The sequence below is a fragment of the Aegilops tauschii genome, chromosome 5 (genome assembly GCF_002575655.3).
Source record: "Aegilops tauschii subsp. strangulata cultivar AL8/78 chromosome 5, Aet v6.0, whole genome shotgun sequence".
In the NCBI taxonomy this organism is placed as follows: domain Eukaryota; kingdom Viridiplantae; phylum Streptophyta; class Magnoliopsida; order Poales; family Poaceae; genus Aegilops; species Aegilops tauschii.
In genome coordinates, this window is record NC_053039.3 from 293,058,016 (window position 1) to 293,121,659 (window position 63,644).

General features: G+C 45.0%; 1 protein-coding gene across 1 annotated transcript; it reads left to right on the forward strand.

Moving 5' to 3' along the window:
• The first annotated feature begins 26,820 nt into the window (after positions 1–26,820).
• LOC141022779 (uncharacterized) lies at positions 26,821–60,171 on the forward strand. The gene is made up of 4 exons (XM_073499039.1): positions 26,821–26,968; positions 56,903–57,809; positions 58,592–58,682; positions 59,921–60,171. Exons 1-3 carry the CDS (start codon positions 26,821–26,823, stop codon positions 58,614–58,616), a joined length of 1,080 nt encoding a protein of 359 aa, XP_073355140.1. The 3' UTR covers positions 58,617–58,682; positions 59,921–60,171.
• Positions 60,172–63,644: the final 3,473 nt, after the last annotated feature.

Genomic DNA, 63,644 nt, shown 5'->3' on the forward strand with positions numbered 1-63,644 from the left:
GACCCCGCATGTCAGCCTCTGTTATATTCTCCCTCGAACCGTTTTCTGTTGGCGCCTTCGGGCAAATACGCTTTCCCTCTTGAGCTTGCGCATTTCCAATCGAACCGTTTTCTGTTTTCTCAGTTAAAACCCTGGAACTTTTCTGTTTCATTACAGATAAGTCCCTGGACAGAAACCTTTATAACTTTTTAATAAAAAGGGATTTTTGAGTGATTCTTTTTCTGACAATCTTCAAATTTTGTCTAGTTTTTTATGGGATTTATTTGAAAAATATTTGGAGAAGTTTCTGTGCACCCATTGGTTTTCACGCTAGTACCCGTTTTTCGTGATTGCCGTAGGTTCCGGAAGAGGTGACGGAGCCGCGAACTTCGCCGAGCTAGACTCCGACTTCTCCGAACCAGGCAAGCATGTTTGAACATTTGATATGATAAGTGTTTTGCATGTTTGCTTGAAAGTTTGTGCGTGGAATATGGGTGTCGGTAAATACCTCGTTGCTTGTAAGGTAACTACCCGCGTGTTCCAAAGTTGCGATGATCTCTGATGAGAGATGGCCTGATCATGTGGTGACATGAAGGGCAGCAAGGTGGTACTGTTGTAGCATACCAGCCTTGCGTCATCCGACTTTCTCCGACGTTAACGTGGACGGAGTCACGTTATCGTTCTTTTCCCCGCATGTTCCAAAGTTGCGATGATCTCTGATGAGAGATGGCCTGATCATGTGGTGACATGAAGGGCAGCAAGGTGGTACTTTTGTAGCATACCAGCCTTGCGTCATCCGACTTTCTCCGACGTTAACATGGACGGAGTCACGTTATCGTTCTTTTCCCCGCATGTTCCAAAGTTGCGATGATCTCTGATGAGAGATGGCCTAATCATGTGGTGACATGAAGGGCAGCAAGGTGGTACTGTTGTAGCATACCAGCCTTGCGTCATCCGACTTTCTCCGACGTTAACGTGGACGGAGTCACGTTATCGTTCTTTCCCCCTTCCGTGCTACCACATGTTTCATTTGCCAGGATGCGGTTTAGTAAGTTGGTAACCTCTTTCCATGTACACACCAAACAGAGAGGCCGGGATGATGGTACCTTGGCCCAGGATTAAAGCCAGTCATCCGGTCAGGGGGCATGGGTGTTTCCGGTTGGGACCGAGAGGGGGGCACCCCCTTAGAGCGCGCGTATAGAAATTTGATCCCATGCTACGCGAGGTTGTAGCCTCCCCGTCTCAAGGTTTTTCTTGAACGTTGCCGAGGGTGATCCCTGGCTTCGGAAGGTTGAATTGGGTGTGTACTGGTTAGACGTGTTTCTTCCAAAACACCGTAGACGGAACTAGTCCCCGTGACTACTGAAATCTGTTGGCTGTGGTTAAGTACAAACTCTGCAGAGTCAATTCCTTCCAAGTCATCCTATCCATGATCAAGTAGTGTAATCAGTATATCCATATCTATCCGCGTGGAAAACTTGTCCCCGGTGAACAAGCTCAAGTGGTAAATCCAGTTTAATTATTATTCATGTGGATGGACTAAATTTTTATTCGTCTCGTACTTGTGATAATTTATGTTCCTGAACTATTAAATTATTGAACTGCAATATAAGCCCTTTATGTGACGTCGCTCAGACGTCCGACTGTGGCGTGTCTTTTGTTTCTTACTTTAAATATAAGCCCTTTATGTGATGTCGCTCAGACGTCCGACTGTGGCACGCACTGCCTTTATTTTCTGTTATAAGCCCTTTATGTGGTGTCGCCCCGACGCCCGACTGTGGCATTATTATTCTCGCAGTTTCCTCTCGAGGAGTCATTCAGACCCTCGTTTGGCACTAGCATTATTATTCTCGCAGTTTCCTCTCGAGGAGTCATTCAGACCCTCGTTTGGCACCAGCATTATTATTCTCGCAGTTTCCTCTCGAGGAGTCATTCAGACCCTCGTTTGGCACCAGCATTATTATTCTCGCAGTTTCCTCTCGAGGATTCATTCAGACCCTCGTTTGGCACCAGTATTACTGTTCTGCAATTTCCGCTCGAGGCGTCATTCAGACCCTCGCTTGGCACCCAGTATTTATTATCTCTATGTCTGAACGCACTGGATAAATTGTTCGTATGCTTCATGTTTACATTTGTTATATCTTATGTCCGAACTGTCTTGCGAGTACTTTCATAGTACTCACCTGGCTTGTTGATTTGGCCAGATGTTGACGAAGGCGATTTCTTGGATGAAGAGTTTGATAGCGCGTCCGACGCCTAGAGGAGTCCCAGTCAGTCCTGCGCGATCCCGGATATTGGTCACTTGTATTATATACGCTTCCGCCACCCGCAATAAGTCTCCTCGAGCCTCACTCCGACGCTCGAAGAGTTGTAGTCTTCAGGAGTCATATCACTCGCTTCACGGTGATATTTCCACCACCGTTATTATCGTGAGTTAGTAGTATGCCACCCTATCCGCCGTCTTGTTTTATCGGCGTGCATGTAATAAATTGTTAGGCAGTCTCCGCTCAACCTTGTATTATATTTAGTACTCGTGGTATTTTTCTTCTGTGACCAAGATATTGTCTACCAGTGAGAAGGAATTCTTCCTTACTGGTCCGTAAAAGGGATTGGTCTCTCAATAATTATTTTATTGAAAAACCGGTCATGACAGTAGGACTCCCCCCTTGGCGCGCACTCCTCCTAGGCCGGCCGCCTCCCCCCTTGCTCCTTTATATACGGGGGCAGGGGGCACCCCATAGACACACAATTGATCATTGATCTCTTAGCCGTGTGCGGTGCCCCCTCCACCATATTACACCTCGATAATATCGTAGCGGTGCTTAGGCGAAGCCCTGCGTCGGTAGAACATCATCATTGTCACCACGCCGTCGTGCTGACGAAACTCTCCCTCAACACTCGGCTGGATCGGAGTTCGAGGGACGTCATCGAGCTGAACGTGTGCTGAACTCGGAGGTGCAGTGCGTTCGGTACTTGATCGGTCGGATCGTGAAGACGTACGACTACATCAACCGCGTTGTGTTAACGCTTCCGCTTTCGGTCTACGAGGGTACGTGGACAACACTCTCCCCTCTCGTTGCTATGCATCACCATGATCTTGCGTGTGCGTAGAATTTTTTTGAAATTACTACGTTCCCCAACAATCTTGTGAAACTTCTGCGGCCTCGCCGAAATAGAAGAGTTCACTCTTATGAAAATTAATCTTTAGTCCAGAAAGATCCTCAAAGGCACATAACAACAATTTAAGGTTTCTGGCCTTTTCTAAGTCATGGTCCAGGAACAAAATGGTGTCATCCGCATATTGTAAAATTGATAGGCCTCCTTCTACTAAATGAGGAATGACCCCGGTGACTTGACCTGCTAACTTGGCCCTCTCAATAAGAGTAGCTAACATATCAGCCACAATATTAAACAGAATGGGTGATGCGGGGTCCCCTTGACGGAGCCCCTTCCTTGTCTGGAAATAGTTGCCTACATCGTCGTTTACCTTAATAGCTACGCTACCTCCGGACACAAAGCTCTCAACCCATCGACACCAAGTATCGAAAAACCCTTCCATACGTAATGTTTGTAACAAAAAGGGCCACTTTACTTTATCATAAGCTTTCTCGAAGTCGATTTTAAAAATGACTCCATTCAATTTTTTATGATGAAGCTCATGGACTGTTTCATGAAGGACAGCAACACCATCCAAAATGTTTCGCCCTTGCATGAATGCTGTTTGGGTTGGTTTGACTACATGATCAGCCACCCCATTCAGACGGTTAGTCGCCACCTTGGTGAAGATTTTGAAACTTACATTGAGTAAGCAAATCGGTCTATATTGTTGAATCCGACTAGCATCTTTCGTCTTGGGTAGAAGAATAATTTCCCCAAAATTTAGGCGGGAAATGTCAAGTTTATGAGCATGTAGTTCATTGAACAACTGAACCAAGTCTGATTTTAACATGTTCGAGAAATTTTGGTAGAACTCCGCCGGAAAACCATCCGGACCCGGAGATTTGTTATGTTCCATCTGAAAAACCGCCGTTCGAAACGATGTATGTTGGTTTTTCCAGTTTAGTGCCCACAGATGCTCAAATAGATCATTCTGAAGCTGCTGATTAGCTCCATGATGGTGAATATGTTGATGTATTTGGAAGCAATCCTGTAACGTCACCTGATTTTATGGTGAAAGTTGGATAGTATTATCCATGTGCTCAAATTCCAGTCCATGGCGAACCACGTCACCCTCATCCTTCGCAATCATGTTGTGCATGATACCACAAGTTGTCATCACTTCCTACAACTTATATGGATCCCAAATTTCTGCAGGTCCTTGCACAACTACAAAGGGGGTCTAGAGCACTCCAAATGCCCTCTTCACATCCTTTATAGTTCCTTCTTGACTTTGGGCAAAGTGAGATCTTTTTTGACCCCTTAGCTCAGAGATGTTCTTGACAAAGGTCGCCCACAGAGGATAGCTACCATCAGAAAAATAGTAGCCATATTGTAGGCATGGCGATTGATGATATAGTTACATGGAGGAGCTTGCCCCGCAGTCAACCTAACAAACAGTAGAGACCACTAGAGAACGTTGATGTCATTGTGTGACATGGGCATGCCAAAGAAAGAGTGTCAACCCCGGAGGTCTTGTGATGCAACTAATTGAAGATTGGTGGTGGAATCTTACAATGCCCTTGATATAGCCCTTGTTGGGCATATGGGCAGTTTTTCCATTTCCAGTGCATGCAATCCAGGGATCCGAGCATACTTGGCCACACTCTAGCTTCTGATAGTTCTAGGAGCCTTTCAGTGTCTGCGGCGGTTGGTTCCCACTAGTACGCCGGTCCAAACACCTTAACCACCGCAGTAGAAAATTTGACCATAGCTTTTCGAGCATGTGCTTTTAGACATCTGGCGGTACTTGTCCTACAAATTTGCGACCATGTCACAGGCAAGAATCCTCAAGGTAACCATCACCTTCAGGTAACTAGAGAAACCAATGGTTCTGACGGCATCCTTCTTCAAGATGAACTAGTCGTCATAGGCCCGGACACCATTGCAAAGGCGATCGAACACACTTCACCACACCCGAATGCGATGGCGGAAAAAGAACTCGAATAGCACATATTCATTGAAGTAGTCATCCATCAGCGTCAAATGCCCCTGTGCCCGATTTGGTTCAACACTCGATGTCCCTTGATTGATCCCTTGTAATTTAGAACACGCTCCACTATAAGTTGCGCTTCTACAAAAGAATCGCCTTCATCATCACCATTTCATCCTCATATTCATCATCATCATCTGATGTGGACGAATCCATGAAGTTCCCATAGAGGTACTCTTTATCTGAATCCTTCGTGTTTGCTTCAAAGTAGGGACAAAAAACATCAAAAAAATCGGCTATGGCATTTGGCAGCACACTTGTCGAGCATGGTGTTCGCCACGGACAACATCTGCAGGCGCGAGGGGTACCTGGGTGGTGGCCGGATCAGAGGCGTTAGCAGAGTGTGCCTAATGCCCTGGTGTAGCGTCGGAGGTCCGACAAGCTAGGCCTGGGCTGGCGGCCAGGGTGGCACAGCAGCGGCGGTGGACTTGGATGGACCGGAAGCAGAGAAGGGTCAAGAGACGGAATGAGCAAATAGGGGGTCCGTGTGAGGTTTTGGGGTGGGACGTGGGTGTCGAAGGCCTACATGGCGGAGTTCCAGATGCCCGCAAACCTCTCCCAGCTTTGTAACCAGTTTGTGGGATTTTAGACACCCGGACATGTCTGGGGACATTTGAGGTACGGCGTTGTATTAAAAAAACCCTCCAGACACTGTAGTTCAGACGTTTAGCGGCGGTTTGAGGTATGCATTTGAGTTCCTCATATGAGAACCTTTCACATATAAGATCTTTATCGGATTAATCGAGTACTCCGTCTCTTTTACTATATTTGTCCACGACTCGCTATGAGCACAGATTAATTAAGGAAAAAATAAATCTAAAAATACTAATACATGATAATATTCAAATAACAATACTCCTCCCGGCCAAATATAGTGCACATAAATTGTTCAAAAATCAAAATTTGTAAAGTTTGACCAAGTCTATAGAGAAAAAATATATCAACACCCATTATACCAAACAAATACAATAGAAAATATATTTCACATTGTATGTAATCATATTTATTTGTTATGTAGATGTTGATATTTTTTCTCTTTACAAACATGGTCAAACTTCACAAAGCTCATTTGAAAACAAATGCACTATATTTTGGAACTAGGTGAGCACTACAACCAACCAGAAATTCCAAAGAAATTAAATGGGGTATAACGTAACTATTTCAATAATTGTACACTTAATTGTCTTAGTAGACAAATATACTAAAGAGTTTCCAAGACAAGGACAAATATACTGAAGCAGATGAAGTAGATTGCTTCGCAATGCTGGCCAATTTGACTTTTAGGATCATAAGATGTATAGATTTTTGTCTTTCATCTCATTGGAATTTAATGTATTGCATATTTTCTCACTAAGTCCCACATCATGACGTTGTAATTCCTTTTGAGCCACATCATTACATATATATATATATATATCTGTTTTCTATATCACACAAATGGAGAAAAGGTGTGTTTTAGGAATAATTAAATCCTACGACGGGGTCGTACTTTTTTTTTGAAGCCAAAACCGTAGAACAATCGTTCTATGGTATAATTATATTAATAAAATAAAATGAGTACAAATATACATGGCATTCAGCCAACCCCAGTTTTATGGAACCCGGAAGGCAACATATCAACAAATTGAGAAACTGATCAGTCCAATTGACAAGGAGCGGTTTAAACTTGTCCTTGATACGATGTTGCAGAAGCAACAGATCGGCCTTAAGAGCCCTTCTCCATGCCTGAATGGAAGGGGCCTGAGCATTGAAAATTTTCCCATTCCGTTGCATCCAAATGTACCAACAACCCATGATCAATATCTCCATGGCAATGCTTGAAGGAAAGGCTTCAGAGAGTAAGACTATTTCATCAAAAATTGAGATGCCTCTTTTCCTCTGCCCGAGTACAGAGATCCAACAGTCATGAGCGAAATCACAGTCCCAAAACAGATGCAGGGTTGATTCTTCAGTTCTGAGATGACAAGTCTCACAATCATAAGAAGGCAGATGAAAGGATTTCCTCTTTAAGGGACCCCTAGAGTTAACCCTGTCGTGCAAGATGAGCCAGAGGAAAATCTTATAATAGCTGCATTTTTCCAGATCTTTCTGAAGATTACAGGAGGGTTGTGGTCAGACTCAGTCAAGCATTTGTATAATTTGATGGAGGAAAAGGCAGATCCCCAGGAGTAGTTCCAGCTATCATGACTGTCAGAAAGTTGAGTATTTTGAAGAATATATTGTAGCTCTTGGAACTGGTGGAGAGCTGGAAGGGAGAGAGGAGTGTGAAAGTGCTCCATTGGATTATCCATCTGTAAGAACTCATGCACCGTTAAGTCTGCCTTGTGACAAAAGGAGTGGAGCTCTGGGTATTTATGCTGAAGAATATTATGGCCCCAATTATCCTGCCAGAAGCAAATTGTATTGCCTCTCCTAACTGATCCTTTAGTCCAAAGCTTGAAGAGAGGCAGCAACTTGAGAATCCCTTTCCACCAAAAGGAGACGACTGGTCTGGGGGTGAGAGTACCATTGGGATAATACGAGTCCCAGATAAGATTCACCCAGGGCAAGTTTGCATGGTTTAAGAATTTGTGGATATGTTTCATCAGGAGACACTTATTATGAATGGAGATGTCCAACACACCAAGACCTCCCTGAGTTTTGGGAAGACACACTTTCTCCCAGGCAATTAGAGCAGGCCCTCGTCCCTCCGTACCATATTTTCTCCAAAAGCACAGTCTGAGAAATTTATTGATTTGATCAACAATGCCAACAGGCAGAGACAGGGTGCTCATGAAAAAGATTGGTAGGCTTGTGAAGACAGATTTGATGAGCGTGAGCTTATCCCCATATGAAAGCAAAGTGGAACATCTAGCAAGTCTTCTATCAATTCTCTTGATGATGGGGGCAAAATCTTGTAGCTTTGGTTTATGCAGACTGAGAGGAAGACCCGGGTATGTGAGAGGCAGACTGCCAATAGTACACCCCAAAGTGTTGGCCAGAATTTGCATCTTGTGGTCTGGAGTGTTAATTGCAATCATGGTAGATTTGGCAAAGTTTATCCTGAGGCCAGTGTAGGCAGTGAAGTGCAACAGAAGATTGTTGAGCTGCTCTAGCTGAACTTTACAAGCAGGCATAATTAGGACTGTGTCATTAGCATATTGGATGACAGGAAAATTAGGACAGGGGTGTTGTTCAAGAGGTTTTGAAATCAGGCCTTCCACCATGGCTTTATTTAGTATAGACTGAAGCAAATCAGTAGCAAGCACAAATAGCAGGGGTGAGAAAGGGTCTCCTTGTCTGACGCCTCTTTTGCAGAGAAACTGTTTACCAGGCACACCATTCAGAAGCACTGAGGAGTAGCCAGAAGCAAAGATCATATCCATCCACATGAGCCATCTGGGTCCAAAGCCCCTAGCAACCAAGATATCTTTGATGGTTTGGTGTTCAATCATATCAAAGGCCTTTTCAAAGTCTAGCTTAAGAAGAATCAGCTCTTTATTGGAAGACTTGCATTGGTAAAGATACTCATATGACAAGGCCAGGCAGTCCTGAATAGATCTTGATTTCAGGAAACCATATTGATTAGTATGGACCAGCTTGAGGATAACTGTCTGCAATCTATTAGCAAGCAACTTGGTAATGATCTTGATGGAACAATTAAGCAAAGAAATGGGTCTAAAATCATTTGGAGTTGCAGGTGAATCTTTCTTTGGAATGAGTGTAATATAAGAGCTGTTAATACTTTGTAGACTGATTGCTCCTCTGAAGAAATCCTCAATTAAAGCATAGAAATCTGGGGAGATGATGTCCCAACAGAATTTAACAAAATCAGTGTTGAAACCATCTGGTCCAGGGGCTTTATCATGTGGCATGCCATGAACTACCTTATCAATCTCATCTTTGGAGAAGGGCTGCTCCAAAAAAGAAAGATCAATATCATGATGAAGCAAAGTATCCAGCTGAAGGAGATTGAAAGTGGGTGTGGAGGTGCTGAGTCTTTTCTTGAAGGCATTGAGAAGAAGACCAGCCTTCAGGTTATGTTCCCTGACAATATTACCATCTTCATCTTGCAGGCTATCAATGTGATTCACTCTATATTTTAAAGTGGCCTTAGCTAGAAAAAAATTAGAGTTAGCCTCTCCAAATTTGACCCATCTAATGGTGGTCCTCTGCTGCTAATAAATCCTTTGCCACTCCAGAAGCTGTAGCAAATGTTGTTTAATAAAAATTCTGCCATTCCATTCTGGGGTAGATAAATGCCTGAACTCTTCAATAGTATCAAGAAGGAGAATCACCTCATTAGAGTGCTTGATTGAGATGGTCAAACTAGAGATAGTTTTAGCCCAGATCTTAAGACACTTTCTCAATCTCTTGAATTTAGCTAAAATTCTCTTTGCAGAATCTGTGATGTGAATATCCTGTTCCCAACTCTGTTTGACAACCTCTTTGAAGCCTGGCACTTGCATCCAGTAATTCTCAAACCTGAATATCTTAGATTTAGGAATGTGTGTACCAATTTGGATCATGCATGGGGTGTGATCAGAAATTGGCTTGGCAAGAGGCAGGACCAAAGTATTAGGGAATTCTGTGGTCCAGCATTCAGAAGTAAAAACCCAGTCCAGCTTTTCCAAAAGAGGGGCATCTTGCATATTACTCCAGGTGTATTGCCTTCCTTTCAGGGGGATTTCAACCAAAGCTAGGGCATTGATAGCCTCATTGAAATGCAGCATATCTGTGAAATTACCACCTTCTCTGTTTCTGTCACTTGGGAATCTAACATAATTGAAATCTCCCATTATAATCCAATTGGCATCGACAGGCATTTGAATATTCTTGAACCAGTTCAGAAACAGATCTCTTTCTGGTCCCTGACAAGGCCCATAAATATTGGAGAGGATGAAAGAATCTCCCGACAGAGTAGAAGTAAAACGCAAAGATAGTGAGAAGTCATTATGAAAAAGGTGATCTCCAGCAAATAAAGAGCCATTCCAGGCAATAAGCAGCCCCCCTGAGGCACCTACTGATGGGAGATAGTCAAACTGATTGATTCTCCTAGGACAAAATTGTTTGATGTATTTGGCATCAAAGAGCTCCCTTTTAGCTTCTTGTATGCAGATGATGTCAGCATTTGCTTCATCTATTTTGTTCCTCAAGGCCAACCATTTGACAGGGTCATTAATGCCCCTAATATTCCAGTTTAAAATACTCCAGTTTCTGTTTGTGTGAGACATAATGAGAGACGACTGCAAAATTTCTGTCAACGATCACTGTCTGCTGGATGACCAGCAAACCAGCCCAGCATTTGGACATGCCACAGACACAAGCATCTAGAGAACACATGAATATCAACACAGGCTGCATTGAGGGACCAACTATCCAGCAGCAATCAGACAACAATGCATCTAGAAAATCAGGGACCAAAACCCAACGAGCTGTCCATTTCAGAAAGGAGGAATAACTGGAATAACAGAGAATTGCAGCCAACAGGTCTGATGAAGTTCTTACAATACTCTCACAAAAGGAAGACCACACAGCAAGGTTCCAAAATAAAGTACACATCTTAGTGTCGAAAGTGCTAAGAGTCTGGTCCAACATCATTACAAAAGTTGAGAGAGCCGCAAGAGCACACTTAAAGATTTAAGGCCGAAAGATAGCAGGCTTCTTCTGCACTCCCTTGGCCTCTTTCTTCTTCTTAGGCTGCTGGAGCATCTCCTCAGTGCAGTCCTGAGCATTGGCCTTGCAAAATGAGACAGAAAGATTTTTTATAACTCTCGAAGGCAAAGCAGGTGGGTTTGTGCTGCAGGGCAGGCAATTTTTATCCTTGCAAACTTTACCCTTAAAACCTTTATTAGCCTCTAGCAATCTGTAACTTCTGCGTACCTCAGTTTCACTGATGGGAGCCTTGTCTTTCCTATTCTTTCGAGCATGTACAGCAGAAGTGGTAGCTGAACGAGTTCCATGATCCTCCTCAACATTAGTGTGTGTTGGAGTAGCAGGATGAGCTGAGGAGACTTCCTGCTCCAAACTGAGCTGCTGACAAGTAGGAGTGTGACCAGAGATACAGGAATCAGGCAGCGCAAAAGGAATGTACTTTTTATTATTAGATCCCTCAATGATGTAGTTCCAGAGTTGAGATGACAAAAGAGATTTAGCCCAACTAAAGCTATCAGGAGTTAATAGAGAAACAGTGACAAACTTGAACCATTCAGATGGTACCTGAATCACTTTGTCAGCTCCTGCAGCAGGCTTGAAGTGCTTGTCCCACAGATCCAGTCCTTCCTTGGACAGAAAATCATCCCCTGCATCTGGTAAAGAACTGTCTATTGTTATGTCTCTGAGAGAAGAGCCCAACTGTTCTGGGAGTGTCATAGAAGTAGCATGAGCCGAGGACATGAAGATAGGCAAAGGGAAGCCAGGAGGAGGCCCAAAACTGCTACCTTCAGAGTTGTTAGGAGCTGCCTGAGTGTCAGTTGGGGCGACAGCTGCAGTATGTTGGTCCAAAGGAATGCTCTGAATATTCTCTAATGGGCCTTCGGGTGAGGCAATAGTAACCATGTTATCTGGGGGAGGAGAATCAACCTCCTGGACAGCCTGCAGCATATCAACATTGGCAACATCTGGATGTACCTCAAGCAACATCTGAACTGCAGCATCTGGCTGTATCTCATGCAACAAGTGATCATTATGCGGCTGTAAGTCAACTTGTTCCAGGACAAAAGCTGCATCGACTGCAACAGGCTCCAAAATTGGCAAATTAAGATCAAAGTTTGCCTGCATTTCAGGATGATTAGCTGGGATGACCAAAGGAGCTAACAGATCTTCTAGAATTGGAGAGGGAGGAGCACCGATAACAGAGTTGTCAGAGTGAACTTCTCCAGCAGGCACACCAACATTCAGACCAAGCGAAAGCGTCAACTCACTGTCACCCTCAATGTGCACATCTTCCTCAAGAGGTGCAAGCATATCATTCAGCTCCAAAAATTCACCAGCGTGAATTTCCTGGTCAATAGGGTGCTGATCCTGAGGCATTGCCCAATGCCCCCAGCCTTCATCCTCCATATTTTCTTGTTCTGGGGCATTGCCCTCATGCTGAATAAGATGGAAGCCAACTGGGCCAATATGCAAATCCTGATTTGGATGATGGAATGGTTGCTGTGGTCTGGGATGAGGATTGACATTGTCAGGTACCGGATCTTCATCAGGTGGAGGATGACCGATGGGCATATCCTGAAAGATAACCACCGGGCAAGTCCAAGATTGTCCACTGAAGTTTTTAGCTCCTGAAACCAGGATACTGGCTGGAACATCATGAAGAGCATCAATTTTAACACGAACCACTACTGTTGCATCAGTTGACTTGAATCTATCCCAAACCATTAATTGTCCAAATCCAGCAGTGGCGTTAGAGATATCATGAAACAAACGTAGATCAGCAGGAAAACCCACAATCAACAACCAAACATCTCTGGAAAGTTCAAAATTTCTCCAGTTTAAACCCTCATTGTGTCTCTGAAAAACAACATGGATATCTCCAAAAGCATGAGGTCCTCTGTTAACCAGGAAATCCCGATCTGCCGCACTAACCAACCGCACATAAGCTTGTCCAAATGGGCAGCGAGAAATAGAAGAGACCCCCATACGCTTGGACTGGAGAAAGTCATGCAGAACTTCCTGAACATTGGCAAAAGCGGCCTCACCTTCTGGCATGGGGATAATGGTAGCTATGGCCAGGTCTTCATTCGACGGTGCAAGAGTGCCATGAATGACACGGTGACGGGTGGGCCTGCCGTCAACTTCAATGGCCTGGCAGCCGGCGGGGAGGAAGGGGTGGGATCGAAAGGAAACGTAGCCATTGCTGGGAGTGGCGGCGAGGTCGAAGGAGCAACAGTGGAAACCAGAGGCGATGAATGCGGATGTTGAGAGTGCCAGCAGCGCGGTGGGAATCGGAGGCGTCAGGCCGAACCGCTATGCCTCTGTTGCGTGGCCCCAGAGGATTTGAGCCAGGTGAATTTGACCGAACGGGGCTCGAGCGCGAGTCACTGACCGGGTGGGTACCATCAGAGGATGGTCGGTTAGCATGGGAAGCAGAGGCCCTCGGATTTCGCTGTTGGATGACTGGAGACGTGTTGGAAGACGGATCCTTAATTGCGCCACGGAATCTGCAATTAGCCTTAACATGGCCCAACCTGTTGCACCCGTGGCATCGAATTCTATTAGGGCAGTTGGGCCGAGGATGGCCCGACCCAAGACAACGAACACAGAATGAGGATTTATCAGTCTGGGCCGCAGTAGCAGTTGGGCGGATACCTGGCCCAACATTTCGAAAATCCCTTGATCCCGCTCCATCAATAGCGATATTATTGGGTTCAGTCAACCCGGGAATTGAAGGCGGCCTTGATTGAGTCAAGCCCTGAGAAACAGTCAGAGCATGCAAACCTGAAGATTGAACATTCAAATTTCTGGACTGGAAAATTCGCGGCGTTTGAACTGCATCAGCGTATGATCTTCGATCTTTGGAGCGATCAACCAAAGTCCATTCTTGCTCAATCTCTTGCTGATAAAGCCTGAATTCTTTACGAAAATCCGGGCCTCCCTTGCCCCACAGAAAAAAAACCATATTGAACAGATCATTTGAACAATTCCCACCCTTGATGATGGCAAAACCCACATCTCTAGAGGCAACACTAAACTTGAAAGACCAATTCTGTAGACAAGACACCTTGAAACGGGAGGCATGACCACCAAAGCAAGATTGCAAGATGAGACTGACCAAATCAGCATTGATGTGAAGCTTTGAACAAGAGAATTCCGCCGCCATGATGAATTCCTTGAGCTTGCTACCTTCAAAGTGATTGACCGGAGAACCAAATTGCTTCCAGATGAAAGCCTCAAATGCCAACTCGGGCTCAAATCTGAGGTCAGAGAGAGCCATAACGAAACAAGATCACAGAAGCCAAAGGGAAGAAGGAAAAGGCCCGCGAGAGCTTTCGATGGTCGCCGGTGCCGGAGTGACAGCCGACTAGAATGGTAGCCACCAGCGTCGGAGTGACGTATGGTGGGTTTTAGTGGTCGCCGGCGCCGGAGTGGCAATCGGTGAGGGCAGTGGTCGTTCTCTCTCTCGTGTGCTATCCCTCTAACTAATACTATTGTTTGTGTGTCTGTTTTCCTATCTAGACCCATTGGGAGAAGAGAAAGGTCGACGGGGTCGTACTTAGTCCTATGTTGTATGCACTTTGTAAAACACGCAGACCGAACAAAATCAATAGAAGTCCAAATTAATTGCATCGCCAACAAGTAAAAAAGGAGAATAAAAATATAAAGTCAAAGGAATGACTAGAAGCATAGAATCCCAAGTCAAGAGAAGACCCAAAGAGCTAGAAGCCCATCATGATGGAAGGATGGCGGGACTGCTTAGCCATGAACCAAAAATTACCTCCATTGCTCTTCCCACCAACCATCACAAGAGTAACTTTGGTCATTTGTCAAAGAACCCTAGCCTATATGCCCCTCCCCCTCATTAGAATGTACTTAATTCGCTCTCACTTGAGTCAAAGCAAGGTAACAACTAGAGCTCTAAGATTCATGTAGGGGGCACTAGGGTCAAGTGTGAGGAGCCTTGAACTACCTGGGTCGATGTCAAGGAACAGAAGTTTTGAGAGGGTGTCGAGGATTCTCGTACGACTTGATCCTCAAACAAAACCTCGATTAATGCCTTTCTAACACATAACTAGGTCTCATTCGATCGAAGGGACTGAACCTATTAAAAACATCAAAGTGTCAATTTTATGTATGTGATCATTGGTCTAAGGTTGTCATACACCCCCACTAATCATTGTTGCAACCACATTACTAACGACACCCACTAATGTTTGTTGTTGCCACAACAACAACAATATGAATACAAAAATGAGGCAATTTGTATTCATGACATTTTAAATCATACATAGGTCGAAACCCAATGAATAAGTATAAGTTTTTATGTAGAAAAACATTCAAAATTTATGCATAGGTGCATTCCATAGTGGTCACAGATACAAAATATCTCAAGTTGAAAGGTATGTTTTCAGAAATCCTACGATAACGAGGTTACATATTATCCTTTTATGATGAGGTTACGGATTCATGCATCAATCAGTTTGGTCTCATACTTTTGACCCAAAGGCCTCTATGAGAGCCATTCTAATAGAATGGATTCAACATACTCAATCCAAAGGGACCCTTAAAGTGAGAACCGAAGCTTACAACTACTACCAGTTGACAACAAATGATGCAAAGGTCGATCTTATAAAGGAAATATTTGAAAAAAATGTCCTCAAACTTCTGAATTTTTGGTGATGAATAAGCATGGCCAAAAAGACATTTTATGAGGAGGGGATGTTGTGACAGAAATAAGACAACTATGCTTCATTTTATTTTGAGAAACACCGAGTATAGTGTATACACACTCGCGCATGCACTAATACAATGCCCATTGTAGACTAGATTATGGGAGCATCGAGGTTGACAGACTGGACTATGGGAGCATCGAGGTCGACAAAATCACAATTTATTGTAAGTCCTGCCACATTGAGGTGTGTTAGCAGCCCAACATTAATCCATAATTCCAACACGCATGAGCCATTGGTCTTCATTGTATCCAATGGGTGTGAGTGCTACGGAGTGAAGTGAAGGAATAAGAAAACAATAGACACTCTCCACCCCGGTGGTCACTGTCGTTGTGAGTGTGAGAGACCACAGAAATAACACAACTCAACCTGTGAGAGAGGAAGAAGAAGGATAGAGGTTTTGTCCAGGTTTGCTGCATCTGACTAGATATTGTTCGAGCCGGTGATTGGAGACTCAAACGTGCTTGGATTGACACTAAACTTGGTGATCTCATTCCTCTTGAAATAGGCTTTCGCCCCGCTTTATAAATAAACCAACGGTTCACACAACCAGAATCCAAACATCGGACAAGAACGACGGCTGGGGTAACACCACAATCACACCCAAAAAACAAGGAAGTAATAAGGAAAAAAGGCACCTATTGGTAGTCGTCAGGCAGGCCTATGATGATGATAAGCGACGTGCAGTATCTAGAAGCGCATATAGCATGAGGCCAAGGCGACCGCGATCACGCCGCCTAGAGAGCAGGTGCCAGTGCTACAGAAAAGCAAGGAATTTGAAGGAGTCAGACTCCTGCTGTGGAGAAGATCCGCTCAATCACCATTTTATTATGTGCAGTCCATAAGGTCCACGACATCGCCGCAAATATAAGCCAGAATAGATGTTGATGTCATGTAGGTTGGGTAGCTCTGGCCTGGAGGAACCCCGTGAAGTCCGGCGCCTCCCAGTCGGGCCCTAGAGCTTAACGAAAGAACGTCCATTGAACCCGAGCCGCCATACATGAGAATAGGATGTGAGTCACAGTCTTCGGTACGACACATAGAGGGCGCAATCCCTCACCCGGTCCATGTTGCTTAAGCACTTCGGTCCCCTAAGGGATCCGATCTCATAAAAGTTGCCACACAAAAATCTTAATCTTCAGAGGCAGAGGGGCCTTCCACAAGTGTGAAGGCGAGGCAATAGTGGGCGATTGGCATAATGCCTAGTATGCCGAGTTCACGGTGAACTCGCCCGACAATGAGAGACGCCATGATATGCTGTCCGTAGAATCTGGCAACAACGTGGGAAGGGTCGACTGCAATCTAATCCACTCGTCATTCTCCGCGTGCCCAAATGAACGACGGAACCTTATGTCCCGGTGTCTAGATCAGTAAGCCGCGGAGATGAGCATAAGCGGGTCCGCGTGGATAGAGAATAAGCTGGGAAAGTGATGTCTACTACACAACCTTCTTCTTGTAGACGTTGTTGGGCCTCCAAGTGCAGAGGTTTGTAGGACAGTAGCAAATTTTCCTCAAGTGGATGACCTAAGGTTTATCAATTTGTGGGAGATGTAGGATGAAGATGGTCTCTCAAAAGCAACCCTGCAACCAAATAACAAAAAGTCTCTTGTGTCCCCAACACACCCAATATAATGGTAAATTGTATAGGTGCACTAGTTCGGCGAAGAGATGGTGATACAAGTGCAATATGGATGGTAGATATAAGTTTTTGTAATCTGAAAATATAAAAACAACAAGGTAACTAATGATAAAGGTGAGCACAAACTGTATTGCAATGCTAGCAAACAAGGCCTAGGGTTCATACTTTCACTAGTGCAAGTTCTCTCAACAATAATAACATAATTGGATCATATAACAATCCCTCAACATGCAACAAAGAGTCACTCCAAAGTCACTAATAGCGGAGAACAAACGAAGAGATTATTGTAGGGTACGAAACCACCTCAAAGTTATCCTTTCTAATCGATCTATTCAAGAGCCCGTAGTAAAATAACACGAAGCTATTCTTTCCGTTCGATCTATCCTAGAGTTCATACTAGAATAACACCTTATGACACAAATCAACCAAAACCCTAATGTCACCTAGATACTCCAATGTCACCTCAAGTATCCGTGGGTATGGTTATACAATATGCATCACACAATCTCAGATTCATCTATTCAACCAACACAAAGTACATCAAAGAGTGCCCCAAAGTTTCTACCGGAGAGTCAAGACGAAAACGTGTGCCAGCCCCTATGCATAAGTTCACAAGGTCACTGAACCCGCAAGTTGATCACCAAAACATACATCAAGTAGATCACGTGAATATCCCATTGTCACCACAGGTAAGCACATGCAAGACATAAATCAAGTGTTCTCAAATCCTTAAAGACTCAATCCGATAAGATAACTTCAAAGGAAAAACTCAATCCATTACAAGAGAGTAGAGGGGGAGAAACATCATAAGATCCAACTATAATAGCAAAGCTCGCGATACATCAAGATCGTGCCGTATCAAGAACACGAGAGAGAGAGAGATCAAACACATAGCTACTGGTACATACCCTCAGCCCCGAGGGTGAACTACTCCCTCCTCATCATGGAGAGCGCCGGGATGATGAAGATGGCCACCGGTGATGGATCCCCCCTCCGGTAGGGTGGCAAAACAGGGTCCCGATTGGTTTTTGGTGGCTACAGAGGCTTGCGGCGGCGGAACTCCCGATCTAGGTTATGTTCTGGGGGTTTCTGTATTTATAGGAATTTTTGGCATCGGTCTCACGTTAGGGGGGGTCTCAGAGTCGTCCACGAGATAGGGGGCGCGCCCAGGGGGGTAGGGCGCGCCCTCCACCCTCGTGGACGGCTCGGGACTCTTCTGGCCCAACTCTTTTACTCCGGGGGCTTCTTTTGGTCCATAAAAAATCATCAAAAATTGGCACGTCAATTGGACTCCGTTTGGTATTCCTTTTCTGTAAAACTCAAAAACAAGGAAAAACAGATAATATAAATGCATATAAAACATCCAAAACAGATAATATAATAGCAGGAACAATCAAAAATTATAGATACGTTGGAGACGTATCAAGCATCCCCAAGCTTAATTCCTGCTCGTCCTCGAGTAGGTAAATGATAAAAACAGAATTTTTGATGTGGAATGCTACCTAACATATTTATCAATGTAATCTTCTTTATTGTGGCAAGAATATTCAGATCCATAAGATTCAAAACAAAAGTTTAATATTGACATAAAAATAATAATACTTCAAGCATACTAACCAAGCAATTATGTCTTCTCAAAATAACATAGCCAAAGAAAGCTCATCCCTACAAAATCATATAGTTTGTCTATGCTCCATCTTCGTCACACAAAATGCTCCAATCATGCACAACCCCGATGACAAGCCAAGCAATTGTTTCATACTTTAGTATTCTCAAACTTTTTCAACTTTCACGCAATATATGAGCGCGAGCCATGGACATAGCACTATAGGTGGAATAGAATGGTGGTTGTGGAGAAGACAAAAAAGAGGAAGATAGTCTCACATCAACTAGGTGTATCAATGGGCTATGCAGATGCCCATCAATAGATATCAATGTGAGTGAGTAGGGATTGCCATGCAACGGATGCACTAGAGCTATAAGTGTATGAAAGCTCAACAAAAGAAACTAAGTGGGTGTGCATCCAACTTGCTTGCTCATGAAGACCTAGGGTAATTTGAGGAAGCCCATCATTGGAATATACAAGCCAAGTTCTATAATGAAAAATTCCCACTAGTATATGAAAGTGACAACATAAGAGACCCTCTATCATGAAGATCATGGTGCTACTTTGAAGCACAAGTGTGGAAAAAGGATAGTAACATTGTCCCTTCTCTCTTTTTCTCTCATCATTTTTTTGGCCTTCTCTTTTTTTATGACCTCTTTTTTCTTTTTTTTTCTTTTACGTCTGGAGTCTCATCCCGACTTGTGGGGGAATCATAGTCTCCATCATCCTTTCCTCACATGGGACAATGATCTAATAAGGAAGATCATCACACTTTTATTTACTTACAACTCAAGAATTACAACTCGATACTTAGAACAGAATATGACTCTATGTGAATGCCTCCGGCGGTGTACCGGGATATGCAATGAATCAAGAGTGACATGTATGAAAAATTATGAATGGTGGCCTTGCCACAAATACGATGTCAACTACATGATCATGCAAGGCAATATGACAATGATGAAGCGTGTCATAATAAACGGAACGGTGGAAAGTTGCATGGCAATATATCTCGGAATGGCTATGGAAATGCCATAATAGGTAGGTATGGTGGTTGTTTTGAGGAAGGTAAATGATGGGTTTATGGTACTAGCGGAAGTTGTGCGGTACTTGAGAGGCTAGCAATGGTGGAAGGGTGAGAGTGCGTATAATCCATGGAGTCACCATTAGTCATAAAGAACTCACATACTTATTGCAAAAATCTACAAGTCATCAAAACCAAGCACTATACGCATGCTCCTAGGGGGATAGATTGGTAGGAAAAGACCATCGCTCTTCCCCGACTGCCACTCATAAGGAAGGCAATCAAAGAAACACCTCATGCTTCAAATTTGTCTCACAACGGTTACCATACGTGCATGCTACGGGACTTGCAAACCTCAACACAAGTATTTCTCAAATTCACAATTACTCAACTAGCATGACTCTAATATCACCATCTTCATATCTCAAAACAATCATCAAGCATCAAACTTCTCATAGTATTCAATGCACTTATATGAAAGTTTTTATTATACCCATCTTGGATGCCCATCATATTACCAAAGCAAATTACCATGCTGTTCTAAAAGACTCTCAAAATAATATAAGTGAAGCATGAGAGTTCAATCATTTCTATAAAATAAAACCACCGTCGTTCTCTAAAAAGATATAAGTGAAGCACTAGAGCAAATGACAAACTACTCCAAAAGATATAAGTGAAGATCAATGAGTAGTCGAATAATTATGTAACTATGTGAAGACTCTCTAACATTTAAGAATTTCAGATATTGGGATATTATTCAAACAACAAGCAAAACTAAATAAAATAAAATGATGCACCAAGAAAAACACATATCATGTGGTGAATAAAAATATAGCTCCAAGTAAAGTTACCGATGAACGAAGACGAAAGAGGGGATGCCATCTGGGGCATCCCCAAGCTTAGGCTCTTGGTTGTCCTTGAATATTACCTTGGGGTGCCTTGGGCATACCCAAGCTTAGGCTCTTGCCAGTCCTTATTCCATAGTCCATCGAATCTTTACCCAAAACTTGAAAACTTCACAACACAAAACTTAACAGAAAACTTGTAAGCTCCGTTAGTATAAGAAAATAAATCACCACTTAGGTACTATTGTGAACTCATTCTAAATTCATATTGGTGTAATATCTACTGTATTCCAACTTCTCTATGGTTCATACCCTCCAATACAACTCATAGATTCATCAAAATAAGCAAACAACACATAGAAAACAGAATCTGTCAAAAACAGAATAGTCTGTAGCAATCTGTATCATTCGAATCCTTCTGTAACTCCAAAAATTCTGAAAAACTAGGACAACCTGGATAATTTGCATATTAATCTTCTGCAAAAATAATTGGCATTTTATCACGTTCTGGTGATTTTTAACAATTATTTTCGTGAGCGCAAAGTTTCTGTCTTTTTCAGCAAGATCAAACAACTATCACCCAAGAAGATCCTATCGATTCTACTTGGCGCAAACACTAATTGAAACATAAAACCACATCTAACCAGAGGCTAGATGAATTATTTATTACTAAACAGTAGAAAAAGGCAAAGAACAAAAATAAAATTGGGTTGCCTCCCAACATGCGCTAATGTTTAATGCCCCTAGCTAGGCATGATGATTTCAATGATGCTCACATAAAAGAAAAGAATTGAAACATAAAGAGAGAATCATGAAGAATATGACTAGCACATTTAAGTCTAAACCACTTCCTATGCATGGGATTCTGTGAGCAAACAACTTATGGGAACAATAATCAACTAGCATAGGAAGGCAAAACAAGCATAAATTCAAGATTTTCAACACATAGAGAGGAAACTTGATATTATTGCAATTCCTACAAGCATATATTCCTCCCTCATAATAAATTTCAGTAGCATCATGAATGAATTCAACAATATAACTATCACATAAAGCAATCTTTTCATGATCCACAAGCATAGAAAATTTATTACTCTCCACATAAGCAAATTTATTCTTATGAATAGTAGTGGGAGAAAACTCAACAAAATAACTATCATGTCAGGCATAATCCAATTGAAAATTAAAATCATGCTGACAAGTTTCATGGTTATCATTATTCTTTATAGCATACATGTCATCACAATAATCATCATAGATAGCAACTTTGTTCTCATAATCAATTGGAACCTCTTCCGAAATAGTGGATTCATCACTAAATAAAGTCATGACCTCTCCAAATTCACTTTAATAAATATAATCATCATAAATAGGAGGCATGCTATCATCATAATAAATTTTCTCATCAAAACTTGGGGGACAAAAAATATCATCTTCATCAAACATAGCTTCCCCAAGCTTGTGGCTTTGCATATCATTAGCATCATGGATATTCAAGGAATTCATATTAACAATATTGCAATCATGCTCATCATACAAATATTTAGTGCCAAACATTTTAATGCATTCTTCTTCTAACACTTGAGCACAATTTTCCTTTCCATCATTTTCACGAAAGATATTAAAAAGATGAAGCATATGAGGCACCCTCAATTCCATTTTTGTAGTTTTCTTTTATAAACTAAACTAGTGATAAAACAAGAAACTAAAAGATTTGATTGCAAGATCTAAAGATATACCTTCAAGCACTAACCTCCCCGGCAACGGCGCCAGAAAAGAGCTTAGTTGACGGGGTGTTAGTGCCGCTTACCTAGCCTCCCCGGTAACGGCGCCAGAAAAGAGCTTGATGTCTACTACACAACCTTCTTCTTGTAGACGTTGTTGGGCCTCCAAGTGCAGAGGTTTGTAGGACAGTAGCAAATTTCCCTCAAGTGAATGACCTAAGGTTTATCAATGCATGGGAGGCGTAGGATGAAGATGGTCTCTCTCAAGCAACCCTGCAACCAAATAACAAAAAGTCTCTTGTGTCCCAAACACACCCAATACAATGGTAAATTGTATAGGTGCACTAGTTCGGCGAAGAGATGGTGATACAAGTGCAATATGGATGGTAGATATAGGTTTTTGTAATCTGAAAATATAAAAACAGCAAGGCAACTAATGATAAAAGTGGGCACAAACGGTATTGCAATGCTAGGAAACAAGGCCTAGGGTTCATACTTTCACTAGTGCAAGTTCTCTCAACAATAATAACATAATTGGGTCATATAACAATCCCTCAACATGCAACAAAGAGTCACTCCAAAGTCACTAGTAGCGGAGAACAAACGAAGAGATTATTGTAGGGTACGAAACCACCTCAAAGTTATCCTTTCTGATCGATCTATTCAAGAGTCCGTAGTAAAATGACATGAAGCTAGTCTTTCCGTTCGATCTATCTTAGAGTTCATACTAGAATAACACCTTAAGACACAAATCAACCAAAACCCTAATGTCACCTAGATACTTCAATGTCACCTCAAGTATCTGTGGGTATGATTATACGATATGCATCACACAATCTCAGATTCATTTATTCAACCAACACAAATTACTTCAAAGAGTGCCCCAAAGTTTCTACCGGAGAGTCAAGACGAAAACGTGTGCCAACCCCTATGCATAAGTTCACAAGGTCACTGAACCCGCAAGTTGATCACCAAAACATACATCAAGTAGATCACGTGAATATCCCATTGTCACCACAGATAAGCACATGCAAGACATACATTAAGTGTTCTCAAATCCTTAAAGACTCAATCCGATAAGATAACTTCAAAGGGAAAACTCAATCTATTACAAGAGAGTGGAGGGGGAGAAACATCATAATATCCAACTATAATAGCAAAGCTCGCGATACATCAAGATCGTGCCGTATCAAGAACACGAGAGAGAGAGAGAGAGATAGAGAGATCAAACACATAGCTACTGGTACATACCCTCAGCCCCGAGGGTGAACTACTCCATCCTCATCATGGAGAGCGTCGGGATGACGAAGATGGCCACCTGTGATGGATCCCCCCTCCGGCAGGGTGCCGGAACGGGGTCCCGATTGGTTTTTGGTGGCTACAGAGGCTTGCGGCAGCGGAACTCCCGATCTAGGTTATGTTCTGGGGGTTTCTGTATTTATAGGAATTTTTTACGTTGGTCTCACATTAAGGGGGTCTCCGAGTCGTCCACGAGATAGGGGGACGCGCCCAGGGGGGTAGGGCGCGCCCTCCACCCTCGTGGACGGCTCGGGACTCTTCTGGCCCAACTCTTTTACTCCGGGGGCTTCTTTTTGTCCATCAAAAAATATCAAAAATTGGCATGTCAATTGGACTCCGTTTTGTATTCCTTTTCTGTAAAACTCGAAAACAGGGAAAAATCAGAAACTGTCACTGGGCTCTAAGTTAATAGGTTAGTCCCAAAAATCATATAAAATATCATATAAATGCATATAAAACATCCAAAACAGATAATATAATAGCATGGAACAATCAATAATTATAGATACGTTGGAGACGTATCAGAAAGCTCACCCTAAGAGGCTCCATACCCACCAGCCAAAATTGGGTCGTAGCCCTATAGAGAAGGAGATTCCTAGACCAATGTCCTCCTTGGTCATTTGTATGGATGGCCAAAGCTATGAACCGCCAGTGTGGGAGCATGCCAGCGGGGCCTCGCCTCTTAGGTATTTTGCGTGCAGTAGCTGAAGCCATAGTCCACCTTCGCCGCGCATGATCTGCCGGACCCATAGCAGCATGAGTGCAACGTTCATGCTTCAGGAGGCCATAATACCCATTCCTCCCCGGTCCTTGGGCATACAAATATCTACCCACTTGACCATGTCATACTTCTGGCGGCCATTGGCAGCCTACCAGAAGAACCTAGCGACATCCTTATCAAACGCGCTATGGACGCCCTCTGGTAGGAAGGTGAGCTCATTCCTTACTATGAGTAGTTCGATCTCATTAGCTGGTTTAAGGAGTAGGTCAGCTGAGCATCTGGTTTGAGAGTGCATTTTTCAATTTTGATTGTACAGTTTTAGCACAGATAGTTTTTGAAGATGAACATATTGGGCACACAAACATTGGCCGATTATGCTGAAATTTTGAGTGGGTCTCGGGAACTTTTGTCTTTTCTTGTCTACCAAATTTTGTGATATTTGGTTCAGTGATTTAAGATCAGTTTGCAAAATGTATAAGATGACAAAAGTTTTTTTACTCTACTTTATTAAAATCTTGTCTCTGATGGTTGTTCTTGTTGTTGTCGGTTGACAAAATGGAGAGTGTGTTCTAAATCTCTACTGGTCCTAACTTGGTGGGCCTCGCATTATATCAAGTCCGGTTTTGTTCGGCCTGGCTTTGCTTGATACAGCCATCTCCACTTAACCATCTGAGGCTATGCTTAGTTTATTTGTTGATTTATTCGGCATCAATGGTAGACTTTGCTTGTCGCTAATTTCAATATTAAATAATCTATGGTTAGAGCATCTTACTACTACAAATTGAAAATTTTGGCCCCCAATCACCCGCAGACATGGCCGGACAGCATACAAAATTACTCCTTCACAACCGGATCCACCAAACCAAATCCTCAAATCCATATTAATCTTATGCAATGTACGTACATAGTTGAAGACATGTCATCGGACTACTGACATGTTCTACTAACTATGAATGAAATGACAATGAAAGAAGTTCATCCACTACCGCCCATGCCCTTGCCCTTCCCGTCTTCCATGCGGCAATAGCGGACAAAGACACAACACGTATCGTGGCGGATCAAATCATTGCTGGAGTTGTTTGATCCGTCGCCGTCCTTGTCCTTCTCCAGTTTGTGGGACAGTCCGGCCAAGGCACGGTCCGCGGTACTTTGCTCTTTTGCCATCACCTCCATCGCCATCCTTCGCCGCTTCTCGGCTATGCGTGCATGGAGGGCTTCCTCTGACGCGCCTCGCGGGCTGCCGAAGTTGCCTCCATTTGAAGCAGCGGTTGTAGCCTTGTGCGGCGGGCATATCACGCCTGCAGCCTCGCGTGGTGGGCATGCCGCGCCTCCTATTCGGATTGGCGGTGGCCCATGGAGGCACATATGGCCTCCATTTTGGTGCCTGGCGCGCAGGGACGAGGTGCCACCTGAACGGTTCTAGCGGCACGGAGGGGTTGCGCCATGCGGTGGTCACCGCATCCGGCGAGGCCACGATCACGCCCCGTGATTCATCGGCCCTGAATCCAAGCGTAATTTGGGAAATCGACTCCCGCCGGCTCGCTGAAGACCGTGGGAGGGCGCACTCCTCCCAAGATCGTCGGAGAGCATCGCAGACGGCCATCTACTCCTCAGGGCTGCAAGGGATGAGCTCCGAGTCCTTGGATCCAGACATCTTGGAGTCGAATCCAGTGGCCGCCATCAAGGAGTACGCCGGAGCTTGCCGGAGAGAAGCTTGGTACTGTGGGAGGGGAGCGGAGTGGACTGGAATGTGCATCCATAGTGGGGATAGGGTTGAATACATATGGGGTCGAGTGGGCCACAGTAGGCCGGATCCGACGTGACGAGCGCGTCCTAGCATCCCCATATCCGCCCACATGTGGGTTGCCAGTCAGTCCAAGCGTTTGACCCGGATTTAAGAGGTGCGGTCAAGTGACTTTTTTCATTCGGACAGTGACCGGGCAGCCCGCCCAGCCGTTTAGGGCGAATATGGAGAACCCGGTTGTACATGTTCTTATGAGCATATATATATTCTTGGATTTTATCCTCCTTTATCAGAGAAAAAAATTTGGACGGTAATATTGAAACCATTTATGGGCCAGTAACACGTGTGGTGCCTCTACATCATGCATGGGCCAGTAAAAACTCATGATATACACATATACATGATCGAAAAATCCCGAAACATACATGTATGGGACATTATAACCAACCCATAGACCATACACCGGACCTGGATTCACACAGCCACACAAGGTTGCCAGCGAATGATGACTACTTCCATAACAACGATCTGTAGCTGAGCTCCTCCCATTCCCCGCCGCCGCCGGCCAGAGCCGCCGGGGCAAAGCCCCCCGCGGTGGCTGGTGGCGGGGGCCTTCTCCCCTCCTCGCGTTCGTGGCCTGTGGGAGCGGCCAGGCCGAAAGAAGGCGCCGGGGCGCGCGGATCCTGGCGGCGCGGCGGCGACGATCTTGACGGCGGCGGGCCCATGGCGCGGCTACAGATGGGTCGACACCGAGCTGTGGTGCGGCTGCGTGCGGGTCTCCTCGTGGCGGCGGCCTTCACCGGCGGCGGGGCGGCACGTGCGCGGCATCCTGCGAGGGGTGGGGACGCGGCCACGGTGGCTTCCCATGCGAGTAAGCGGAGAAGAGGCTGCGGCGTGTGTCCTCGAGGAGGATGGCTATCCTCGCCCAGATCCGTCGACGGCATGGTGGCAGAAGTCGCAGTGGCCGGTCGGCGGTGGTAGAACTTGGCCGCTGGCAGCGGCGAGGTTCTATCCGGATCCCGAGGCGGCGACCCTGGAGGGTGGCGGCTGGTGAAGCTAGGGCTTCCCGCGGCGGCATGGCGTGGTGCAGTCCCTGTCCAAGGCGGATCTGTGACGGCGATCTGCTTTGGATTGGTTCGGATCAGAGACGGTGATGAGCATGCGGGATCCTTCTCGGCGGCTCTCGCGGCTTGGCGAGGCGGGGTGGGAGCCCTCCTCCTAGGCTCCAGTGGTGGCACACTCAGGCAGTGGCCGGTGCGCCAGGGATCCCACGGTGGCACTGTTGCTGTGGTTGGTCGCCGGATCTAGGCAGCTGGATCTGGGGCTTTGAAGGCGGTCGAGACGGTGCACAGGTTGTTGGGTGGATTTCTTGGGACGGATCCGGGTGAAAACCTGGTCTTCGGTTGATGGTCGGAGCCGGTGATGACGATGCCCTTATCACCGTTTCCTTCATGAAGGCATCATCCAGGTGAAGCTCCCAACTCCACTCAATACCTCCGGGGGAAACCCTAGATCAGCTGATCGGATGTTGGCGGCATTCATATGTCGTAACCCCCTTTGGGGCGGCATTCTTGGAGGTGCACTCGACTTCGCGGAACCAGCAGACGGCTTCTTTGGTGGAGCGGTGCTTCATCCTACACATTGATGGCGACAGATCTTGACGGCGTGGTGCAGTGCAGATTCGGAGTTCGATATGGGAGGATGGACTCGTGCAGGAGGATGACGTTGTCTGGCGTCGTGGTGGCTGTAGCGACCAGACCTCAAACAGTCTGATCTTTGTGCATCAGTGCCATCCCTGGATCGATAATGCTGACACGCACAGTACTTGAAGGATTTATAACAGAGTAGCAATCACACACTTATTACATTGAATGTCTCAAAAAAGAATTTATTACAAATAATATGGCTTAAGGCCATCTAAATACGATAACAGCGGAAGGCTTGAAAGATAAAGTGAGTCCATCAACTCCAACGGCATCACTGAGTGAAAGACCACGACCTAAGACACCTTACTCCTCGTCTGAAAAGTCTGCAACATGATACGTTGCAGCCTGAAAATGGGTCAGCACATGGAATATGCTGGCAATATAACACCAAAGAGTAATGAACAGAATAAGGCTATCACTACATGCATATATGGCTGGTGGAGGCTGTATGGTTAATATGTTTTGCGAAAAGCCAATTTTTCCCTACAACAAAGGAATAAATTTTATTTAACTATCATGGTGGTTGTTAAACATTGAGAATGGTAAACCTCATCTCAATCCCAATTAAAAGTAATTAATAACCCAATCAAATTTTATAATTAAGAGTGATGAGATCCACATGATAATCCAAGAACCAGATACTCAAGATATCCATAACCGGGGACACGGCTAACCATGATCAGTTTGTACACTCTGCAGAGGTTTGCGCACTTTTCCCCACAAGACTCGATCTCCTCCGTTGGATTTCTCGCACTACATGGTGTTTGAGAAACGGATGACCGAGACACAGTCTTTAAGAAGCGTTAACTCTTTACTCTGGGTAGACAGTACCACCTACATCCCCTACATCTGCTAGCCTACCACGGAAAGAGGTCACACAACATACTCAACTATGCCAGAGCCCATAATGGCTTGTGGCTGCACACGAAAGTTTCTAGCATGAATAATCTCATGATCCCTTTGAGTCTGGGTGGCAGTCCATAGGAGAATCACACGGTACCCCGGGATTTCCAAAAAAATACAGGCAATCACTAGGTTCCCCAGGTGCCTCAATCCACCCAGATGTGTATTAAAGTTGCCACCTTAAGTAACCAATAATTAACAATACTCACACCTGTCATGAATACTCTCGAACCCAAACCACGTCTACGAGCATAGCATAGCAATATAAGCAACGTAGAAGTAACTCCCATAGGTTTGATAATAAACAGGTGAATAGGTACTACCTCATCTACTTCCCAAACCCATAAATTAAATTAGACCCTAACCATGCAATTGGTTGTGGATTGATCTAATGCAATAAAACTGGGTAGTAAAAAGGTATGATCAAAGTGTTACTTGCCTTGCTGATGATTCGTGAAACCTAGAGACTCGTAGTAGCACGCTTCGCACTCCGGGTACTCTATCGCAAACAAACAAACATACAATAAGCAATCAAGCAACAACGCATGGGTAAAACTCAAATAAGAGATCTAACCAGAAAGTTCAACTTAAGAACTCCGGTTTGCACAAAGAATCAAATCAAACGAAACAACGAAACTCAAATTGCAAAAGAAACAAGCTTCGTTTGCTAATATGGACTAAAGTCAATTTTTATAGTGGTAAAAACTTGTTTAAGTAGGTTAAACAGAAAGAGGGTTTCGAGACGAAACTCTAGGCGCTTGAATCGCCTGATTCCGATAAACGAGCGAAAAGTTAAACTAAAACGAAAATCGGATCAGAAATCGTGATCGAAAATAATCGCGGAAAAATCCGAGAAAAAGAAAAACTAACGAACAGACTAACGAACGAGCGTTCGTTATTTGCGGCTAATGGGCGAAAACCGTTCGTTAAAACAAACGTATGGACGAACGTCCGCTAAATAACTAAACCGAAAAAACCGAACCGAAACTTAAAAAAAGGATCTAGGGTTTTCAAAAAAACGATCGGTTTTCTCTCGAAAATCGAGGTGGCGGCGGCTACCACCGGCGGGGTCAGGCGGAACGGCGGCGGCGGCGGGCGGCTCCTCCGGCGGGGTCGGGCGGCGGCGGCGAGGCGGCGGGGCTCGGGACAGGCGGCATGGGCGGCGGCGTGTGGCAACGGCGTCGCGGGCGGCGGCGTGGCGAGGCGGCGGCAGCTCGCGGCGGCGGCGGATCGGGGCGGGGCTAGGGTTTGCGGGTGGGCTGTCGGTTTCCTTTTTTTAATTATTTCGCGCAGAAAAACGAATAAAATATATACTAAACGGACTCCAAAAATCCTGAAATAAATTCCCCATCCTCTAAAAATCTACCGGACAAGGTGAACATTTATTTGAGACTCTAATGCAATTTTGAAAAACGCATATTTTTCCTAATTCAAATAAAATAGCGATAAAACTCCCAATAAAAAACTTATTTGATTTTAATATTAAATCTCCAATATTTCTTTATTTTGAGGAAGTTATTTTATCCTCTCTCTTTTTATTTTTATAAAAGAAATATTCGAAGAGGAAATAATTAAAATCAAACGATCCTCTTTTCAAAATTTGAGAAAAACTCAAATATGAAAAAACGGAATTCCCAACTCTCTCCGTGGGTCCTTGAGTTGCGTAGAATTTCTAGGATCAAGCCAAAATGCAATAAAATATGATATGCAATGATGATCTAATGTATAACATTGCAAATTGAAAATTTGGGATGTTACAAACCTACCACCCTTAAGATGAATCTCGCCCTCGAGATTCGAGTTGGCTAGAAAATAGGTGAGGGTAATCCTTCCGTAGGTCTTCCTCTCGTTCCCAGGTGGCTTCATCTTCAGTATGGTGACTCCACTGAACTTTGCAGAACTTGATTACATTGCTGCGTGTAACTCGGCTGGCAAACTCGAGTATCTTGACTGGTTTCTCCTCATATGTCAAGTCACTATCCAACTGTATCGCTTCCAGCGGTACTGTATCTCTCAGAGGGATATCAGCCATCTCTGCGTGGCACTTCTTCAACTGAGAAACGTGGAGCACATTGTGAACTCCTGACAATCCTTCGGGCAATTCCAACTTGTAAGCAACTTCTCCCATACGTTCCAAAACCTTGTATGGTCCCACAAAACGTGGTGCTAACTTTCCCTTAACTCCAAAACGTTTCACTCCTCGAAGTGGTGATACACGAAGATACACTCTGTCTCCAACTTCGTAAACTGTCTCCTTGTGTTTAGAATCTGCATAACTCTTCTACCTGGACAGGGCTACCTTGAGTCTATCGCGAATCAGCTTAACCTTCTCTTCAGATTCTTTAATCAAATCTGGTCCAAACAACTGTCGGTCTCCAACTTCATCCCACAACAACGATGTTCTGCACCTCCTTCCGTACAGTGTTTCGAAAGGGGCCATCTTCAAACTGGCTTGATAGCTGTTGTTGTAAGAGAACTCTGCATACGGCAAATTATCGTCCCATAGTCTAGCGCACAAGCTCTCAACATGTCCTCCAGAATCTAGTTGACTCTCTCAGTTTGTCCATCTGTCTGCGGGTGAAAAGTTGTACTGAACTCTAGCCGGGTTCCCAAATTTTCATGCAACTGATTCCAAAACTTTAAGGTGAACTGGGTTCCTCTATCTGATACAATGGTCCTCGGAACTCCATGCAGACATACGTTCCTGGTCATGTATATCTTTGCCAACTTTGCACTGGTGTAAGTGGTCTTCACTGGGATGAAATGAGCTACCTTCGTCAAACGATCGATTACAACCCATATCGAGTCATAGCCTGAACGAGTCCTGGGTAATCCCGTGATAAAGTCCATGCCTAGTTTATCCCACTTCCATTCGGGTATCGGCAATGGCTGTAGCAATCCTGCTGGCTTCTGATGTTCTGCCTTCACTCTCTGACATACATCACAAACTGCTACATACTCCGCAATATCCTTCTTCATTCCGGTCCACCAGAAACTATCCTTCAAGTCCAGGTACATCTTGGTATTTCCTGGGTGGATCAAATATGGCGAATCATGGGCCTCCTGCAAAATCAGCTTCCTGATCTCCTGATCATTTGGCACATATACGCGGTCCTCAAACCATAAGGTATCGTGCTCATCCTCATGAAATCCTTTAGCCTTTCCTTTACTCATCCTTTCCTTTATTTCGGCTATCTCCTTGTCCGTCTTCTGAGCTTCTCTGATCTTATCCATCAAAGTAGATTGAATCTCCAAAGCTGCTACATAACCTCTCGAAACAATCTCCAAACATAGCTCGCGAAGGTCATCTGCCAACTCCTTGGGTAATTCTTCGGTCATGAGTGTATTGACATGACTTTTGCGGCTCAACGCATCGGCTACTACGTTAGCCTTTCCGGGATGATAATGCAACCTCATATCATAATCCTTAATGAGTTCTAACCATCTCCTCTGCCTGAGATTCAACTCCTTCTGCGTGAAAATATACTTCAAACTCTTGTGATTTGTGTATACCTCACAATGGTTTCCGATGAGAAAATGTCTCCAAGTCTTCAACGCATGCACTACGGTTGCTAACTCCAAATCATGGGTAGCATAATTTAACTCATGGGGTTTAAGCTGTCGTGAGGCATATGAAACAACTCTTCCCTCCTGCATAAGTACGGCTCCAAGTCCTCGACGAGAAGCGTTGCAATACACTTCGTAATCGTTGCGTTGATCTGACAGAATCAACACTGGTGATGTAACCAAGCGTTTCTTCAACTCCTGAAAACTGGCCTCACATTCCTCGGTCCATTTGAACTTGGTGTCCTTCTTCAACAACTCCGTCATGGGCTTCGCAATCTTTGAGAAATTTTCAATGAACCTCCGGTAGTATCCTGCGAGTCCAAGAAAACTCCGAATCTCTCCGACTGTCGTGGGTGACTCCCAATTTGTCACAGTGACAACTTTGGTGGGGTCGACTGTTATTCCTTCTCCGGATATAACATGTCCAAGGAATCCAACTTCCTTCAACCAAAACTCACACTTGCTGAACTTGGCGTATAGCTGATGTTCCCTGAGCTTCCCAAGTACCAAACGCAAATGCTCTTTATGTTCTTCTTCATTCTTCGAGTAGACCAGAGTATCATCAATGAACACCACAACGAACTTATCCAAAAACTCCATAAACACCTTGTTCATCATGTTCATAAAATAGGCAGGTGCGTTAGTCAGGCCAAACGACATAACGGTATACTCATATAGCCCGTACCTCGTGGTAAAAGTTGTCTTGGGTATATCCTGCTCTCGAACCTTCAGCTGGTGGTACCCTGATCACAGATCGATCTTGGAAAACACCTTAGCTCCTTGCAGTTGGTCAAACAAATCATTGATCATCGGCAGTGAGTACTTGTTCTTGATCGTCACCTCATTCTATCCTCGATAATCAACAACCATCCTTAACGATCCATCCTTCTTCTCCACTAGAAGGACTGGGGATCCCCAAGGTGACGAACTTGGACGAATATAACCTTTATCCAGTAACTCCTTAATCTGCTTCTTAATTTCTTCCAAATCCTTTGCGGGCATTCTGTACGGTCTCTTAGATATTGGCCCTGTGCCTGGCAAAAGCTCAATCAAAAACTCAATGTCTCTATCCGGTGGCATGCCTAGCAACTCTTCGGGAAATACATCTGGAAAATCCTTCACCACTGGTACTTCCTCCTGTACAACTCCTGATAAGGAATTCACTTGAGTCCTATTCAGCATATGCTGGGATACATACTTGATCCTTCTTCCTTCTGGGGTGGTGAGCAAAATCGACTTACTGGCGCAGTGAATGTTCCCTCCATACTTCGATAACCAATCCATGCCTAATATCACATCCAGTCCTTGTGACTCCAATACTATTAGGTCTGAGGGAAACAGGTAGTTACCAATCCTTAATGGTAACCGATCACACCATAGGCTAGCCATATACTCTGCTCTTGGCGAGGTTACTAACATGGGTGACCGAAGGGCTTGGGTTGGTAGTTTAAACTTATCCACAAATCCCCTTGATATGTATGAATGCGATGCACCAGTATCAAAAAGTACGACTACGGTAAATGACTTAACCAAAAACTTACCTATTACTGCATCGGGTTGGGCTTCAACCTCCTCCATGCTAACGTGGTTCACTTGTCCCCTAGTGAAAGGGTTGGGCTTCTTCCTAGAGCTTCCATTGCCGTTTCCATTCTTAGATTCAGGACATTCACTAGCGTAATGTCCAGTCTTCTGGCACTTGTAGCAAGTAACGTGACTTAGATCTTTCTTGGCGGGTGTTGCCGGGTTGGAACGGTTCTGTCCGTTGCTTCCTCCATTACCATTACCGTTCTTGGCACCACTATGGTTATGCGAACTCCCTCCAGTGTGATTGTGACTTCCATGGTTATGGACAAGTCCTCCCGAGTTCGGGGTAAAACGGGGCCTCTGATGAGCTCCAGAATTATACTTCCCTTGTCCATACTTCCTCTTGCGGTTGTCAATCTGTTGTTGCTTCCCTTCAATCATGAGAGATCTGTCTACCAACTCCTGGTAGTTATTGAAATTTGCCACCATCAACTGCATGCTCAGCTCATCATTCAGTCCTTCCAGAAACTTCTCCTGCTTAGCTGCATCTGTAGCGACGTCATCTGGGGCATAACGTGCTAGCTTACTAAAGTCATCCACATACTGGCCAGCGGTGTGTCCTCCTTGGCGTAAGTTGCGAAACTCGCGCTTCTTCATGGACATAGCTCCGGTTGATACATGGGCAGTGCAAAAAGCCTACTGAAACTGATCCCATGTCACAGTGTCGATGGGGTAAATGACTATGAAATTCTCCCACCATGATGCTGCGGGTCCATCAAGCTGATGTGTGGCAAAACGCACTCTCTCCACATCTGTGCATCCTGCAGTAGTCAACTCCCTTTCAATCTTGCGGAGCCAATCATCTGCAACAATCGGCTCGGTGCTACTGGAGAACACCGGCGGATTCAGCCTAAGAAAACGGGCTAAGTGATCAACTAGTGGTGGTGGGGGTGGGTTGTTGTTGTTGTTGTTGTTTCCCTGGTGTTGATTCTGGACTAGTATCTGCATCAACGCATTCTGCTGCTGGACCAACTGAGTGAGCTCCGGTGGGAAAGCAAATCCATTGTCGCGTCTCGGAGGCATCTGCTGGGTTTAGAAAAGGTGAGAAAATAGAGTAGAATGAGGTCTAGGGGGAAAACACTACCCATATGCACATGAGACAAACACAAACATATCACTCAATCAATCAAGCAAGGGCATACAATCGGTCTAGAACTATCGTTACAAAAGTGCTCGGACTATACTATATACATGGTGGAATTCTACTACGGATTTGGTGGTCAACTAGAAAAATTGATCGGTCGAAGACTCCATGATATCTGCTCCTGCTTCATCAACATAGTCATCATCGCTATCGTCGGGATCCGAGTCGGTGTCGTCGATGATGATGTAGTTCTCCGGGCAAGTGGAACTGTCGTCTTCTCCTCCTCGCGCGGGGTCTCCCATGAATACTCCCAGCTTCCTTGTCAGGTCGTCATTCTTCTCCACTAGTACGACGATTTCCTCCATATAATCCTTACGGGTAGCCTTGAGTTCTTCCTCCAGTTCTGTGATCCTTGTCATTGCCTGCTTCAAATCTGTCATGCCTGCGCACATCTGGTTCTCCTGGCGTCGAATGTGTTGGTTTAACTCTTGGATGAAGGCTGAAATCGATCTATCCTTCCTGCCATTGCTCATCTCGGCGCCCACAAATCTGGTAGATAGTATCCTTGAGATCATTGTGGTAAACTTCTCCAATGCGTCCCATGGTAATCTGGGCTGCCATACTCTTTCCTAGACTCGAGGTTGGTGCATCAAAGGAAAACTCTATGGGCTCAGTGACTGGCGTAAACGTCCTTCCTGGAACATGAACTTGAATCATCCAGCGCTCCTCTTCTTGGTAAGGTGGCGTTGTAAGTCCCTGTGAAGCTTGGTATTCCAATGTTCAGGTATCTAGTGACTTCCTTCAAGTGACGTCCAAAAGGGGTGTCTTCATCCGGTTGCGTGAACTTGATCCTTGCATCCGCCATCCTAAAGAGTAGAAAATGGGGAGAAGTTAGAAATGAGAAGAGAGTAGTGATCTAGGGCTTTAGCTTAGTGGTCGTGTCCTACAGTTAGCGTGTGCTCTGATACCATCTTGTAGCGACCAGATCTCAAACAGTCTGATCTCTATGCATCAGTGTCATCCCAGGATCGATAATGCTGACACGCACAGTACTTGAAGGATTTATAACAGAGTAGCAATCACACACTTATTACATCGAATGTCTCAAAAGAGAACTTATTACAAATAATATGGCTTAAGGCCATCTAAATACGATAACAGCGGAAGGCTTGGAAGATAAAGTGAGTCCATCAACTCCCACGGTATCACTGAGTGAAAGACCACGACCTAAGGCACCTTACTCGTCGTCTGAAAAGTCTGCAACATGATACGTTGCAGCCCGAAAACGGGTCAGCACATGGAATATGCTAGCAATATAACACCAAAGAGTAATGAACAGAATAAGGCTATCACTACATGCATATATGGCTGGTGGAGGCTGTATGGTCAATATGTTTTGCGAAAAGCCAATTTTTCCCTACAACAAAGGAATAAATTTTATTTAACTATCATGGTGGTTGTTAAACATTGAGAATGGTAAACCCCATCTCAATCCCAATTAAAAGTAATTAATAACCCAATCAAATTTTATAATTAAGAGTGATGAGATCCACATGATAATCCAAGAACCAGATACTCAAGATGTCCATAACCGGGGACACGGCTAACCATGATTAGTTTGTACACTCTGCAGAGGTTAGCGCACTTTTCCCCACAAGACTCGATCTCCTCCGTTGGATTTCTCGCACTACATGGTGTTTGAGAAACGGATGACCGAGACACAGTCTTTCAGAAGCGTTAACTCTTTACTCTGGGTAGACAGTACCACCTACATCCCCTACATCTGCTAGCCTACCACGGAAAGAGGTCACACAACATACTCAACTATGCCAGAGCCCATAATGGCTTGTGGCTGCACACGGAAGTTTCTAGCATGAATAATCTCATGATCCCTTTGAGCCTGGGTGGCAGTCCATAGGAGAATCACACGGTACCCCGGGATTTCCAAAAAAATACATGCAATCACTGGGTTCCCCAGGTGCCTCAATCCACCCAGATGTGTATTAAAGTTGCCACCTTAAGTTAACCAATAATTAACAATACTCACATCTGTCATGAATACTCTCAAACCCAAACCACGTCTACGAGCATAGCATAGCAATATAAGCAACATAGAAGTAACTCCCATAGGTTTGATAATAAACAGGTGAATAGGTACTACCTCATCTACTTCCCAAACCCATAAATTAAATTAGACCCTAACCATGCAATTGTTTGTGGATTGATCTAATGGAATAAAACTGGGTAGTAAAAAGGTATGATCAAAGTGTTACTTGCCTTGCTGATGATCCGTGAAACCTAGAGACTCGTAGTAGCACGCTTCGCAGTCCGGGTACTCTATCGCAAACAAACAAACAAACATACAATAAGCAGTCAAGAAACAACGCATGGGTAAAACTCAAATAAGAGATCTAACCAGAAGGTCCAACTTAAAAACTCCGGTTTGCAAAAAGAATCAAATCAAACGAAACAACGAAACTCAAACTGCGAAAGAAACAAGCTTTGTTTTCTAATCTAGACTAAAGTCAATTTTTATAGTGGCAAAAACTTGTTTAAGTAGGTTAAACAGAAAGAGGGTTTCGAGACAAAACTCTAGGCGCTTGAATCGCCTGATTCCGATAAACGAGCGAAAAGTTAAACTAAAACAAAAATCGGATCAGAAATCGCGATCGAAAATAATCGCGGAAAAATCCGAGAAAAAGAAAAACTGACGAACAGACTAATGAACGAACGTTCGTTATCTGCGGCTAACGGGCGAAAACCGTTCGTTAAAACGAACGTACGGACGAACGTCCGCTAAATAACTAAACCGAAAAAAACCGAACCGAAACTAAAAAAACGGATCTAGGGTTTTCAAAAAAACCGATCGGTTTTCTCGCAAAAACCGAGGCGGCGGCGGCTACCTCCGGCAGGGTCGGGCAGAACGGCGGCGGCGGCGGGCGGCTCCTGCGGCGGGGTCGGGCGGCGGGGCTCGGGACGGGCGGCACGGGCGGCGGGGCGGCGGCGTGGCGAGGCGGCGGCGGCGGATCGGGGCGGGGCTAGGGTTTGCTGGTGGGCTGCGGCGGCGGCTGGGCCTCGCGGCTTATAAAGCCCCCCCCCCCCCCGGCGGAGTCCCGGGCGGATACGGCCCAAGGTCGGTTTCCTTTTTTTTAATTATTTCGCGCAGATAAACGAATAAAAGATATACTAAACGGACTCCAAAAATCCTGAAATAAATTTTCCCCGTCCTCTAAAACTCTACCGGACAAGGTAAACATTTATTTGGGACTCTAATGCAATTTTGAAAAACGCATATTTTTCCTAATTCAAATAAAATAGCGATAAAACTCCGAATAAAAATCTTATTTGATTTTAATATTAAATCTATAATATTTCTTTATTTTGAGGAAGTCATTTTATCCTCTCTCTTTTTATTTTTATAAAAGAAATAATCGAAGAGGAAATAATTAAAATCAAACGATCCTCTTTTCAAAATTTGAGAAAAACTCAAATATGAAAATAACGGAATTCCCAACTCTCTCCGTGGGTCCTTGAGTTGCGTAGAATTTCTAGGATCAAGCCAAAATGCAATAAAATATGATATGCAATGATGACCTAATGTATAACATTCCAAATTGAAAATTTGGGATGTTATAGTGGCGTCGATGGTAGAGAGGCCTGGCACAGTAGATGCAACAGTACAGCTCTGAAGATGGACTCGTGGCAGGTGGCTGCGGCGGCCTCATACCCGGCAGGCGTCCTAGTTGAGTAGTGCGCCGGACTGGTAGGTGCCCCATACCAGGCAGGCGTCCTGCTTGGGACCTTAGGCTTAGATGTTTAGGTTTGGCTGCGATGTCTGTTTGGTATTAGGCCCAGGCTATCAGCGCCCCTTCATCAATTGGATAGGTGTAGCAACAGTTGTTGCTTAGACGGTGGCTTTAGTCTTGCTGTTGTATGACTTTGTAAGGTCTTGTGAGAATAATTAATGAAGTGACCGCATGCATCGTCCAGATGCAAAGGCCGGGGGTCATCCTCCTTTTCTAGAAAAAATCACATGCATGCATCCATGGCCGCAACTCTGTCCGCGTGATTCCATCTGCAGCGACTATTTATCCCATCACATACATAGCATAAGATCCCGAACTTGATCAGCATTATATAATAGCTCCCCTGTTTCCAATAAAGGTGGAGTGTAAAACCAACTCTATTATTCCCGAACGCTATAGGCACGTGACTATAAGGGTTCAACGATCGAGTGCTGATATGTTGGCGCTGGCCGCTGGGGCAATGCATTGCAACCCATAATATAAGAGTGTTTTTTAAATTAATGTATCATAAAAAAAATTCGTATATTGTGAGAAGGAAAGTGCCAAAAATGGTCTTATATTATGAGACAGAGGAGGTACCAACTCATATATTCTAGAGAGAGGGGGGTTTAGCAATATCACCGAGATGGCGTACGTGGTCCTCTACAATCATACCCTTTGGACATTTCTCAGGAAACTCTTTGGACATGAAGATGATTAAATTGGCTAACGAGTGCATAGCGAAAGATTTTGGTCTTGAGGCCAAGAAACTACGTGTCAGCACATGTAAGTTATCATCCTAAAAAAGCACATGTAAGTTATCGACCATCGACCAGTCCATCACATACATTGATGGATGGTCGTGTTTAACTTTCACGGATATTGATACGTCAATAATATGGTTTTCGTGTTAAAAAATGGTTTTCAGTTGACCTGGCTCCCATCCCTACGGGGATAATTTTCTACCATGTGTATTTCGTTGAACACTCATAAATGTTGTATTCTACCGAGTGCAAAACACACCACTACAGGAAAAACGTTTTAAGCCGTGTATGTTTCATACACGGCAAAAGGCATTTAAACCTCGGCGAACAGTTCGCTGAGTGTTACACTCGGCTAAAGCACACAACTTACATTCGGTCGGCTTAGGGTCAATAAGCTGAGTGCAATTTATTGGGGTTTTGGCTTACTTTTAAGCTGAGTATAATGTGCTGGCACACGGCAAACAGAGCGAGATCACGGTCGACTGCAGTAACGGAGACGCCACGTGCCGTGGCTATAAGCCGAGTACAAAATAAGCTATGTGCCGTCATGAGCACACGGTGTACATATAAGGCGTGTTTTTGCATAAGCCGTGTCCTCCTTGCATACACGGCTTATGTATAACTAAGTCGAGTATGTCTCTAGTTGACATGCGGCTTATAGGTAAACCAATAGCTATGGCACTGGGGCTTTTTTGCACTATAAGCCGAGTGTACTTTTAGAACATATAAGTCGAGTGTTTTATACTAGGCTATACGGCTTAGAGTATGTAAGCCGAGTGTAATACTCGGCGTATAGACCAAACTGCCTTTTTTTACTTACTTCCTTTGACAGCTCTACAATTGAAACAAAAATATCCAACAATATACAGATTCATCAAGTTCCCACATGCATAGATATCTCCATCAAGTTCAAAACATGAATACATATCCAACAATATATAGATACTATACATCAAGTTCATACATGCATAGATATCTCCATCAAGTGCATACATATCCAACAAATTCGGAGCCAAAAGCAAGTTCACGAGTGCATAATATGTAACATAGTTGCATAATAGGCAATAGGTAACATAAGCTCCATGAGCTCCACCGGTATGAACATAGCATGTAAGTCCATCAAGTTCGCACCCATGAGCTCCATCATTCATATTTTATTAAAGCATCTACAAAATCATCACGAAAAATATTTCATCAGTTATAGAAAAAGAATAACAAAGTGGGACAGCAGTAGAAAAGAAGTACATTTGCCCCAACATATACTAAACGTGCACAAGATATCATCAACACCAAAATTACGACGAACTAGACGAAGATTATCAGGTTCTTCAGGCCATCAAACCATGACCTACACCCTTGCCTACTCCATCATCGCGCTTCGCTCTGGGCAGGAACGGGAGCAATGATCCTCCCACGAATCATACACTCCAGGAAACCTCGCTCTAAGCAGGAACTGGGAGTAATGATCCTCTGCCTGCTGCCTAGTTGAAAACCCTTTATAGGAGCTATTATTGTAACCTTTCACCTGTTCACGACATTCCTCCCACGAATCGTACACTCCAGGAGACCTCCCTCTACACACCGCATGCCACCTCATCTACCAATAGAAGAATATGATTTGAACAAGCAAAACATGAGAAGCAACAGAAGTTTAGAAGAGCACAAGTAACATATCCAACATAAGCATTGATGATTCATATACCCAAAAGCAACATCACAAGTTATACTCTGAGTAGACATCAGCATCAAACTATCTAACAAGGCTACTCTTAAAATGGAAGTCTAATCAGACTGGTAGTCTATGAAGCCAGTAAGCATGGAGTCGGAGGAGGTGGGGATCTCCCCATCAGTGGAGGAGCAAGCGTCGTCGGGAATGGCGGTCGGTAGAACCAGTGGCAAAGGGTCGACACTCTCCTTAGGTGGTGCTTCCTGCTACTTCTTGAGCTTGCGTTGGTTTTTCCCTTGAAGAGGAAAGGGTGATGCAGCAAAGTAGAGTGAGTATTTCCCTCAGTTTTGAGAACCAAGGTATCAATCCAGTAGGAGACAACGCACAAGTCACCGAATACATGCACAAACAAACACCAACTTGCACCCAACGCGATAAAGGGGTTGTCAATCCCTTCACGGTTATTTGCAAAGTGAGATCTGATAGAGATAGATAAATGGTAAAGTAAATATTTTTGGTATTTTTGGTTTATAGATCGGAAAGTAAAAGATTGCGAAGGAAGTAAATAGGAAACTAAGATTGTAGATCGGAAACTTATATGATGGAAAATAGACCCAGGGGACATAGGTTTCACTAGAGGCTTCTCTCAAGATAGAAAATATTACGGTGGGTGAACAAATTACTGCCGAGCAATTGATAGAAAAGCGCAAAGTTATGACGATATCTAAGGCAATGATCATGAATATAGGCATCATGTCCGTATCAAGTAGACCGACTCCTGCCTGCATCTACTACTATTACTCCACACATCGACAGACTCCTGCTTGCATCTAGAGTATTAAGTTCATGAAGAACAGAGTAACACATTAAGTAAGATGACATAATGTTGAGGAATAAACTCAAGAAATATGATGTAAACCCCATCTTTTTATCCTCGATGGCAACAATACAATATGTGCCTTGCTGCCCCTACTGTCACTCGGAAAGGACACCGCAAGATTGAACCCAAAGCTAAGCACTTCTCCCATTGCAAGAAAAACCAATCTAGTTGGCCAAACCAAATCGATAGTTCGAAGAGACTTGCAAAGATATCAAATCATGCATATAAGAATTCAGAGGAGATTCAAATAATATTCATAGATAAGCTGATCATAAATCCACAATTCATTGGATCTCGGCAAACACACCGCAAAAAAGTATTATATCGAATAGATCTCCAAGAATATCGAGGAGAACATGGTATTGAGAATCAAAGAGAGAGATGAAGCCATCTAGCTACTAGCTATGGACCCGTAGGTCTGTGGTAAACTACTCACGCTTCATCGGAAGGGCAATGGTGTTGATGTAGAAGCCCTCCGTGATCAAATCCCCCTCCGGCAGGATGCCAGAAAGGCCCCTAGATGGGATCTCATGGGTACAGAAGGTTGCGGCGGTGGAGAAGTGTTTTCGTGGCTCCCTCTGATGGTTTTGGGATATATGAGAATATATAGGCGGAAGAAATAGGTCGGTGGAATCACGAGAGGCCCACAAGGGTGGGGGCGCGCCCTCCATCCTTGTGGCCGCCTTGTGGCTTCTTTGACATGCACGCAAGTCCTCTAGATGTCTTCTGGTCCAAGAAAAATCATCGCGAAAGTTTCATTCCGTTTGGACTCCGTTTGATATTCCTTTTCTGCGAAACTCTAAAACAAGGAAAAACATAAACTGGCACTGGGCTCTATGTTAATAGGTTAGTCCCAAAAATAATATGAAATAGCATATTAATGCATATAAAACATCCGAAACAGATAATATAATAGCATGGAACAATAAAAAATTATAGATACGTTGGAGACGTATCACTTCCTTCTTGGACAAATCCTCAAAAAACTTAATAAGGATGAGATGCGGGTTCTCCTTAAGGATCTCCGCCAAGTGGTCCTCACTAGCGCGTGACTCCTTGACTGTGGAGTTGACCCTAGAGGAAGTTGCGTCGTCGGTGGAAGCCATAACCTCGAGAACGATGCTATCACCTTCTACCACACAATGAAAAAATAACATAAGTATATATGGAATTCTAGGATGTCATCACAAACTACAAGGATATGTGTGTTGAATTCAAGGATGTCAACACACATATCACTATTCTAGCTTGTTGGTTGACTTTCAGCCCTCCGAGTCTCCCAACTCTCATCCCTCAAGTAGTGGTGTATATGGTGGGCACTCTCTCATTGATATTTCGACCGTCAGTGATGGTAGCTTCTCCTCCTTCCACTAGTGCATTACCAAAAGGTCTAGCACAAGGAGAAGAAGAGAATGTGACCCCCAAGATAGCAGTCGAGACCCTTCCCACAAGAACATCGATCTATCAAACAGGGAGCCCCATCAAACTGAAAGTCAACCTTTAGCATAGAAGGCACGCCTTTAATGACTCGAGACCATTTCAACATAAACCATAACCCTTTCCATACATATATCATCAGTACTACAGCAAAATTAAATGACTACATTGAATACTAAGACATAATTATGTAGTGCTAGGATAGACAACAGTTGGGTCAACATTAGATATATCCACAATACTAGGATAGACAACCGCTACTAGGACATATATACTACTCTAATAGATCAACATCATCTGGGTATGTGTCAAGCTAGTCCTCATGCTCGTCCTCGGAGACAAGGTCAACCACCTCTAGACATCCGCCAGAGGGGTCTGCCTCACCGTTAGTGTGGGTAGCTGGCTGCACCACCTCCCCATCATCGTCCATAAAGTAGCCCTTCTCATCGAGCTCATCAAAAAGCTGGTCGACCTCCGCTGATATTCTGGCATCCATCTCTACGTCCTCCTTCTTCTTCTGCTCCTTCTCCTTATTGGCCCAAAAATCATGCTCCTCGGCCACGAGGTGCGGATTGGCCTTAACATACACTGGTACAACGAGCTTATATACAAACGGTTTTTAACCCCTTTCTGTGACGGCATTTTAAACCGTCGCCTTGCTAGTGTGGGAGATAGGGGGGTCCTTCCCACACGGCCCATAAACCGTCAGGGATAGGCCCTCCGGCCACACACGTTGTGCAAAATGAGCTCGTGCGTGATCGGGCTAGCCATTGCATACAATTATACAGGCACAATCGTTTTCGTTCGTACGTACATCCCACACAGTGAATCCCGGAGAAATGTTTCCCTTCGTATGTACATCCCACACAGTCAATCCAAGGAATACGTTTCCGTTTGTATGTACATCCCACACAGTCAATCCAAGAAGAACATTTTCGTTCGTATGTACATCCCACACAATGAATCCCAGACAAACATTTCCGTTCGCACGTACATCACACACAATTTTCCCCATCAAATCGTCTATGATAGCGTTGCCATTGCAGACGATATTAATAATTTTATCATTTGCGTTATTGAATGCATCATGCATGGTGCGTAGAAGAAACTGTGTGGCATAGGCTGTCCATCACACACTTTTTATGTGGAAAACGTTTGCGCAAGGTGGCCTAACGCGGACAGTTTTCAAGAGGAAGACATGTGTGATTGTTCATTGATCCAACACATTTTCTTCCTAGAAACAGTGTGGGTTGTTTGAGGTCATCGCCCATGGTGTTTTCTCAACAACCATTTGCAATAGAAAAAACCCAATAAGTAGGCTAATTGGCCTATTATTAATAATCCATTTATTAATCAAAATGACATTTCATATTAAGCAAATATTATTTATCTCTGCTTTAAAATCGAGCTCTGGCACCTCTACAAATCCCTGCTTCCCTCTGCGAAGGGCCTATCTATTTACTTTCATGTTGAGTCATCACCCTCTTCTTAAAAAGCACCAGCTGGAGAGCACTGCTGTCATTTGCATTCATTACTATTAATTTATGTTGGGTATGACTATGACTAGATCTCTTATACCATGAATTACAATGTCTAGTCAGTCCTTGATCTTTAAAGGTGCTCTGCATTTATGTTTTGCGGTCTCAGAAAGGGCTAGCGAGATACCATCCTGTTATATCATATTATGATTGTTTTGAGAAAGTGTTGTCATCCGAGATTTATTATTATTGCTCGCTAGTTGATTATGCCATTGATATGAGTAAACATGAGACCTAAGAGTTATTGTGAATGTGGTTAGTCATAATTTTTGTTGAAAACTTGAATGCTGGCTTTACATATTTACAACAACAAGAGCAAACAGAGTTTGTAAAAGTTTTTCTTTATCACTTTCAATTTATCAACTGAATTGCTTGAGGACAAGCAAAGGTTTAATCTTGGGGGAGTTGATACGTCTCCGTCGTATCTACTTTTCCAAACACTTTTGCCCTTGTTTTCGACTCTAACTTGCATGATTTGAATGGAACTAACCCGGACTGACGCTGTTTTCAGCAGAATTGCCATGGTGTTATTTATGTGCAGAAACAAAAGTTCTCGGAATGACCTGAAACTCCACGGAACTTATTTTTGGAAAATAATAAAAATACTGGAAGAAGAATCCACGTCAGGGGAGCCTCCACCTGTCCACGAGGGTGGGGGCGCGCCTGCCCCCCCTTGGCGTGCCCCCTGCCTCGTGGGCCCCCCTGTTGCTCCACCGACCTCAACCCCAACTCCATATATTCGTGTTCGGAGAGAAAAAAATCAGAGAGAAGGATTCATCGCGTTTTACGATACGGAGCCGCGCCAAGCCCTAAAACCTCTCGGGAGGGCTGATCTGGAGTCCGTTCGGGGCTCCGGAGAGGGGAATCCGTCTCCGTCGTCATCATCAACCATCCTCCATCACCAATTTCATGATGCTCACCGCCGTGCGTGAGTAATTCCATCATAGGCTTGCTGGACGGTGATGGGTTGGATGAGATTTATCATGTAATCGAGTTAGTTTTGTTAGGGTTTGATCCCTAGTATCCACTATGTTCTGAGATTGATGTTGCTATGACTTAGCTATGCTTAATACTTGTCACTAGGGCCCGAGTGCCATGAATTCAGATCCGAACCTATTATGTTTTCATGAATATATGTGAGTTCTTGATCCTATCTTGCAAGTCTATAGTCACCTACTATGTGTTATGATCCGGCAACCCCGAAGTGACAATAAACGGGACCACTCCCGGTGATGACCATAGTTTGATGAGTTCGTGTATTCACTATGTGTTAATGCTTTGGTCCGGTACTCTATTAAAAGGAGGCCTTAATATCCCTTAGTTTCCGTTAGGACCCCACTGCCACGGGAGGGTAGGACAAAAGATGTCATGCAAGTTCTTTTCCATAAGCACGTATGACTATATTCGGAATACATGCCTACATTATATTAATGAATTGGAGCTAGTTTTGTGTCACCCTATGTTATGATTGTTACATGATGAACCGCACCCGGCATAATTCTCCATCACCGATCCAATGCCTACGAGCTTTTCACATATTGTTCTTTGCTTATTTACTTTTCCGTTGTTACTGTTACAATCACTACAAAACCCAAAAATATTACTTTTTCTATCGTTACCGTTACTTCCATATTACTTTGCTACTAAATACTTTGCTGCAGATACTAAGTTATCCAGGTGTGGTTGAATTGACAACTCAACTGCTAATACTTGAGAATATTCTTTGGCTCCCCTTGTGTCGAATCAATAAATTTGGGTTGAATACTCTACCCTCGAAAACTGTTGCGATCCCCTATACTTGTGGGTTATCAGCTACAGATTCGTACAGAAAGTTAGAAAGAATTGAATCCATCCTTAATCTTGTATTCTAAGTACTCTGTGGGTTCCACTGCCAGTACAGTAGCAAAAGAAGTATATATTAAAAATATATAAAAAACTACAGTTTAGGACAGAATTCGAACTCAGGCCATCGCGCTGCAAGGATCCGGCCCGGACCAGTACACCAAGTGTTCGTTGCGGGCGATTCAAGAGATAAAGCTTTATAGCAATGAGCCCGTCCATTGCAACGGACCCAAAGTAGAATAATACATATTCACAAATTTGAAAGAAAATAGTTTAGTTTTGATATACATATCACTAAAAATATCTTATGTTTCACTCTAAATATATTCTTTGGGCTGTTTTGATGAGGTAAGGGAGGAATGTGGTTGGTTTCAAGATACGAAGGGGTTTTGTGTAAACTGGAGCAGAGAAGTGGGAATTATTGCAAAAGGCCACTACTTACATCACAACCGTTAGATGCAGATCTAATGGTCAGAAATGGTAGATGGCAGACACACCATCATCACCAACTGAGTCTTTTATAGGAGTACTAGCAAGATGCCCGTGCGTTGCACGAAACATCAAGATGCATTTATATGAGTAGTTTATCTTGTGGGAGATAAGGATGAACGAGGGAAGGCGTTATCTGCAAATGTGATGAGGGGTGCGGGTATCTTTCTGCAAAATTGTCATAGTTTCCTTCCTATCCGTCAGATATAGATCGGACGGCCTATATTGCAGGATGGCAGGCACACCATCATCACCAACTCTGTTTTTTATAAGAGTAGAGATAAGTACAAGTAAAATAGGAGTAGGAGTAGAGAAAAAACCGAGTTGGTGATGATGGTGTGCCTGCCATCTTATAGTATAGACCGTTCGATCTATATCTGACGGATAGAAAGCAAACTATGACAATTTTACAAAAGATACCCGCACCTCTCTCCACATTTACAGATAAGGCCTTGCCTCATTCATCCTTATCTCCCACAACCTCATAGTTGAGCAATTAAAAAAGGAAGTCTCTGGAACAATCTGGCATGGTGGCCGCTGCCGGCGCCGTCCATCCCCATGCCTCCGCCCAGTCCGACCACCAGTCACCACCACGCCCCACTCCTCCTCACCTTATCTATCATCTTTCTCGAGATATCATTTTTTCGATGAAATGGTCGAGATACCATGTTTTCGATAAAATTCTTGAGATATCATTAGTTTTTACACATGGGATTACTCCTGCATGGGTCAATCACAACAGGTGTTTTGTAAAAAAATGCATCTTGATGTTCCGTGCAATGCACGTGCATCTTGCTAGTTTTTTTCATACAATTCCAAACACCACGTAGACACGGTCTTTGACCATTTTACAACTATGTTAGTATCATTGTTAGTGGTCAGCCGGTGCAAGTTATAGCCCCGGGTGTTTAAACCTTTCTTTAGCAATGATATCTGGCGATTATTCGCCACGATCTCAATCATGGTGAATCCCACATAACCGTCAGATTTCCATCCGACGGTGGCCTATTTTTAAGCCATAGTATTTGACAAAACCGCCACCCTTACACACGTACTATAACTGCGTCGCGGGCGTTTGCAACTGCCATGTCTGCCAGCGAACGTTTGCTGGGGATTGGAGTTAGCACCGATGGCGGTTCGTAGTCGTTCCATGCTCGGGCATTGAAGTTTGTAACTATTTTAGATTAGAATATACTAATCCTCCGGTGCTAGTAGTAGAGCAGAGTCCTACTCCACTACTACTCTAGTCAAGCAAGTTAGGGCATAGTAGTAGGTACTGTAGGGAGTACCAGTACTGTGATCACTCAAGCAAGTTGTCTGGCATCGATATGACCCTATGTTGCTGGTATGTGTCTCGTAAGTCAAGCGGCGTGTTGTAGTCATCATCACCTGTCCACTTCCCATAGCACATATTCACTTCTCCATCCTTGTCTGCACATAATCGTCCAATCTTCCATCCCCGCTAAGTCGCCTCCCCCCTCTTCCGAAACCCAAGCACTAACAATGGCAGAACCGAGCAACGTCCGCCGAAAGAGTGGCTAGAATTTGTTCCCCATAGAGGTAATCAAGCTCATTGTTTCGCGTGTGGACAATCTCAGTACCATGCCGCTCGCCGCATGCTCGTCGGGGCTGTACTGTTTACTCAAAGCCCTCAGGCCGGAGCTTTTTAAGCCAGCTCCTTGCTTGCTGATGCCTCCTGATCTTCAGAAACGGCGTGTCACGCAGCATAACGATCGTAGGGTGGCGAGCATCAACCCTCTTGACTGCGATCCGATCCCCGTCACCCTCAACTACATTAACGGTATGTACTGGGTCGGCATGAACACGTCTTGGATGGTGCTCGTCAACGGTGGCGGCAGCTGGATGCTCGTGGAGGTCTACACCCGGTGATTGATTCCCCTTCCTTCGATTAACACTACAGTGCTTTGGCACCGCGGCCCAGAATACTCGGAATCTTACAGTAGCCAACATGATACCAAGTTTGATTTGCTCAAGGTTGTAATCTGCCAAGTGCCCACAAGATCTGCGAATTATGAAGACTTCAAGCTAATTGCGTTCTTCAACCGCGGTCTCGCCTATCTGACAGGTCACTGCGGTAAGTGGATAAATTTGCAAGTCCATCGTAGGATCATACATCCTCCATGGTTCTTTGATGCCATTGAACACAATGGGCTTCAATTATGTTGTCGACTCCTTCTATGGCTGGACGTATTGCTGGCCTACTTCAGTCATCGCTACAAACGGCTGTTATAGCAGTATGTTACTTTCCTATGATATCATGATGGCTTGCTTATATTACTGTCAACATCTACTGAAAAAATATTCATGCTCATAACATGCTGTTCTTAAGATTGACTACATTAAGAGCCCTTTTTTATTTGACTCCAACTTGATATGATGTTGTAGGCCGCCTGGTGTCCCTACCCTTCCTAATCCCAGAACCTTCCAAAGAAAAGCGGCATGACAGTTGCAGGTGGTTCCTGGCTCGATCAGACGACGATGAACGATTCCGGACGTGTTGTTTCACGGAATACAATCACAGTCACTGCAAGGTCTTTGAGCAGGATCCCAGCTTCTCTGGGCCTTCAGGAATTTTTGACTGGAGGCTGGTAAGTAGCCTTGGTACACGCTCTCTGTTTCTCGGACTGAATTATCCGATTAACCAGGAGATAACCGATGGCAAGGATCATGATGGCAGCGCGGTTTCGTTCATCAGGCAAAGTTGTGTGTACACAGCGTACCATGCGTCTCTGCATGCACCATACCCTGATATGTGCCGCCACACTCTGCGGCCCAAAGTAGGAGAGAGGATCGCAAGTATGAGACTTCGACCTGCTGGCTGGAATTTCCCCCGTCAGGCACCCATCTGGTTCAAGCCGTCAGCCAATCTCCACAGCTTAATAAATAGTAACGTCTAACTGGGCCAGTTAGTTAGATGCGTACACTTGGTGTAGTAGGATCTTTATTTAGTTTGATGCATACACTTGTTCTTTTTTGGTAGCCCTTTTGTAATGATGGCTGATGTTTGGTTTGGAAGAGAGAGCTGCATCTTTACTCTTCTGGCCTACTTACTGCTTTTGTTGCACCCCCAGCCCTGGTTGCTGCTGCTGCTGTTTTCAATGTACAATCAGTAGTATATTCCGTCTGTTGGTTGAATAAATGTGTTGTTAGAATGACAAACACAATGTTTTGGAAGTCGTTGCATGGTTCGATCCTTTAGTGCCCCATACTGTATGTAGCGCATACTATTTTTCGTATGGAACACATTTTCCACTTGTTGATAACATGCAGCCCACTGATGAAGGCCCAATATAGGAGCCCATAATTAACTGGAAGGGAGGCTCTCACATGAATCCGGCCCAGGTACATGCTCATGGTCCCCTAAACATAAATAAGTAAATAAATAAATAAAGCTAAATGCTCATGCACCAGTTCTTTAAATTCACGATTTAACAGGAGGATATTATTTCCTATGATAGTGTCGTTACATTCAGTCGATATAATTCTTAGGCAAAGATAGCGACCAGTCTTCTTTCTCCCACCATTTTCTTCCTGCAACCAGTGGACCCATGCAAATCGTAGTCAACGTCGTAAATAGTTCCGGTCCATTTTTATTTTTCAATAAGAATGTCCAACCCAGCCCAGCACATTGGCGACAGCACTTTATCCTCTGCCTTGGTGCGCTCGCCGCGGCGCCGCCGTCCGACTCTATCAACATAGTGAATTGGGAGAGGACTGTAGATGTGAGTACGACAGTACGGACCCACCAGGTCCACTCCGGAACACAAGCAAAGCGCCTCTTTTTCTACTAAGATGCACCCATCGTTTTTTTACTCTAATCCACCCTGCTGATATCTGGGACCCACATCATTTTCAACGTATAGTCAATTAACGATAGAATTGCACAATTTTTTTTTGAGGATTTGTTCGGAGGAGCAGGCTATAAACTGGGTTGTGCGGTCTCTGTGGCCCGTCTAACAACATGACCAGCCCACTAGTTCTATCTTTGGGGAAATAGGTAGGCCACTATTTCTTTTTGAAGAATACCCAAGCTAGGCCTATTTGTTTTCTCCGACTTACTAGGCTACAAATCTTTCAAGACGAGGAGGGATGCATTCCGGCCTGGCCAAAGAGTTTGGTCAGTATCTGTTAAAAGTAAATGGGAAAATTAGTTTCTTTTTTTTGTTTTTGTTTTTCACTAATATTTTATATTTCATTAGATTTTAACATGACATAGTACTAATTTATTTTTAAATTTGTTTTAGTATGGCTAATAATTTTTGGATTAAGAATATTTTGTTCCCCAGAAAAAATTGCGAATTTTCAAAATTTCGCACATTTTTAGTTCAATTTTTTAACCCTGGTACTGACCAGAAAATGGGCAGCAATTCTAAAAATGAAAAATGGGCTGCAATAAATTCCATATGAATTAGAAAATGAGTAAAAATTATAAAAAATAATAGCAAATGGGCTGTACACGCCACAAATTTTGAGGCTGGCCTGTTTACGCAAGGCTTTGTCAGTCAACACACGATTCTAGCAGCAGTGACTGTTGGCTGTCCATCCAACGGCCGACGTGCTTCTTCAATCTCTGATCTTCCTGCTCCAGCTGCCTAAACCAGCGCCGGCGGGACTGCCTGCTCCCTCCTCTTGTGGCCCGCTGTCATGCCGCGCAGGCTTCATCGGCCCACCCTACTCCCTCCGCTGGCCTGGCCGCACGCAATCAACTGCCTCCTTATTACGCGAAAAAAATGATTCCTCCCACTGACATCTGGGGCACACCGGTTCGGAGGCTGACCTGTGGGCCTACTAAGTTGACGCGTACGCAGGGCTTTTTCAACTTAGTCAACAAAAGATTCTAGCAGCAGTGACCGTTGGATTTGAATCGAACGGTCTTGTTGTTTCTTCAATTGTTGCTCTTCTTGCACCAGCCGGCCAAACCAGCATCAGCGAGACCGCTTGCTCCTGCCTCCAGTGGCCGGTTGTGCTGCCGTTGAGGCCTCACCGCCCCCTACTACTCCCACCGCTAGCCAGGCCCTATAGCGACGGCAGGCTCACACCGTAGCCGAACAAGTGAACCCTCGTACTCCTCTCCGCGTGGGCTTCCACTGTTGCGTCTTCCCCCGGCTCCGCGTCGTCCCCTTCCTAGGCCTTGTCGTCGTCCACCGCTCTGGTGCTCTCGCCGCGGCGTGGTCAACGTGGTCAAGGAACGACTTCCATCGGAAGAGTACTGTATGTGGAGAGGCTGATAGCTGGGTCCACGGCCGCAGCAAGGAAGTGCCTCCTTATTATGCGGAAAATAATGATTCCTCCACCTGACAGCAGGGACCCACCAGATGGGCCACTGTATTTCACGATAAAAACGTTTCCCCTTGATTGCTGGGACCCACCAGCTACATCTTCGCACGCAAGGAAGTGCGTCCATATTATGGGCAAAAAAAAGATTCGCCCCCTGACTGCTGGGACCCACCAGCTACATCTTCGCACGCAAGGAAGTGCCTGACAGTCGGGACCCACCTGGTCGAAGCGTACGTAGCGTTGTCATTTTGGTCGCGAACGTGTACGTACATATGATTGGTCAGTCTGCGGGCTGCAGCGATGAACCATGGCCGTGTAAGGAAGGGCACGTGTAGTAGTAGAGGCGCGCACGTAGCATGTACACGTACGTACAATGGCCAGGGTGCAAGAAAGTAAATACGGCCACATACGTACATACGGGCGGGGTCTCGAACGCCTACTCGCGCATACGTATGGCCAGGGCTCGTGTACATGGCTGGGTCGGAACGGAGAAACTGTGTCGTCCTCGTGTTCATGGGGAGGCAACGAAATGCGTCGTGTTCATCGGGAGGCAACGGAACGCGTGCTGTTCATCGGGAGCCAACCGGCTTGTACGGAACAACCGATGGAAACGAGGCCTGGCGTACCGCAGAACGGAGGAAACGGCCTTGTGTTCGACCGGCCATAGTCGAAACGGGATCCTGCTCATCGGGAGGGGTCTAGCGTACCGCAAAACAAAGGAAACGGACCTCCTACGGTCGAAATGGGATCCTGTTGATCGGGAGGTGTCGGGGATATATCCCGCGGTATGACCCGGCCGGAATTGGCGACTCACTGGTGACCCGCCCGAAGCTTGGCGATTCACAGATAACCTACCCGATCTTGGCGACTCATTAGTAACCTGGCGGGCAGGTCAGATGGACAACAAGGCTCAAAGCCCAGAAGGCCGGCTCATGTTATGATGGGCCGGATTAAGAGGAAAGGGATGACGAATATTTCCTTTACAAGGAAACAAGACCCGGACTTGTAATTAACTTGTAAGAGAAGATAGACTAGTCCTAGTCCTACCAGGACTCCACATGTAACCCGCCCCTCTAACTTATATAAGGAGGGGCAGGGCTCCCCAAAGAGGGACAAGACAAGAAACAATCTCTAGGGCAAAACGCTGAGAGCCGGTTCCCGGCGACTCTCACATGATCATAATGAGACCTAGCTTCAAACAGCATGTAGGGTTGTTGCCGGATGATGTTTCCCGGGGCCCGAAGCTGTCTAAATCCTCGTCTTGTGTTGCGTTTCTCGATTCCGCTCAACCCCTCTCAAGCTACCACATAGATGCGTTGTCCTCGCGACTAAGTCCTGACACTAAGGACATCTGACGTGTTAATTCCACGACAGTTGGCGCCCACCATGGGGCTGTCGCACGGTGGTGTTGATTTCTTGGAGGGATCTCTTCTAGGGTTCGAGAAGCTCGTAAAATTCCAGATGAAAAAGAGCCGGCGCAGAAGGATCTACATCGGCTACGAGTTCACCAGTTGATTAAAAAGTTTGGTGCTATCAGCCCTGCATGGATGCAGTCGACTCGAAAAAAAAATATACCATATGACCTATATATAGAAGGGGAGACGATCTGCTCAACTCAGGAAAATTCAAATCTCCGCAATTTGCAATCCGAGGAAGACAAAACAGGGCAACACTGCGTTCAGCTTCGTGGGTTCACACGACCGGCTACTACAGCCCCATGATAAAGTCAGCTCATGGTGGAGAGATCAAACATCAGTCAAAGATTACAATTATCCCAGTCTGTACATGAAGACAATAAAAAAAAAGGAGCATTGATCTTGCAACTCTAAGGTGGACAAAATTGATCAGGGTCACATCTGACTAAAAGCTGCCGCAGCTTTTGTTGAACTTCCAGATGTATTAAGGAAAATACTATTGAAGAAAAAGAGTTGGTAGTTGTTTCAGACCAAGGCAGACTCGGACGGGTGTAACAGCTCAATCAAAGATGAATACTACTCTGATTCAAATATGGATCTAAGGAAAAAGCCAGGAGTCAATTGCTAGTGTGCTACGTGGAAGCTAAATCCGAGTGGCCAGGGATCATCATGTGAGGCGTGCTAGTCATATAAGGAGTATGTATCCGTACATATTGTAAAAAAACAGAGGAAAGGAAGCGATCTGTCAGATGAGTTGTAGTCACCTGTTTCTCTGGTCTGAGCCGGTCGCTGCCAGTTAGAGCCACCACCCGGTGGAGTCTCTGCTACAAGCCGGGTCACGGGCCTCCTTCGCCTAGTTTCCGCCTTGAGATGCCCTGCGCGGTCGCTCCCGATGTTTCTTCTGCCGAGACTCATCTCCGCTTTGCCAAGGCGCCCTTGCTGGTGATGTCTTGTCTCGCCAGTGCAAAACAAAAGCAGCACTATGCATTATCCAGCGTCAGCATCCGTGTTCATCCAGCAAAAAATACCAGGTGTTATTTTTCCAATGTATTTTATCAGTACATGTTAATTCATCCGACAACGGTTACTTTGGCCTGTAATATTTTTATGCAGGATGGCTATTAAAAGAAAAAGGGGTGGTATTACACCGCGGAGGCATGTTTGGTTGTGCCGCGCAGCTTCACGGACACGCTTATCGCGGTCCAGTTTACATCAACGCGCCGGCCGACTCGCCCGTCTGCACCACCTTACAACGACACGGACGACTCGCCCGTCCGCCCTCGCCGCCGGTTCATGCGTCCGCGCCGGTTTACAACGCGGAGGACAACTTGCTCGTCCGCACCGGCTTACAACGCCGCGGCCGGCTCATCTATCTGCTCCCGCGGTCGACTCGTCTGTCTGCGCGGCTTACAATGCTGCGGCCGACTCACGCGTCCGCTCTGTCCTTTAAATGTCGCGTATCGTTTATGCAGGGCAATGGTTCACTGCAAGAGCGATGGCCGTGTCATGTTGCTCGACGAACACGCGTGCCAGCCGCCGCCTTTGCGGCCCAATTTACATCAACACGTCGGCTGACTTGCCGGTTCACGCGTCCGCACCAGTTTACAATGCGGAGGAGAATTTGCTTGTCCGCACCGGTTTACAAAGCCACAGCCGACTCATTTGTCTATATCTGTGGCCGACTCGCTCGTGATTGGTTTTAACCTCGCCGCGGTGATCATCAACTCCGCGGTGGATAACTACTGACCTGACGTATCAGGTGAAATCCATCCAATATGTTTTTATATTACATATTGCTTTCTTTAAAAACAACAAATACTTTGGCTTGCAATACTTTTTGATGCAGGACAATTGTTCGTTGTGAATCAGGTGTTATATTGTAGGGTATGGAGCAAGCAATGGCAACGTTCTGCACCGGGGTTTCGTCCGTGTCATACTGCCCGGAGAATAAACGTGTGCAAGGTCACCATCCTCTGTGGCCCGGTTTGCATTAACTCGCCCGTCCGCGCCGGCTTACAGCGCCGCGGCCGACTCATCTGTTGCCCGGGCAAATCAGGACATTTGTTCACTACGTCAAAACAAACATGGTTGACTCGCTCGCGCCGGTTTACAGCGCCGCAGCCGGCTCATCTGTTTGAGCTGCCTCGATGTGGCGGTCGTCTTTTCCATCCGTCTATTACGGCCTGGTCTACATCGACACACCAGGACTGCATCGGTCTGCATGAGCGAATTATTGAATATGAGCAAGTCACTACTTGGGAAGCCTGGTTTTCTTCCAACAGCTTGGATGAAAATTGTCATGTGTTATCAGCCGCCGTCGGCACTGGACGGCTCAATGGGCAGGCGCACAAGTCGCCGCCACTACAGTTTGGTTAACTTCAAAACATCCAGTTGGAAGGATCCTGTGACGCCCCGAGACCGACGCTCCGATTGCCTTCCTTGTTTGGTGAGTCAGCTCTGTTATTTATTTTGTTGTTGCATTTCTTCATTGCATCATCCGCATTTGTTTTCATAAAACTTGCATCCGCCCGTAGTGGCCGCGCCCCCCCTTGCTTCCGCTGACCCTTCCGAGACCAACCTCGTTCTTCGTTTTCCCTCTTGCTTAAACCGGAGTCCCTCTTTGCACAGTGCATCGCTCCCTCGCGCGCGTCCGAAATTTGTCCCGAACCCGAACCGGATTTTCGTTACCGTTGGGTCCGGATCATCCCCTAACATCTACAAAACATCACCGTTTTCTTTGTTGGACGCCCATAGCCTATTTTTCTCGACCGTTGATTTTGATCGGAGGGACTAGCCCCTAACCTAATTCCCTGCTATTTATACTCGAGGTCCAACCCTAAAAGTTAGGAGGCTTGTCCCATCCCCATTCGGCCGCCGCCACTCCAAAAATCCCCCTCGGGATCCATCCCCAACCTACCAGCCTCCTCCTTCCCGATCCATCCAACCACCACAGCCCACGCAGACCTCCCCGTTCCCCTCGTCGCGAGCCAGGGAGAGGAGCTCCCTACCGCCTCCCACCTCCTCGTCCCCGTGCCCACAGCCGCGGAGCTGTAGCCGTCACGCCAAGGCCGGCGCCCCTCTGCTCAGCTCGCCTCGGACCAGCAGCAGGTCTGGACGACCTCAAGCGGGCACGGCCACCCGAGAGGCCTAGCCCCGAGGAGACCCCATGTCGCCTTCGTCCTTGCCATCTCCGGCCAGATCTGGAGGTTCGCCGCCCCTCTCCGTCCCCGCAGTCCCGCGTTGCCGCCGCCTTGCTCCGTCCTCGCCGGGTCTCTCGCGCGCCCAAGCTCCACCTTGCGTGTCCGCCTCCTCGTCCTCATGGCCGAAGCAACCGAACAGGAGGCCGAGCGCCCAAGCCCAGCAGCCGTGCGCCTCCTCCCTCGACCAGCCGGAGCTTCTTCGTCAGCCTCGTTGCCGTCACGTGCCCCCTCCTCCCGTCCTTCTCCTGCTCGTCTTCCCCTCTGTCTCTCATCCCTCTCGTTTTCTCTCTGACCAGGAGAACTAGCTGCCGCCAACATCGCCGGAGATGGACCCCCAACGCCCAGATCCGCTCGCCTTCACTGCCTCGGCGCCGTCCCTGTCGCCATCGTCTTCATCGGTTCCTGACGAGGACGGCGCCCCTCCAGTTCGTCTCGAGCGCCAGTCTTTGCCCGATCTGGTCCCCGTTGACCGCGAGCATTGGCTGGGTCACAGCTGCGCAGGCCCAGCTCCCTTCGCCTGCGAGCCCAGCTCCGCGCGTCCCTGCAGGCCCAATGTGAGCCACCGCCCAGTCCCTGGCCCAGCGGTGTGCTAACTCAGCCCATGTTGTGTTTTTTCCACTGGACGAATTTGACTATTTATCCAGGGAATTACTGTTTTACAGAAAACCCCTTGCACTTCATGCATTTAATAACTCCACAACCGTGCATCGGTTTAAAACAAAATAAATATGTAAAATGCTTAGAATTTTGTGTAGTTTAATAATATGCCACTTTCACCCATGTTAAAATTGTTTAAAATGTTGTTTGATTAAATTTGCTCGAATAATATATTAAAATGTTTTTTTCATAACTAAATAACCGTAACTCGGATTTTAATAAATTATATATGTAAATGGGGTAGAAAAATGTCTAGTTTAACCTGGTGCACTTCATTTTACAGTTTAACAACATTAAAATTGCGTTTATGGCAGAACAGTACCGAATCTAAATTATGGACATGAGGATTTTCCGGAAATTGTTGTTTGTCATTCCGGCCTCATTTAAATTGCCTTAAATGTGTAGTTTACTTATGTCTCACCTATTACCATGGTTAATAACATTTAATATTGTTGGGTCCATAAACGGGAGAGAACTAAATAATTGATGTGGTGTTTCGTCAATATGCAACTCGTTGCATATTGAGCTCCACTTAATTTGAAGTGTTGTTTGTTGCATTTTGCCATGCCATGCCTCATTAAACCGGACATGCATCATATTTGTTTTTGCATCATGCCATGTGTATGTGGTGGTTGTTTACTATGTTGTTTGTTTCTTTCCGGGTTGCTTCTCTCGTTAGCTTCGGTTTCGTTCCGGAGTTGTGAGGATTCGTTCGACTACGTCCGCTTGTCTTCTTCATGGACTCGTTCTTCTTCTTTGCGGGATCTCAGGCAAGATGACCATACCCTCGAAATCACTTCTATCTTTGCTTGCTAGTTGTTCGCTCTATTGCTATGCCGCGTTACCTATTCACTTGCTCTTCAAGCCTCCCAAATCGCCATGAACCTCTAACCTTTGTCACCTTCCTAGCAAACCGTTGTTTGGCGATGTTACCGCTTTTGCTCAGCCCCTCTTATAGCGTTGCTAGTTGCAGGTGAAGATGAATATTGCTCCATGTAGGATTATGGTTATGTTGGGATATCACAATATTTTCTTATATTATTAATGCATCTATATATTTGGTAAAGGGTGGAAGGCTCGGCCTTATGCCTGGTGTTTTGTTCCACTCTTGCCGCCCTAGTTTCCGTCATACCGGTGTTATGTTCCTTGATTTTGCGTTCCTTACGCGGTTGGGTGATTTATGGGACCCCCTCGATAGTTCGCTTTGAATAAAACTCCTCCAGCAAGGCCCAACCTTGGTTTTACCATTTGCCTACCTAAGCCTTTTTCCCTTGGGTTCTGCAGACTCAAGGGTCATCTTTATTTTAAACCCCCGGGCCAGTGCTCCTCTGAGTGTAGGTCCAACCCGTCAGTCGCCGGTGGCCACCAGGGGCAACTCTGGGCTGGCCTACCGGAAGCTTGGACAATCCGGTGTGCCTTGAGAACGAGATATGTGCAGCTCCTATCGGGATTTGTCGGCACATTCGGGCGGCTTTGCTGGTCTTGTTTTACCATTGTCGAAATGTCTTGTAAACCGGGATTCCGAGACTGATCGGGTCTTCCTGGGAGAAGGTTTATCCTTCGTTGACCGTGAGAGCTTATGATGGGCTAAGTTGGGACACCCCTGCAGGGTTATATCTTTCGAAAGCCGTGCCCGCGGTTATGTGGCAGATGGGAATTTGTTAATGTCCGGTTGTAGAGAACTTGACACTTGACCTTAATTAAAACGCATCAAACACGTGTGTAGCCGTGATGGTCTCTTCTCGGCGGAGTCCGGGAAGTGAACACGGTTTCTGGGTTATGTTTGACGTAAGTAGGAGTTCAGGATCACTTCTTGATCATTGCTAGTTCACGACCGTTCCGTTGCTTCTCTTCTCGCTCTCATTTGCGTATGTTAGCCACCATATATGCTTAGTGCTTGCTGCAGCTTCACCTCATTACCCCATCCTTTCCTTCAAGCTTAAATAGTCTTGATCTCGCGGGTGTGAGATTGCTGAGTCCTCGTGACTCACAGATACTTCCAAAACAGTTGCAGGTGCCGATGGGACCAGTGCAGATGACGCAACTGAGCTCAAGTGGGAGCTCGATGAAGATCTTGTCCGTTGTGTTGTTTCTTTTCTTATTGATCAGTAGTGGAGCCCAGTTGGGACGATCAGGGATCTAGCAGTTGGGTTGTCTTCTTTTCTTTTGGTTCTGTAGTCGGACCTATGTGTGTATCTCTGAATGATGTATGTTTTTATGTATTGTGTGAAGTGGCGATTGTAAGCCAACTCTTTATCCCATTCTTGTTCATTACATGGGATTGTGTGAAGATGACCCTTCTTGCGACAAAACCACAATGCGGTTATGCCTCTAAGTCGTGCCTCGACACGTGGGAGATAAAGCCGCATCGTGGGCGTTACAGATCCATTGGCCGAGTTGCTGACACGGCTCATACGGGATCATTTATAACCCGCCGCAGTCACTTCAACCTTCTGTGGATTCACATCGCGCTATCAGCACCAAGGATATACACCTTATGCTATGGTCAATATGGAGAATCTCAAAGCCAACTCCTCGAGTCGTCTTGAGACTCGGAGGCTACAATGATATGACTCGGCAGCATTGGTCGATTTCAATGCATTCAAGAAATCCGGGTCATTGGAGGGGAAAATAACCCGGTCCCGGAGGCTACCGCCATATTGGTAAAAAGGTTTAAAGGCCGTTAGAAAATTTCCGGCTTAAAAAGAAGGATTTCGGTTTAGATCCGGCTCAAGAGACTTGACATCTCCCACAAGGCACTGAAGCTCTTAAATATCTGGTTTAAGATCCGGTTCAAGGGAAATTTATCTGCCACAAAGTTTTGAAGCTCTCAAATCCGGTTCAAAATCCGGTTCAAGGTAAATTTGTTTATCACAAAGCCTTGAAACTCTCAATATCCGGTTTTTCCGGTTCAAAAAGAATTTATCTCTCGCAAAGTTCGAGTTCTCAGGAAAAATTAAAGGGACCAAAAGGAGTCTTTACAAAGCACAACTCAAGCATAGGTACCTTGCTTTAATGACCATTGGGAGCTGATCGTATTCGAATTTAGCTTAACCCTTTTGGTGTGACCCTGGTCGTATTCGAATCAGAGTCATTAAATATTCTCATGATCACTAGGGGGCTTCCTGTTCAAACATAGGTCGTATTCGAACCAAAGAGAACATAGTTGTCGATACCCTTTTGATCGGCACACTGCCGAGCTCATTGGGGAGTTTCTTGGTCATATTTGAACCATAGCTCAACCCCCTTTGGGAACCGACGTGGATCGTATTCGAATCAGCGTCGTTAAACAACTCTCAGGGTCATTTGGGGGCTTCCTGTTCAAACATAGGTCGTATTCGAACCAAAGAGAACATAGCTGTCGGTACCCTCTTGATCGGCAACGCCAAAGCCACTGGGGGCTATATGTCGTATTCGAATCTTAGCTTAACCCCTTTGGGACGGTTTTCTGATCGTATTCGAATCAGAAGCCTCAAATTTTTTGAAGTCTCTTTTTGCAAACAGTTTTTGGATTTTATTTGAAGCTCTTTTGATCATATACAAAGTGTATATGAGTGGTTGCTATTTAACCCGGTTTGACTTTGGATGATAAGTCGCCATCATATGCAATCATAAACATTTGGAAGTCTTGGCTTCTAAGGATTGGGTTATCACCCTTACTGCACAGGTCATGTAAACCGACAGTACAAATTCAGTATCACAGTGGTTATATGTGAGATATTATGACCCGCCCTGTGGTAAACCGCCAAGGGATCTTGTGATCTACTTGTGTGCAGGATAAGACTACATTTGGGTGGTTACCCGCCCTGGCTTTTAACGTTAAGTCGCCAGGGTATATGTTGTTTAAACTCTTTGCAGGATTTACAGAGCTATGACTTACATAAATGATTAAGTTCAAGCCCATCATCAAATATTGAAATTGGTGTCTCAAAAGGGTTATCAATTCTTGATTTTCTCAAAGGCTATAAGCCGCCAGGTTATAAAAGTTCCGGCTTACAATGGAGGCGTATTAAATTGCCATCGGCCAAGAGCCGCCGAGTATTTCAGCTCCGGACTTACTTATCAACAGATGAGGTATTCAAAGTCGCTTTGGCGCACTGGCTATTATTTTATCAATGGATATGATTTATTATACAATGGAAGGAATAGTCCCGAGTCGCTGCAGGCTTACGACCCGGCACTTGGGGGCTACATTATTTACATTGAGATCACATCAAATATGCAAGTCCCATGTTACTGCCAGCATATACCATGGCACTTGGGGGCTAATGCAAAGTCATTTTTGCTCAACTTATTGAAGTCCCGACTCATCACATTCTAAATGAGCCGGCCCTTAGGGGCTACCAATTGCTCCTGTCGAAAATTCAAGGTACACAAGCCTTAATCCATTATATTGAAAGATCCACTATTCAGTTGGTAGAGTACAAAGCTCTTAACCTTGTGGACGTGGGTCCAAGCCCCATGGTGGAGATTACATCATATACTGTTATTATCAATGAATCATATACAAAGTCCCAGCTCAGTAATATCTTACTGACCCGGCCCTTGGGGGCTACACGTTGCTGGTCAAGTTTACATGATCATATTTACAAAATCCCTGCTCATTGTTGCATAATGACCCAGCCCTTGGGGGCTACGCTGGTTGAAGTTTATATGAGCAGAAGGCAATTACAAGTCCCAGGTTGCTGCAAGCATGAAAACCCGGCACTTGGGGGCTACATAATAGGGAGTATTCAGTTTTTACTAGTGACTGAGATGAATAATATGGATTTCTTCAAAGTGGCAGCATTTATATTGAAGCAAGTCTTAAGCCATCACTTTGTTCTACTCAAGACTTGGGGGCTACAGGTATTATATTATTATCGAAGAAATATTTTCAAATTCTTTGTTTTGAGCAAACCAGATTGACCCGGTGTCACCAATCATTATGACCCTGTGCCTACAACCCGGCGTCATCAATAATCATTAACCGGCGTTGGCAACAATCATGACCCGGAATTATCAGCTTTTATAACCCGACAATGGTGGTAATCATAAACCGGCAAGTTTTACATCTTTAAGCCGGCTGGATATAAGTTGAATATTTGAAGACCAATATTTTTGTCAAGTCAGAGCATTGAAAGCCGATTCAAGTGGATTGTTTCTTACAATATTTCTCTACAAGAGACCAATGTCAGCAAATTGACTCTGAAGCTGGCCTATGGACCCGGATTTCTCAAAAGAAGTATCTGGATTTTTTGCATTCACAAAGTTTGAACATATCTACTAAAGGAGATTTTCTATGAGTTCATGGGCATGTATCAAGAAAGAAATGACAAGGATTTAAAGATGATCAGGTGCCGGCTTACAAAATTTAACCCGGAGCACAACCTATCAAGTTTGTTCTTGTGTTTATTTTACAGGATCAGTTTAACATGGATAAATCCAAATTAAACTGGGGGCTAATGTCGGGGATATATCCCGCGGTATGACCCGGCCGGAATTGGCGACTCACTGGTGACCCGCCCGAAGCTTGGCGATTCACAGATAACCTGCCCGATCTTGGCGACTCATTAGTAACCCGGCGGGCAGGTCAGATGGACAACAAGGCTCAAAGCCCAGAAGGCCGGCTCATGTTATGATGGGCCGGATTAAGAGGAAAGGGATGACAAATATTTCCTTTACAAGGAAACAAGACCCGGACTTGTAATTAACTTGTAAGAGAAGATAGACTAGTCCTAGTCCTACCAGGA

Bases quoted from the DNA above. Each gene is read 5' to 3' on its own strand.
- LOC141022779 (XM_073499039.1), top strand. From the start codon at position 26,821: ATGGCGCGGCTACAGATGGGTCGACACCGAGCTGTGGTGCGGCTGCGT. The intron at 26,969-56,902 runs GTAAGCGGAGAA...CCTAAAAGTTAG, and splicing joins CACGGTGGCTTCCCATGCGA to GAGGCTTGTCCCATCCCCAT. The intron at 57,810-58,591 runs GTGAGCCACCGC...TTCTCTCGTTAG, and splicing joins CGCGTCCCTGCAGGCCCAAT to CTTCGGTTTCGTTCCGGAGT.